The 71,744-nt window shown below is 52.0% G+C and overlaps 2 long non-coding RNA genes across 2 annotated transcripts; one reads left to right on the forward strand and one right to left on the reverse strand.

Annotated features, from left to right (window-relative positions):
* Nucleotides 1-10,267: 10,267 nt before the first annotated feature.
* Nucleotides 10,268-26,081, forward strand: LOC120815163 (uncharacterized). Its single transcript, XR_013467659.1, has 3 exons — nt 10,268-10,774; nt 11,189-11,269; nt 26,022-26,081. It is a non-coding gene; the product is annotated as an uncharacterized LOC120815163 (long non-coding RNA).
* Nucleotides 26,082-42,265: 16,184 nt separating this feature from the next.
* LOC120815161 (uncharacterized) lies at nt 42,266-49,052 on the reverse strand. Its single transcript, XR_013452569.1, has 2 exons — nt 48,784-49,052; nt 42,266-44,733 (listed from the first exon to the last, which is right to left on the reverse strand). It is a non-coding gene; the product is annotated as an uncharacterized LOC120815161 (long non-coding RNA).
* Between the last annotated feature and the right edge of the window lie 22,692 nt (nt 49,053-71,744).

The raw sequence follows: 71,744 nt of genomic DNA on the forward strand, positions 1-71,744 counted from the left end.
GCCTCCGTTTCCAACTCCAAAGGCCCATTGCACGTCCAGCCCGGTGTCATTGTCTGAATGCAAAGCAGGACTCTGCTGCAGAAGGATGCGCACGCTCAGCAAACCGTCCTCGGGACAAATAAAGGTTTGAAACCCCCCCCCAAGCAGCCAGATAATAGCTGCCCATGATTACAGGGGCGCTCTGCAGCGCAGCCCTCCGATGGGCGCGTATGTGTCGTGCAACCGCTCCGCCGCCAACAACAACATTTTCCTCCGTGTCAGACGCCAAAATGAGAGCAACTGCCACATAATCTGTTTTTAATAGATGCTAATGCAGGAACACCTGTCATAGCCACCGCAGCGTTTCCCCCCGATATAAGCCTAAGAAGATTACATGTGTTGGAGCAGGTATTCCTGGATTAATTATTGACTGTGAGTTATGTGTTTGTATGCGGTGTGTCTGCGGTGGGACTGTAGCCTCACCCATACAAGGTTGCACAGGAGACGGCGTTAGATGTACAAATATGCCCTGAAAGCCTTTAGCATTGAGGAGCAGCAACGTAGCAGTAAAATGCCGTGCAACAAATATCTTTTTTTTGTTTTCAACTCCACATTGAGTTACCGTCTCGTTGTTTGATCATTTAGCTTCGAGGAGCATTTATCGCGAAGCTTTAAACCCTCTAAAGGGAATGAAATAATGTACCAGGTGTTTGGAGTAAAGTAAACCAGATTAGTGTCAAACTGCATGCAAGTTAAACGTTTGCCACCCTTCTACTTCTACGTCATTTCCTCCCTGACAAACTGCCCTTGTTTGAGTCCTCTCTGGATTCTAAACTTTTTCTGCATAAACCCCCCCAACCCCCCTCCCTGCATGACAGCCGGAGCTGCAAATGAGTGAGGCTCCACCTGACAAGCCACCGGGGGGGGGGGGGGGTGAGGAGACGGGTGTAGGTGCAGGCGAATTGCGAGAGGAGAAGGAGGAGGGGGGAGGGGGGTCGGGAGGGGGGGTCTGCTATTTTAGATCTTCTAAGGAGCTCATTAAGTGAAGGTGTGATCAGCACGCCTCTGCGTAGGTGGTGCTACCGGCTTCCGCACCTTTGCTTTGCCACACCGCGAGCGAGTCAATTTTATTCACTGTTAGGGGAGGGGGGGGGCGCAGACAGCCGTGTGTGTGTGTGTGTGTGTGTGTGTGGCAGGTGGTGGGAGCACACTTAGCCAGCAGCCCCCCCCCTCGTCTCCCAGAAGGCTCACCTCCACTCTCGATTGTCAGACTTGTTAGAGCGCCCGTCTGACATCGGCCGCGTTGCACTTTGTGACGTGCCGTATAAGATAATATTTTTACCTTTCACTGAGCAAAGAGGGGGGGGGGGGCTCTTCTCTTTGTAATTCCCTTCAGCGCCCCCCCCCCCTCCCCACGTCCCTGCTCTACCTCTCCTGCACATTTCTCTGTCTGACTTGAGGATGGGCTCTGGCCTCGCGGCGGCGTCCTTATTCCCAGCAGCACAGGAATCACGCGCCAAGGAGACGTTGACGGATGTCTTCTTCGCTCCGCCGGAGATGCTGTCGCCCCGGACAACGCCGGCGATGACGAGGGAGCCTCTGACACGCTCTCCTCCGGCTCCCGTCTCTCGACACGAGCCTCCTGCCGCCGCTTGCCAACGCGGGCCGCCGCCAGGGAGGATGCTGGGATACGCTGCAGTGATTCACCTATTACAACAGGCTCTGGAAATGAGTCGCACACGCACACCTTGACGGCGGCGTACACACATGCACACGCCTCCTGGATAAGCTGCTGCCAGGAAAAGCAGGGGGGGGGGGCGGCCTGGAGTGCGCGGAGCAGATGTACGAGACAGGAGGAAATAAATGAAGAAAAAGAGAGAGCGGTGTGTGTTATTCTGCAGACAGCTGAGAAATACACTGCGATGTCTAAATCCACCTTCCTCCCACGAGCACAATGGAGAGATTACTCGCAGACTGCCAGGTAGACAACAAGACGCGAGCCGTCAAACACCTCGCAGCCCCCCCGCCGCCGGAGCTAATCAGGTCTGAAGCACACCCAGGTACGCTATCTTCTGCTTTTTGAGTGCACACGTTCCTCGACATTAATCCCCTCTAAGCCTTTGCAGCTAATGTAATCTAATTAATGACTTCTTTTTTTTTTTACTGAGCCTGCTGCGAACTTGAACTTCACAGGCGGCGTCTCCGTGTTTTTCAGTGCGCTTCTCCGAGGTGTCGGCCCACCGAGGCTCACACGTTTGCCGTCTGATTACAGCACAGTTTGTCCAACTCTTTGCAAACAAGCCGTAAATTAATTAACCTATTTGACAACAAATACCAACATCCTTTCACGAACAACTGTTGTACTAGCAGACGCATGTGAAGGTCCAGCGATACACGCAGACGTGAAGACAGACCGGTGGTGCTATTCTGAATGATGTGCACGACCATGCACTCATTTTCACGGTTGCATCTGAAAGAACGCTCCTTTTTTTGTGCTTTTGAAAATGAACCGTGCCTCAGGTGTTGAGGAAATCTCCCAGATGAACCGTCATTAACTCTCTACAAAATGCTGTTCTTCTTTGGCTCGCGTACTTAACAGCTCCTGAGCTCCTGGAATTCACCCAGAATCCAGCAAATAGATGAACCTGATCCCACATATGAACAATAAAGGCGCTGATACTTTCCGCGTGTCCCACACCTGCCATATTCAGGTTTCCGCTCATAATTTCCCATAAGACACGTTTGTCTAACGGCGTCACAGCTCACCGCTTCACGGCGGAATGTCGGATCCCTCACACGAGCTGCTCTCCGTTACCACGATGCACGGAAGCGCCGCTCGCGACCAACAAGTCGCTGCGTGTTGTTTATTTCCTGTGTTTCTGCAGGAGTTGTGAGCCGTGTTGATGTGGAGCCACGGGGCCAGAGGGGCCCCTCGCGCCGCAAGTACCGGGCATCGCTTGTGCTGTAAATATAAATAATTTAACACATTCAGATTAGGTTCTGTACCTTAAGCATGAGCTCTCTGAATATTTCATTAAAACGTGTGTTTTCAAATTAGCCTGAGCTCTCACATATGTCATAAAGCTGCAGCAGTTTTCTACTTTAGTTGCCTCTTGCTGCATTAGTTATAGTATAAACAGCATTAGGTTATCTGTGGTCGTGCTTCTTGTCTTCACATATCATCCATGCTTTTGGAACATTGAGCCTTGTTTTGGCCACTTTTCTTTCCTTTTTGCACCTGTAAGACCTGGTTTTGTTGCCGGCCTTGCAGGTGTAATTCATCACTTTGTCGTCACTCGTCACTTTGTTACTTGTTCGTATGTTTAGCATATTTTGGTAATAAATGTTTCCTGATTCCTGAAAGGTATCGATGCTTTTCCCATCGTGACCTTTCACCTTTGTAGTGGACACACTTACTTGTTTTGTTGTCGTGGCGACAAGAGCCGTCCCCGTGGATGGAAGTAGCTCACCGCTGGGGAGCCAAACCGACTTTCAGTGCACACAGAGGCTATTATCCACGGCAGGCCTCCCCGCCTCCTCGCCCTCCTTTTGCAATTTCCACAAACAAACATTTCTCCCCGCTCTGTACAAAATAAATCGAGAAAACACACAATTATCTCTAAAAAGTGGAACAGATTTTTATTAAATTAACCTTATTAGTGCATTACGGTAAGCAAATGCCAAAAAAAGGAGTTCCTCATTTGCATTAAGATAGATTTTTCAGGTTGGCTGCACAATTTAATTAAAGAAAAGATTAAGAATCATTAACCGAGCTGCTCTACCTTGCAGTAGCGACAGGCACACATCTGACTCAGGTTAACAGAAACCCAGATGGCGGCTCTCTAACTGTTGAATCCGCGTAACCGAATCAGAATGATCCCATTAGTTTGCAGGGTGGGGAGGGGAAGGGGAGGGGGGGCGAAAAGTGAGGGAATTTTGTGAATTTGCAACACTTGCACATGGTGCAAGTTCCGTCTGAGCTCCCTCGTCGACTTTCTGATTATTTTTATTTTTTCCTGTGGTTGTGGGGAGGGTGGAAGGAGGTGGAAGGGGGTCAGGGGTGACTCAGGTGGCCGGGGTTCATTTCAGGCCATAAAATTCAAATGAAAAACGCTGCGCTAATGAAAAGCTCATTTGTAACGCTTTGCCTCCATTTGGGATGCAACGCCATTACCTGAAGATCACGAGGCAAATGTTACTCCACGTAATTGCCCCTTAATGCAAATGTGGCATCAAATAAGGACTCGCGGCCTCACTGATGTGCATTTGCATTTTTGTGGCGTAACATGTTTACGTATTTCTTTGAACGCACAGTTTGGAGCCGTGGTGTTTTATGATCGGTCACCGGCACCGACGCCTGTTTGTATCCCTGTGAATCATTATACTGGATGTGAAATAGAAGTGATGGAGAGCAGCAGAGGAAACTCAGTATTAACCTTCTTTTTTTTTTCTGATAGCTACTGTGATGGAACTAAGTCGGCGGCCACACGTCTGGTGCACACGGCGAGTGGAGGGGATTTGACAGTCCTCTCTGACCACCGCGGGGTTAAAGAATTTGGTATGCAAATGATCCGGGAAGGATGTTGTTAAAAGTGTTGGAGAGAAAGAGACGGAGCGAAGGGAAGGGAGGAAAAGAAGGGGAGGTACGCATCCAAACCCTTAATCCCTTTGCTTTCGCCAAAATGACAAATGCAGGAACTGAGGCATAAAAGAATCACTCATGTATGGCGCACTTGAGTATTACTGCGAGGCACCTGCATTGGAATGAACAGATACAAATAAATACAAAATAATGCAGGGGGGACGGGGGGGGGGGGGGACGGAGGGGGGGGCGGAATCACTAAGAAGCTTAAAAGAGTCTTCGGCGTTTGAATGCAATCAAGCGCCATTGAAACGATACCAGGTGCCTGGCAGGTGGAGGGAAGCAGATGCGCCGGGGTTGGCAGCCTCGGCGGCGTACAGGTGTGAAAAAACATGCCTGCTCCCTAATTACTGATTTAAATACTTAATTTCTGTGTTTCAATATTGATTGGTACCTTTCTGCTCCTGTCTCCCCGCGGTGTTTGCAGGGAGGCCTCGGCACTGTGTTCGCTCCCCTTTCTTCTCCCTTTCTCTTCTCTCCCCCAAACAAATCTCCTCTTTTCTCCCGAGCGTTGCCCTGTGTTCATGTTTGGATTCCTTCCCAAATCATTCCTGAGTGATTACAGGGGGGGCGGCGGGGCGCGGGGGGGGGGGGGGGGGATGTCTTCATTATTCGGCGGCAGGGCGGCAGAAAGGCCTCGCTCCTCTTCTCCCTTTTTAGTTTGGATCATATACTGGTAATGGGACGCACAATCAATGGCCGCGCATTGATGCCAAAAGCTGCCCTCCTCCCCCTCCTCCCCCTCCTCCCCCTCCCCTCCTCCTCCTTCTTTCAGGGGATCCAGATGGATCTTTATCCGGCGATGTATTGATGAAAATCGCTCCTCATTTGCTGGCCCTCCTTCCTTCCTCCACAGGCAAATGATAGACTCACGTACCTGCTGTAATTTGTGCTTCACTCTCAGATTTATAACCTGCTGTGCTGCAGAGTGAGGAGGAAGACGAGGAGGAAGAGAGCGATGACAGCAACTAGATAATTATTCGTAGGCTAATGTGTTTCTATGCACTTTAACTATTAGCCGGACCCCTGTGTGTGTGTGTGTGTGTGTGTGCGTGTGTGTCGCAGTATGGACTTCATTAATCCATGTCCACACAAAGAGAAGGAATTCTCTTTCATATCTCTCAAAGCGATCGATTGGTGAAACCTGTCATATCCAGGATAAGGCTGTAACCAATGGCAACGCCCCCAATTACCCCACCTCCGTCCTCCACCTCCATGACAGTTACACCACACAGGCCGTAAAACCCGAGTTGATTTGAAAACGAGGTTTTAGAAACCTAGAGAACTAGTTTTATTTCTCTATCGGCGACCTCACTGCGTGCCGGGAAGGCGGCAGGCCGGTGCGTGCTGGGACGGGCCCGCCGCCGCCGCCGCGGCTCCCGTTGCAGGCCGACATCTGCCTTTCCCAGGTGGCCTGACATTTGAGTCGCAGCCGGACAGATTAGATGGAAGGTGTATACGTGGAGGGACAGAAGGCGGGAGGAGGAGGGGAGAGGATGGGGAAGGCAGGACGATTAACTTAGTGCCAGGTCCTTGTGCGTTCGGGGTTGGAAGGCGGGCCGGCGGGGGGGGGGGGGGTCCCAGGGGACAACCTGAGCCCCTGGTTTTCAGTCCAGATGGCTGGCCAGGGCACCCGAGAGGACCCCCTCTTATTGATTTAGGGGGGAGAACAGAGAACCTGGCTTTGCTTTGGGCGCGGGCGAGCACCGACTGCACCGCGCATGGCCGCTCCTCGGCTCCCCCCCTTCCTCCCGTTTCATCCCCCTCTCAGGTTATCGCCGCCGACCCGAGGGGAAGCGATCAGGGGATGTGCGAGGCGGCGGGAAGCCGGGGCGAGATATGAATATAAGTCGACTGATTTAGCAGGTCGGATGTAAAACGGGTCACACTTTTGCAGGTCTAATCCCCTGTTCTCCGCCGGTGAAATTGTGCGCTGATATGAGACGGTATCGGCTGCCTGGAACCAAATAGAGCCGGAGCGGTGCAGGTCTTTGTTAATACAAAGCGCTGCTCAGCTAGTGAGCAGCCCAGAGATGTGCAAGATAAGATTTGTAGAAACACATGAAAGGGGACATGGCTATAAATATGTATGCACCCCTTGGAGTGGAGCCCTTTCTGTTTGCCCATTAGTACAGTTTTTGTGATACTGTCTACCTATTGCCATGGCGGTGACACATATAGCAGTCAATTATGTTCCCCACATTACAATAGGAGGTATAACTGACTGAACACACAGCCGGCGCTGCATAATGTGAATAGTTGAAGGAAATCATACGGACATCATTCCTGCGAGAAGGGACACTGTTAGGGAAAGAAATGAAAGGGAAACGTTGCAGATCTGAGGAGTTTGACTCCAGCGCCGACACGGCGACTGGTGGCACACGGTAAACGGAGACCTCTGGGGAGGGGAGTGATTATTCAACCACTGGAGGGGTTACATTTGAGGCGTTTTTCAAAGCGCTTGAATGTTAATATTTAAAATGTCCACATTTTTAGATTTAAAAGAAAGGAAAGATCAGCTATAAATCCTTTACTTTGCAGGTGAATATTTTCCTCCCCAGCAGAGGCCCGTTGATCACTGAACACGGAGCTCACTGCAGAGTATTAGGACCTCATAGCAGATGATATTTGTCAATATTGTCGATTAGCCCTGAAACGGATCCCCTTCGGGGGGGGGTGAGGTATCTGTAACCAGACGCCCCCGCGCACCAAGACGAGGTGCACCTCTGCGCGTGCTCTGGAAGACGACCACGTGCACCTTGTGCAGCAGTTCTCCTGCGTTGTGCACTAATGAGCCTAACGAGCTGCTGTTTACCTCCTTCGGCTCTGCTGCCGACACCTGAGGCATGCTGGGAGTTTTGTGTTGAGTCCTTGTCCATGTGGTCCACATGTGGGATGAAGCATGTGACTGTTCACCGATTAGAATCAATTCTAAATATACCTTTAAACACATGCTCCTCGGTGTGTGTGTGTGTGTGTGTGTGTGTGTGGTGATAATTGAAGCCCACTCGCTCCTGTGGGAGTCGGCTGACGTGAGCTTTAATGCTTCAAGGTGTGTATTGTTTGTATCACACACAAACATACACAAACATGAAGCCAGTCTGTGGACCTGTGGAGGGAAACCAGAACCTTCTGAGAAAGATCCTCCTGCATCTCCTTCAGAGAAGAGAGGAACGTTCTTCACTTCCATCCTCTTACTGAAGTAAGTTCTTATTTTAATAAAAATATGTCAATGTAACTCAACAGGAATGTCAAATGTGTTGCATTCCACATCTTGTCTTAGATCAACGTGGTTTCTGTCCCGTCGCATCTTCTTCATGCTGAACGTCTTCATAAAGCTTTGCATAAACGTTCTGCAACGGCTCTTCTAATAAAATATCCCTTCGGTGCCACTAAAGCACGATTAGGGAACTTGAATCTCGTCTTTACTAACTGCCTTTGTTAAGCAACTCGACGAAATAAGGTTTCACCGGACAGAAACCAGCCAGCAATTATGTCTCATGCAAACCCAATTAGTAGCAAGCGGCTACATGCTAAGTAGTGGAACCACTGACCTGTGAGATCCACCCACAAGAGGCCGCGACGCCGTGACTCACCTGCTAAAGCAAAGCGTCGCCACATCGGTTTGGAGCCCGGGTCCGTCGCCCCGCCGTCCGTCCGCTGCGGTTATTTTAGTGCCCGGGGGCCGTAAAAGGCGGTTTACTGCACTGCGAGGCTGATGTGTACACGCAGGGAGGTTTGTAGGTCACGGCTCGGGGCGACACGCCATTGTTCTGTGTGCCGCAGTACAAGGTGTATTAAACACACACATATGCTCCTAAATGAATATTTAGATTATTAGTCTGTCCTGGAAACATTTGAATATCACCTCGAGCATTGTTTAGCTTATCTCCCCCACCACCGCCGCCACAACCCGCCTGTATGCCTCGCTGTCTTCTGGGGGGGGGGGCGTGTGCTCAGTGATGTATAATCACCTTGAAATTAATTAATGGCAACACAACAACGGCTGCGATAGCATCAGTGCCCGTGTGGTTCCCTCCTTTGTCTGCCCCCCCCGCTCTCTCTTCAGGTTGTCGAGGTGGCCGTCCTGCACGCCATCCAGCTAAAATGGCTGCTATCTCTGAGCCGTATGTGTGGGGTCTGGGCGAGTAATTAATCTCAATGAAGGCCCGTAGCGGAGCTAGGTATGACCGCCCCGGAATTCAATTACCTCACCCCCCCCCCCCCTCGTCCTCCCCCGCACGCCGCCATCGCCGGCGTGCACACGTCCCCTCTATTTCCCCAGGTTAGTATGCGCCACCTGAGCCTTATCACGCCTCCCCGCCGTGGAGACATTGTCTTCAACGCACGGTCGGACTTTCTGTCATTAGTGGCCCTCGTTTGCAATTAGAACACTCTTGCATCTACTTGCGATGTTGGCGCACCTCTCGTCTTTCCACAGCATCCGCCTAAAGCTAAAGGTCACATTGCAGCCTGGAACAGAGGCCGCAGAGCGCGAGCACGCCGCAGAAGGTCCAACGTCCTCCCCCGCCGGCTCTTTCCCGGGTGAACTTTGAGCTCCGAGTCCGTCCTACGCAATGAACACCGTTGGATATTGATCATTGTTTTCATCCTCATTGATTTCAGGTTGACGATACAGTGTATCTCCTCTTTAATTATCTGCATGGCTGCTTTTTGCAGGACGGGCGTCAATATCACAGAAAGCAGGAGATCACTTTAAACCTGCAGGAGGCTCCTGATGACGCGCACACACACACACACACACACACACACACACACGTGCATATATACATACGTTTAGATGAGTGAGTGTGATTTCTACAAAGCGTCCTGAGGCATCTGCACGTTATTAAGACTTAAGCTAACTTCCACAAGTGCTCAATGTCACTGACATTACATTTTAGCATCTTATTAAGTTTTCTTCTAATGTTACGTTTATGGAAAGTATCCGAGTGTATTTGATCATTTTTTAATTAGTAATTTCTGAAGTAAAACTACACCGGGGGGCTGCTGTGTACAGTGTATCTGTGAGAGGAGCTCTAATCATATATCTTTCTGGAGCTCAGTGTGCATTCATCTCAGAGTTATTTTAGTTTTTATTAGGTAATTAAATAGCAAATGTTCCTACAGTGGCCTTTGATGGTAATAAACACACGGCCTCTGAAGTCCCACAGCAGAGAACCGATGCTCTCGCTTTCACCTCCAAAGCCCCAGCTGCCTTGAATCAGGTAAAACAAAGGCAGAGCGCGCTGGTTGGGGGGGGGGAGGGGGTCACACGTCTCCAGATGAGTTCTATGCAAAACAAAAACGTTGATACACGCAGCGAGCGTGACGGCGCCTATAAATCACTGTGGTTTTAATCATACCTGTCTCTCCGTCTCCCCGCCGCCATGCCTCCCCCCCCCCCACCTCTGTTTCTCCCATTCTCACTTGTGCGCAATTATCTGGCAGCTCTTTCTGTGTTTATTTATTTATCCAAAGTTCATGTACAGTATGCATGCACACATTTCCTCCTGGGGGAGCGAGAGCGGCTCAGTGGAGCGCGGCGGCTAACCACACCGGCAGCGGTGGAGGAGGAGGTGGTGGTGGAGGAGGAGCAGCAGATTAGGGGTTTAGCCTTCCATTTTCTTTGAGGCAGCCCTAAAGGTTGCTGGGTAGTTTCCCATTCCCCACTGGGAGAATATCAATCCTCTCTCAGCGATCAGTGATTGTTTGCCTTTGAGCAAGGTGCAACTTTCCAACTTTCCTGCGTAGTCGAATCAATTTCGTGTCGGTCTTTTCGTGGCTTTTGTTCCCAATAAGAAAAAGATGGAATACTACTTATTCTTTAATGTAGTTTTGGTGCCTTTGGCCTTTAAACGCTGCGAGTGCAAATTCTACCCAAATAGTTTTCTTTAAAAGACAGTGAACACGTGACTCAAAGAGCTGCTGCCGATGGCTCCTTCGGTAGAGACGCATAGTAACCGAGAGAGGCTCTGCATTTACGCTCTAATGTCATCTTCCTCCACACCAGGACAAGGATTTCCGAGCAAGCGGAGAGGAGGAACCCCGGAGAAGAAGAGAAGGGCCGGCAGGCATGTAGCAAGCCGAGCGAGAGGACGGCTTCCACCGGGCCGCCTGGCAGCTAATTAGAGGCCGCGTCACAGCGGCGAGGTAAACAAGGCGCTCCGCTGACAGGCCACATAGAGCAGTATTTACCTTTCGCTTGCTGGTGTCTTTTGCACTGGAAGTATGTGTGCAGTGCGTTTGCCTGCGTCTACTCGGCCGCAGCGTGTCAACAGAAACACAGAGAGAACACTGGGTGCAATTACAGAGACGGCGGGACGGACGTGAGGGCGGCGGAGAGCAGCATCAGCAGATCAGGAGGCGCGTTTACACACAAACTACCTGGGGATGTTCAGTGATTTGTAAAAACTGCAGAGATGGAAAGAAATTCCTCGCAAACATGCTTCATCTTTTCATTTGCTTTGTATTCGGTCGCTGGAGAATTGAAGAAAACGAATTAGGCAAACAATCAGTTTCCATCCGTACCAAAGTTAACGTTTCTCTTGTTTGATTTGTCATCAGAAAGGAGAAGCGTCCTCTCTGCTTCGACGAAACCGACACCCTTTGCTGCGGCGTCTCTGGAGCCCCTCTGCGCGGCGTCAGGTCAGTCGCTCGCATGAACCACGTCCGGGCCGCACGCGGCACCTATCGGCTCGACCAAACAAAGGCCCGTCGCAATTAAGGAGGCCTCCTCGCCGCCGACAGCTCGCCTCCTCTTCCCCCCCCCCTCCTCCTTTCTTCTTTTTGTTTTATTCTGACAATTTCCAGCAATTCTAGCAGACACCTTAAGTGCCACTAAGTGATCAAAGATGGGAGTGCATATTGGATAACGCAATTAGGCTTCCACTGAGAGGGGGCAGACACACGGAGAGGGACGCAGCACATAATGGCTCGTAAACAGAGGACATTACGGTGCACATGCAGCCCTGACACCGGATGCACCGGGGCTATTAGCGCCGGGAATCGGGATCGCTTCGGCCCGTCCGGGCCTCCCTTCTTGTGCTGAGAAGTTGATTCAACAAGGCGACGATAGTTTGTTTTTTGGGGGGGGAGGGCTGGGGGTACGCGAGAGGATTCCTTCCCCTCGCCCTCCCCCAGCCGTCCTCTCTGCTTGTCATTGGTGTACTTAACAAGAGGACATAAGTGGCTCCCTCTCATCATAATGGAGATCTGAATATAAAGAGTGTGTGTGGGTGGTCGTGGCGGTGAGGGGTGAGTGTTGCGGTGAAGAAAGGAAGTGGTCCCCCCCTCCCTCCCCTCTCTCCCCCTCCAGTGTTAAATGACTCGGGTCAAACGGTCAAAATGAGATTATCAGCGGAGACGCCGCGGCCGCCAGTCAACCTGCTTACCTGACATTAACCCCGGCCTGAACTAACAGGAGGCCCTCGCTGCCCCGGGGAGCCAGATGCTAATTTGAAGCAGAGTTTGCATTTGGGGAGGAGGGGGAGGAGGGGGGAGGGGGGTAATTGTCGAGATGTAATGGGGATCAGTGCTGTGGGAGCTCTCTATACATCTGCCGTCTGGCCGAGACTCACCGCACCTGAGACTCGCCGGCTCGGCTGTGGTCGCGCTCCCCTGTCGGCTTTGAAGCTCGACGGAAGCAGCCTGGCGCCGTCGCTGGCACGAGTCAAGGCTGCGCGCGTGTGTTGTGGTTTTAAATCCAGCTTCAGCCGACTGAGGCCACACTCACGACGGCGAGTGTTCCACAAGGCGCCGCGCTGCAGGATGAGAAACCTCGTCTTCCCCATCAGGCATCGAGAAGACGAGAACACACACAAAGCAGCAGTAGAATGGAAGCCAACATGGAGACATAAATGGAGGTGAGGGGCCGTGAGGGGCCGTGAGGGGCCCCGGCAGGTCAGCTCACTTGACTCCTGCTCTCTCGTTGTGTCGGCGCGACGAGGCCGAAGGGAAGCCGCCTCCCGCTCATCTTTAATTCATGCCGTTAAATATGCAGCCGAAGCCGCCGTCGGACGCCGTCAGGGAGCCAGAAGTCGCGGGTTTACGGGTTGGCCAGCGCGAAGGCCGGAGAGCCACTACGCCGCAGCTGAGGGGCCGAGGCCGCTCCGTCCTGCTGCTCCTGAAGGAGGACGGGCGGCGACGGAGATTTAAAGCACGGATACACCGGTGTTTTCTCCCTTTGACCTTTGACCTCCTACATCCTGGTTTTGTTTGGCACACTGATTTAAATGTCTGCAGAGATTATGACAATTCAATGCATTTAATTTGGTACAGCCCAAAAAGTGTGACGTGTTTTCAGATCCCAATCCAGCGTTGACTTAATCCGGTGGGGTTTACGGGGGCTTCTCAGGGGGGGGGTTTAAAGGAGCATGTCAACTCTTATATAAACATGCAACATCAGTGGCTTTTTATTCAAGAGCAGCACCGCTGTAAACAGGGAATAAGCAAAACATGGCGTTCTTTCCTCTGCTGCTGCGTTTGGGAAACGTTTCATCCGTCCGGGTTCAAAGACCTGAGCGGCCTTAAAGTGGACGCCGACTATTGGAGGAAGAAAAGCACAACGGGCCACTCACACACTAATGTTAAACAACGCAGAACCCTCCCTGACAAAAGGGGCCGAGCTCTCTCCCACTTCGCCGTGCACTGCGATGTGTGTGTGTGTGTGTGTGTGTGTGTGTGTGTGTGTGGGCCCGTCCACGAATGACCCACCGTGCACACGTGTGTCAACACTATCTGCGTGTGCCTGTGCATACATCTCTGGGTGTGAAGAGGCTCCTCATTGACACGCTGCACCTGCATGAGCACAACACGTGTGTAGAGTTACATAAGCTACGCACGGACCAGCATGTGCGCGTGCGTGTGTATGTGTGTGTGTGTGTGTGTGTGTGTGCGCGTGGAGGAAATCACCATTTCAATATAGCTCTGATTAAACTTCCCATTTACCGCGGTGAAAGTACACAGGAACCTTTCCTTGGCAGGTTGCCTCCCGCCGCAGACCGCTGCCAAGCTCTTTGAAACCCAATCAGTTTTAGTCTCTCAGATCGCTATCCGCCCCTCAGCCTCGCCTCGCCTCCCCTCGCCTCCCCCCCCCCCTGCATCAGCAGCCCGGGAAGGAAAAAAGAAAAGGGAAAGAAAGGGGCCGATGGTTGGTGATCCATCAACGCAGCCAGCTGGCGTCGGATCAACAGCCCGCCGAGTCCAGCGAGCACCTGTTGGGAGTCTGCAAGGTGCCGCGCGCTGCAGAGAGTGCACAGCGCGCACAACGCACAGCTCCGAACGGGCGCCGTGGGCTCGTTTCCCTGGAAGGAAGTGAGAGACCTGCCCTCCGCCAGGGATAATTACACCTTCCTGGAATGCTGCTTAAATGGTTTCAAGATTTTTTGCATGATAATAACGTCACGTAGCAGAGAGTATCCGCCACATCATTCATTAGCGGTGGGCTGTAATGTGCAGGCATGTGGTGCCCCGGTCAGTTAGTCACAGTGTCCCAGAATCCCTTGTGCGGTGTGTTCACAGTGGAACGCGCTGATCGGCGTCCGTCAAACTGGACGCGTGTTGTAACATTTTAAAAGGATGTTCCAGGAGCCCCAATTAGTTTTCATTATTTCCAGCTGGATGTTTTTCCTTGTGCGAAAGTTCCCGTCAACCCAAATTCGGCCTCTCCTTTAGATCAGTCCGTGTTCCTTTGACCACTTTGACGTGAACGAATCACTCCGAGTATCTGAGAACATGATGCACCGTCTCATAGTAGCGTCTCCGTCACGTGACCACGCGGCCAAACCAGATTTGCACTTTAAAACCTTTGTGTTTATGTTGTAAAAACATGACACATTAGCACAGGACTGTGTTGCAGGAGCAGGGGGGCGGGGGGGGGGGGATCCGGTTAGAGCGAGAGTTTGACCGCAGTGACCAGGGAATTAGAGGCAGAGCTTATCCCCGCGTCCGTATCAACATGCATAAGCCCAACGCTCCATTTCAACCCCAGAAACCTGCCGTCCAATCCATCAAAACATGACTCCCGTCGACATTAAACCTCCCTCTCTGCCTGTATTTGTCTTCCTAATTAATTACTTCACATGCCACAGTATGTTTTTCGAATGATAGATGATGGGAAATTATAGCCGCGGTGTCCCAGGCACAGCCGGTGGTAGATTTGTGCAGTCAGCTTCCAGCCTGCATTACCTGAGTAGATCTGGCAGAACGCCCGAGCACTCAGACAGGACGGGGCGGATTTGATTTTTAGTGCGTAAGAGGCTTTTTTAAAAAATGTTTCTAATGCCGGATTTAGTAGGTAAGCACAATCTGTCGCGTTCACCTACGTGATAATATCCAACGAGGACACATCCAGTGTGTGCGTGCAGGAAATCGGGAGCTTGGGCTGTTTGTTGAGGCTTTAGAGGGTGAAATATTCACCATTATGCTGCAGCATCAAGCGGTTAAATAGTCCCAGGTATTTGAGCACAGAGGCTTTTAAATGAAATGTAACATTTTACCATATTTGTTTCTTGTTTATTGACAGTCAATAGTATAGATTTAGTTATTCTGCTCAAGTCAAGGATGACTAAAGAGATATCTGTGAAGCGACTTATCACCTCAGCACCACAAAGCTTTACATGAACTCCACCTTCCTGTCGACACGATGAGACCTTAAACCCTGCAGAAGTGTGCCCCCCCCCCCTCAGTCAGACGCCGGGGTAACAAACTGTCAAGTGGACGGGAGCCCCGCTCTTTTTCTAGCGTTTTTGATCGGGCGCGGCGCCTACGGCCGCTTCCTGATACCGATTCCAGGCCTTTGATTCACAGCGCTGTCCGCTTTTAATAATGCAGCCGTGTTTGCGGGTGGTTTGCCCCCCCCCCCCCCCCCCCCCCCCCCCGCGCGTCCCCCCCAGGCCTCCGGGTCCGTCTCCCTGCCCCTCCTCCCGAAGAAGGCCGCTTCCTCGCGGCGATGTCAAAAAAAAAAAAAAAAAAAAAAAGAGCAAGCCTGGCCGGACAGGAAACGCTCAGCGTGAGAGAAAGTCGGGCTGGGGGGACGGGGGGGACGGGGGGGGGGGAGACGGGGGTGTGAGAAAGACCAAACGGGAGGCAGCGAAAGTTTCTCTGTGCACGCTGGGAGCACAAAAGAGCATATTAAACACTGAAGTTTATCAGTCCAAATTAAGTGTTGAATTCACAGCTTCTTTAATCTTTACGCATCTGAAAACGAGCCCCCCCCTCCCCACGCCCCCCCCCCCGTCATCCACACTTCCTCCTGCTAAAACAGTGAAATGAAATCCATGAAACCCAACCGGCGCCGTTGACTCTCCGCTTGTTGAAAATACAGAGACACATCATAAAAAATTAATTACTCCTGCGCCCCCCCCCCCACCTCCCCCCCCACCTCCTCATTTCCATAAGATTCCTTTAGAAATATGTAAAATTCATTTAAAGAAAGTGGTGACGTTGTCTTTGAAGATCACGACAACTGAGATGGATCAAAGCGAGGTTCTGTGCGGATGAGGCCTGATTAGCATAATGAAATTAACTTGCAGACAAGAATCTCTAATAGGTGCAACAAAAAAACGCTTTAACAATATTTAAGGAAAGGACTGTTTGTGCTTGTAATACAACAATTACGGAACTTGCATTCAATTAACACTTTGCTGATTAACTTGTGTTTTTCATACGCAGCTCGTGTTATCGTCCCTTTTGATATTTTTCAACTTGACACACATGATGATTCTTTGCTGTATTGTTTTCCTAAAATCGGGCCGTGAAATCAATCCGGATTTGCATATTCACAGCGATAACTGTAAAGCTGGCAGATAGTTGTGCTATAATTGCAAACTAATGGCTGCAAAATTATTTGTGAACTCCCCGAGATATCAAGGTTTTCTTACGGCACCTAATCTGAGTGACGGCTCCGGGAGGTAAAATGAAAAAAAAAAAAAGTGTTTATCGGGACGCGTTGACTGTCGCAGCGTGCGATCCGTGCACTCGCAACATCCTGCAGGACCACATGCAGACCCGCACGTATCAATCACAGCTGCACAAAGACCTGAGAAGTGCAGCTCTCATAACAGGAAGGTGAGTTAGAAGAAACAAATCGGGTTTGACTGAACTCGATGGACTAGATGAATCCAAATGAAAGCGATGATCTTTTATTAATTTCAGCCCTCAGCCGTCTCCCGCTTCTCTCTAACGACCACATCCAGTCCATTAAAAGTCTCCTATTTGCTGTGGTGAACACACACAGAGTTTGGATGCGAATGCCGTGTGCACGAAGGGAAGCGTTTTTAACGGCGGGGGAGCGTCTGGTGCCAGCCCGCTCCTCTCGCCGCCCAGTGAAGGGCCGCGCGTCATCGATGGCGCGGTCGGCGCAGTGGGTCGGGGCTGCAACCTGTAGCGAGAGCGCCGGCGTCGGGTTCTCACGTGGCGCGCGGCGTGCTCGTGGTTTGAAGGAGAGGGGAAGAACGGGAAGATGGGCGATGGATGGAAACCACCTTGGATCATTTCCCAGTTTACCTCAACTGAGAGCTGGATGGTGTGAGTCCACATCTCCTCTCGTCTGTGTCTTTGTGTGGTTCCGTTTGTAATCTGACCAGCCTCCCCCCCCCTCTCCCCCACTCAGTGGGAGTCGCTGATAGAGAAAAGAGCACTGTCCTCTTTAGGCCAGGCAGTAATTGAAATAAATGACAAGAGTGCAGCATTGTTGTTATCTGTGGTTAGTTAACAGCACCTCCTCCCTCTCAGGGAACGCAGGGATGGAAGAGGAGGGGGAGGAGGAGGGGGAGGAGGGGGAGGAGGGGGACGACAACGAGGTTCCAGTGACCCAGATTTAGTCTCAAAACATAAATAAATTATCAGCCCCCCCCTTCACACACACACTTTGCTTCATCTTCAGAGAGCACCTTCAAAGTTGTAAATGGGATTTAATCATGGGGAGATGGAGACGCGCACCCTCCCGCGCACGCACGCACACACACGCGTGTGCTTCATATGTCGGCCGCCGAGACGATAATCGATCAACGGAAACGATCAGACTCTTTTGGCTCCAGCTTCCGTGTGAATGTGAGGATTTACACGAGCAGGATAAGTTTGTCGGCGTTCGCTCGGCCTTCGGACTCGGCCGGGGGGGGGGCGTGGGGGTGGAGGTTGGGGGAGGGGGTACCGTGGTAAAAAACAAACAATAACTCCCCTGCGACTAAACATGCATGAAAGACCCTCTGAAGGGGAGCGTGGTGTCGCTCACAGAAGAGACGGTGATCACCTGGCGGACGCGTTCCCCCAGCTGCTCTCCGTCCTCGCCGCCGCGTCGCACGAAGAGACACCAGCAAACGCCCCTCTTTATTCACACGTCCTTTGTTTGGAGAACGTCTTGGGAAAACGGGGCTCTCTTGTCCCCGTGAAAGCCGCGGCTCTGAGGGCCCGCGCGCTTAATCGGGCCCGTCTGTCGCCGCTCGCGCTTTAAGAGCGTTCTCTGGCGACTGCCGTGACACGGCCATTCCCATGCCCTGCCGAATTCTTTCCTCGGATCCCAGGCATTTAAAACTGCTCCCTCCCTCCCGTGCGGCGCTCAGGATGTAGCCAAAAGTCCACTGACCTATGTGGGAGTGGGTATTTTGGAAGACGGCCCTGCTCTTTCACTCTCTATTCCTGTCCTCGCACGTTCATTAGCCCGGCCTCCAGAGTCCGTGTTTACATGCTGTTATCATTCCTCTGCTATCGTTTCTCCCCCCGCTGAGCGATGTTTTCTCTGCCCTAATAGATGCATGTATGTCACATTAGAACCGGCGAGCAGATACAATAAGCATGTGTGAGAGTGTAGGAGAGGCCAGAGTCTCTCGCTGCCGTTGTTGGGGGGGGGGGTCAGTGGACTCGGGGTCTGCGTCCACCGGGAAGCTACTTTATCAGAATCCTGATTTATGCTCAATTAGCACAGAAGGCAAAGCGACGGCGCCGCACTCCGGACCTCGCCGTGTGGCACGGACGTGGCGTCCGGTAATTTGGCTTGATGTCGAGCCGTGTTTACAGGCGGTGGGGGGGGGCCGTCGGTGCTAGAGGTCAAGGTGGTGGAATCATTATTTACTGTTGATTCCACACGGGGGGAAGTTTTGGCGACCAGACTTTCACATTACTGGAAATAATGACCTGTAGGTGCTCAGCTGTGCAACCAAACCGCTGTTTCTTTTCTCTCTTTTTTTTTTTTTATTATTATTATACTGCCGGGGTCTCCTCTCACATCCCTCCCCCCTCGTCTCCCCCCTCCATCCCCGTTACATCACTGGAAATGTTTGCCGCTTTTCTTTTTCTGGAACGCGTGAGGTTTTTATCACCTTTGTTTGGTCGCTCCACGCGACGCTGTCGCCGGTTCTGGAGAAAGCGCCGTCATTGCAATTACAGGTTGGACTCCTCTGTTTTCGACGCGTTACACGTTTCTTCCTCTGGATTCCGTACACATGGCATCCACTGTAGTCTGTCCATCAGGAGTGGGATCCTCCTCTGACGTTCTCCCTGAGGTTCCTTCCCTTTTTTCCCTCTTTTTTTCATGTTTTGGGGAGTGTTTCCTGTGCCGATGGAGGGTTTCAGGACAGGATGTCGTATGTGTACCGACTGTAAAGCCCTCTGAGGCAAATTAGTAATTTGCGATTATGGGTTCTACAAAATAAAATGAATTGAATTGAAGCCGATGCATTCTCCTATTTTTCTCCATTTTTGTCACGCGTGTGTTTAACGCGCACGAGGCGAGTCGCTGCCGTGTCCTCGGCTAAATATAAACGTGACTAGATGGCGTGCGCCGCGGTGTGAACGAGCTCGGTGCCCAAAAAAACGGGGACATTTTCTTTCTTTCTCATTAAAGTCTTTTTAAAGTACTTTTGAAGGTTCTAACCTGACAGCCGTGATATTTCCTCCGGCTCGCTTTCCTCCAGTGGCCGGTGGATCCAGAGGCTGCCGAGAAGAAAGACGCGGAGGAGCCGTTAGAAGCGCCGAGGCTTCAGGGCCCAAAGCAACTAATCAACGTGTTACCCGCGTCACACCGACTTAAGTCAGCCGCGTCTACTCCTCCTCCGGCGTCTTTGATTGTCGTCCGGCGAGACCCGTGAAATATGCAAACTCTCTCCGTTACCTGCTGTTTCAGGAGGTGGCGAGTGGAAAGCTCGGCTTTCATGCGCTGCTGGTGGACTGTCGCTCGCTCAGCGGCACAAACGCCGCGGCGGACGTGGCTCTTCATCGCCGCTAATCAAAATGAATAAACATGCATAATTGCGCAGAGCGGGGAGAAGTTAGGCAAATTCAGAGGGAATTTTCAATGCCCCATGAAGTATTAAAATGAAGCCTGGCCTCATTTTTCTATTTTTTTCCACCTAACGCACTTCCCCACCTAGCGCCGCACATGAGCCTCCCTCAAACACACAAGCCATTAGGCCCAAGTGTTTACTTTCTCACGTACTTCTCCAAACTTTGATATTCCTTTTGATTCGCCAAACCCCTCCTCTCTCAGATATGTAGAAGTTTAAGAAATCTGCGGGTTTGATGTGATTTTTCCCGCCTTTGTACATCATAGGCAGACATGAAGAAACGTGCGTTAACAGACAGGCAACGGTGGGGAGCTGAGATTGACATGTTTTTTTATTTTGACGGCGCTCGCCCTCCCCCGCCCTCGGTGTATCGTCATGAATAGTGCATGCTGCTTATTAGGAGGGTGCCGCCGCGTTCCCCCGGCCGGCGAGTGTGCTGCTCGCCGGCGTTAGCCGACAACAAGCCGGTACACATGTGAGACGCTATTAGCGTTTCCCTTTCATCCCGCCCCTCGCTCCGTCTCCTGTGCCGTCCATGCAAAGCACTCTGGGAGAGGTTGCGCTCACCGATTCGGCACGCCGCTCGTCACGCGGCAACATTTGATGGGAAAAGCGCATAATTTGCCTTCTTCTTAGATTAAATCTTAACTAATGTGATTATGTGGCGCAGACACAGGGGTATGTGCAGGCACACAAAAGCTGGTATGATGACAGAATTTCAAGATGTTTCACGAAGCTAAAGAGGGAAGGAAAGCGAGGCCGGTGCTTTTAATGCCGCATGCAGCAACATCTGGCTCCAATTACCCTCTGTGAGGTAGGTGCTCGATTATAAAGGAAACTCAAAGGATTTCCTCTCTAAAAATACACGTTATCCCTTAATTCCTGTCTAAATTGCCACTTAAGCGAGGCCTGTAATTCATAAACCCCGGTAGTCCAGGTCCGTGGCCCCGCGGGTTCAGGGAGACCTAAACTCTGCGTCACCTTGACCGCGGGGAGCCGCCGTCGGAGATCGGTGGCGTGCTCGCACCTCCCCTCGCCTCTGGCCGCGGCCCGGCGGAGAGGCGAGAGAGGTGAGGAGGGACGTGATGGCCGATGGACCCCCGGCTAAAAGGATGTTTTGCCAGAGGTGGGAGAGGAGGTGGGAGAGGAGGTGGGGAGGGTGCGAGGGCCGCCGGGTCTCGGGGGATAGATTTGCCAGTAGAGATAGTCCCATTCACCTCTCCCTGACACTGACGCCGGGGGGGGGGGGGGGGGCGAGCAGTCAGCGTGTGGTCAAAGCCAGGACGACCTCGGCCCCCCGGCCCCCAGACACAGACACGCACACGCGGAGCGAGTGCAGGTCCAGGCAGCGAGGGAACGGGAAGCACAGTGGCCTCTCACAGGCGACCTTCCTGTGTTTGGTTACCTAAACATCACCGATCACACCAACACGTGTGTTTGGTCTCATCATCTCTCCTGCTGGCTCACCTGAGGAAGTGCTTCCTTGCAACCTGCGTGGGGGGAGGCGATGGGGGGGGAGGCGAAGGGGGGAGGCTTGTGTTTGCGCTTCAGTGTAGCAATGTTGCATCAAACCCTTTTGAGTAATAAATGGCGGCCAGTGTCGCAGCCAGGAGGAAGGTCCTTTAGTAATGGTTAAATGCATCCAGCAGCTGGGGGGCATGTTCACACTGAGGACAATACGAATCATGCCGGCTGAGGACGTTCTGAACGGGGCAACCAGAATCCAGATAGCGTTGCGGAATGATATGTCCTGCCAGGATTAGCTGATCAGAAGCACGAGATCTCGCACAATAAACACTATTAATACACATCGGAGGATATTTGTCGCTTATAAGGAAATCTAAAGCCTGCGGTGACCCCGTTTATCATAATGCTGCACGTTGGAAACACGAGGTAAAGATCACTCGTATGAATGTTGGATACGTGTGCAGCGCACAGGCAGAGGGCGCGATAACTTACTTTCCTTGAACAATCTTTCGGGGGATCGGTGACCCCTGAACCCCTTTTTTTCCTCGGAGGCTCTCTTAACTGTTTCCCCGGTGTTTCAGCGGCCCAGGAGTCCTGACTGAGCAGGTACTGGCTCACCGCAGCCTGATTTCACAAGGTTTCCAGTGTGTTTTTAATTGGTGGAAACGTCGGCCTGGACCTGCAGTCCAGCAGCCCACGAGGGAGCGTCGTCTCCAGCAGTCGGCCCCCACCCCGTCATTAAGTGGTAATTCAAGCAGCTCCTTCATTTCACCAGGACGGCACCGGGTTCTTCAGCAGGACGCTTCCGTGCTTCATTATTTGGGGGGGGCTGCCGGTTCTGACCCACAGATGGAACTCCTGAAGAACCCATTTCTGTTACAAATGGAGACGGGATCTGTTGATCCCTGTGACGGATCTCAGGCCCGTAAAGACAACAAGCTCAAGTAGAACCTGAGCTCAAGAAGTTTCAGCTTCTAATCACTTTGTGTTTGATGTGAAGTTTCACTCCTCTCACTTGTTTTCTCCGTGTTTTCTAAACTGCTGTTGCACGATGGCCTCAGTGACCAAGTCTCCACAAATGATTTTATAGAAATCATACTTTTCTTATGGCAACATTCACATGGAAATTCACAGCCTACAAAGAATAGATAAAGAATTAGACCTCAATGCATTCTGTGAAAAGAACAGATAAATCCTAATCAGTGGTTCTCAAAAACCATGTGTCTATAATTTGGGTAAGTTAGAGTTTAATTGAGGACTTTGAATAAAGTTTTTCATGTCATTGTGGGGTTTCTACCCTCACTTAAAATATTCAAGTACTGTTCCCTTCACAATGGATTCAATTGTGTCACATTGAAGCGACTGTTCTCTTTAATGTTAATGTGTGATGCACGCAGCGCGAATACGGAATAAACGCTGCCATTTATTCTGCTGCATCAGGAAGTAAACTTTGCAAAGTAGCCCCAGACGATCATCAACTTCCACGTTGATTAATCTGCGCGTGCACCTTTTGTAGTCAACACGGCGCGTTGCTGCATCCACGAAAATGTGAGGAAGTGCTCGTTGAGGAGGAGAGGAGACAGCTCAGGTCTCTGGGAGTCTTTGGGGGTAATTTAGCAAAAACACAGCGACTATTTCTGAAGGCGGTCGTCCATCACGCGCTGAGGAGAATGTCCAGTCGGTGGCTCCAGCAGGCTTAGAATAGCCTTTTGTTCAAACACCTTTAATAATTAAACACCTACTCAGCCCCTCAGGCTTCGCAAGATTGAAGACTTTTGCAGAGGGGTGTGTGGGGGGGTGGGTTTGGGTGGGGGGGGGGGGATCCCCTTCTCCTCCCTGCGCTGCTGTAACCTGCAGAGCTTGGCGGAGATGAGGTGCGCGTATCACCTAATGCCTTTTCCTTGCTCCGACTCCTTAAGTACACTCGTAAAAGAGGAATGAAACACATCCGTTATTTGACTTTCTTCTGTTTCCGTAACAGTATCGGCATTGCAACAGTTTTTTAATTCTGTCGCCATATCCAGCATTTGGACCTCGCTTATCGGCAGGGAGGCATCAAGAGACACACGTTAAGCGAGCGGGAGGATCAACGTAATCTCTGGTGTCTGTTGCTGTTTTGTGGAAACAAATTGCTCCACAACCCGTTTGCCGCGAAAAAACAGAAAAACAAGCCACTTTAGCGGCCGGTTTTGCCTCTTTTGCGCTAATATCTGCAACTGGGGGGGTTTGTTGCATCACCTGAGAAGTGCTTGTGAGACTTTGCCCCGCGCTGTACTTTGTGGGTAGTAACATTTCATCACCGCGATACAACGAGGAACAATCAGTCCACAGCGAGCAGACGTCGGGCCGCGGCGGCCCGAGGGCCTCGCGTTGAACGCGCGGCTCCTGGACCTCGTGCATCCCCCCCCCCCCCCCCCCCCTCGCTTTGTGTCAGGCCTCTTAAAAAGGCATAAACCTCAGCTTGTTTATCGGGCCGAACGCTTGGCGCGCCGCCAGCGGGCTGCGCTGAGACGCTGGTCTTTTATCGAGGTATAAAGTCGCTCCAGCACTCGGGTTTGTGCGTCAGCTGTGCTCCGTCCTCAGCGGGTCACACACACACACACACACACACACACACACTCGGGTTTGTGAGCCTACTTCTGCTTCCTGCCACATTAAACACTCGCTCCGTCCTGTTCCTGCTCCCCCCGGGACCAAATAATGACTAATGCAAAAAAAAAAAAGGGCTGCAGATTTACTGAGAACGAGCACCTGAGAGAGAACAGCTGTCTTGTAAAAGGTCAGACTCCCACTGCTCCTCGGCCTCCCTCCCTCTCTCTCTCTCTCCGTTTCCGGCCTCTCGGCCGTCTCCCCCCCTCTCCTTCCCGCCCCCGCCCGCTTGACTCCGGAGTCACGTATTTTGTCTTTTTTCTCACACACGCTGCTCCCGCTCCCTCGGCGCTGCACCTAGAGGATTCTTGGCAGCGGCCGACCACCTTGTAATCCCACGAAGGAGGAGAGAAATGCAGTGGGTGGACAAATGCACTGCGGTTGCCTGCGAGTGGATATATACGGCCCTCTTGAGGTGTTTGTTTTTCCCCGAGTGTAGTGCAGCTATCATCGCTATGCACATGTGGACCCCCCCCCCCCCTCCGCCCCCCCCCCCACACACACACACACACACAAGCACTTCTAAACATTGACAAACAGTCTCGAAAAGACACAAAACAAACACAAATCCAACTGGTTACATTTGGGGAGGAATTTCTCATAACCCGGCGGACACAAAGAGGCCGCCGCCGCTCTGCAGACAAACAAACAATGTTTGGAGCGCTCGCTTTCAATAAAAATGCCATCCTCACATATTTGAGCGCTAATATTTATCATGACATCGGCGCGGCCGCCAGACCGGTTAAACAAACGGCGAGCTCCCAGGTCTCTTATGCCAACACGCGGGCAAAAAAAACAACAACAACAGCAAACACTCGGCACCGTGTGGCTGAAAGCCGCCTCGCCGCATGCAGAGGTGTTGATGCGCGGCGGCTGCAACTTTTTCACGTCAGCTGATAAATAATCGGGGCTGTTTGGGATGCAACCCCCCCCCCCCCCCCCCCCCGCTTCCTCCAAGCGGTCCTTCCAATGTTACAGAGGACATTTTAGGGCGTCGACCACTTCCCGTGGGCGTGGCCGGCAGGGGGCATGTTGTGATTATCAAGGTGATGCGAGGCGACACCGGTTCATGTAATATTCACCGAGGTTCAGGCCGTATCGGATTAAAACCGCAATATCGGTACAATATTTGGACACAACTTTTGAAATGACATTTTCTTCTTTGGTCCATGATGAAGAGTCTCTCTGCAGGACGACATCTGTGATACTGCAAGTTGTCACACTGGTTGATGCCTCCGATGCATTGAAGGAATGTTTGTGCGTCAGCATCATGCAGCGCAAGAGTCATTCTACAAAAAAATGTTCTTGCATGCCTCCACTCCCCTTGTGTGGGTATTATTCATGCCTGTACTGTGTAGTGTGTGTGTGTGTGTGTGCGTGCGCGCGTGTCCGGCTGTATTTGCGCGCTTGCTTGTGGCCTGAATATCAAAAGCAGCCCAGCGAGAGCCCCCGTTGCTGAGCGCAGGTCTCAGAACTGTGCCTTGATGAGGGACTGTGTGTGTCTCTGTGCTCCCCCCCCCCCCTCCTCCTCCTCATCATCATCTGCATGCGGGAATGAGGGGGGAGGGATGGATACGTGGCCGCGGTTGCTGGGCGCCACAAGGGACGACCAGGGTCGGCGCCGCGATCCGCGTCACCGCCCTTTCTCAAGACTTCACAGCCATGGATGCCGTAGAGGGAGCGGGCGGTTGGGTGGGATGAATGGGGCGTTTTAAATAAAGCGGTAATGACGGTAGCGGGGGAGGGAGGGGGGCAGCGGGGCGACGGGTCTCGCCGGGCGTTTTGACCAACTGCTCGTCAAAACTGAGTTGGCGGCCGAGTGCGTGACAGCTCTGACAAGAGTCGACGGAGGTCCTTCGGCGGTCTCTTTTTTTTCGTGACAGGAGGGGGGAGGATGGGGGAGGGTGGGGAGGTGGGGGGCGCTCGGCAGCTCGAGACAGCCGAGGTCGCGGGATCGGTTTCCGGCGGGTCGCGTTAACGCCAACCCGCCTGTCATGACTCAGGAAGTTTGCTGCGAGGAGGCAGACGAGGACGATAAGAGGAAGAGGAGGCCGGGATCCCGTTTGGTGCAGCAGGTGAACGGCGGGGCGAGCGCCGCATGTGACCCGACGTGCACGTTATTACCAGCTGCTAGAGGGAAAGCTCAGGCAGCCATCTTTCATCCATTCATCAGCACGCGATGGCGTCTCTCCTTCTGATGGAACTTTATGAGGTGCAGCGGAGAGGAAGCTTCTATAAATGTGAATGTTCAAGAAAAAGAGCCACCTGTTGTCATAAAGAACAGGAAGGAGATGAGCTCAGTTAGTCGAGTCATAAACGTCCTCGATGGGGATGGAAAAGTATTTTTCTTTTCTGACTAGATCTCTTTAAAAGCCCATTTTTGACACGGCGCTTTATGCTTTGGAAACAATAGTTATATCCCCGACATTCTTTCCTCTACCGTACAGCTCGGATCATTGACTCTCGCTTGAGTTGTGCTGCGTTACGGTGAACACACACCCAAGTCACATTATTATTATGTGGTAATAAAAATGTAAATTCAAGTCGCAATGAAACAATTCTTTTTTTTGGGACCTTACACACTGTAATATAAATTCTATCATCACATGTAAGATAACAAAATAATAAAACCTCTTCCGTGTGTTTAATTTGTGGAGTTGTTAGCCCGCTAATTGATCTTTAAAAAGGAACTGAATTGAACCCACGGCTCAGAAAAATGCCTGGAGAGAGAACACACAGGTACGGTCCCATACCAACCAGATATTAGCCTGTGACTCATCCGTCATCCAAAGCAGCCTGCTGAGAGCTCTTTGTTTCATATTTCGCCTCCTCTGCTCGGTGGAACGTTTGTTTCTCTGCATACTTCTCATCCGCTATTGTCTTCCTGCAGCCTTTCAGCCCCAATTGTCAGTAATAAGAGTTCAGCACATTCTACCATGAATATGCATATTAATCTCTCAGCACAGCGCATGGCTACAACGTTCCACCGGAAAAAGTTTTCATCCAATTACGCTTCTAAATCAGCAATAATTACAACCCTATACATCATCTGCATATTTCAATTAATATTCAAATCTTGTGTAGTGTTTTGCATGCAAATGTGAATATATTCAGGATTAGGTATATTACAATTAAATCTATCCAGCCCTACCTTGCTCCTCCTTAATAAGCTATGTTCCCCGGTAATGTTCCTCAACTTATTATAATGCAATATGCTCCAGCGTAAGAATCACACATCCTTAATATTATTTCTCGCAATTAACATGGAGCCAAAAATACAGAGGGCCTCCTTCGTTATTTCGTACTCACATCTAATGTAAAACAGAAGGCTGGTAAACAGGTCTCTGTCTGACTTCCACACACGCGCCAGAGTCAGTCAAGTGTTGCAAATCTAATTTAAATATATGAATGTTTTGCTTTGTCCATTTCCCTGAACTTGACTCGGCCGCATGGCGCTCTGCGTCAGGGGGGAAATGATGCTGCTTAGTATTGTTGCCCGGCAGTCAGAGGGATTTCAAAAAGGCGCTGTGAGACGTTTGTCAATACTGTGCATTCGCCATGTGCCCAATTTATATGTTCTATACCCTCAAAGCTCAGGAGGCTTCAATTAGACAAGTACCTGTATCTGCTGCGCTGGTCTACAGCTCCCAGGAGCTCTCACATTGAATCATGGAGAGACACTTAATATCCCAGTGGCAGCGAGGATCTATAAAGTCCCCGCCATAAACTAGAGCAGCCTTTGTAACATCCAAATAATAGCAGTAAATAAGGAGCTTACACCTGTACGCCGTAGGCCAGGTCCGCTCATAAGGAGATACAGAGATTCTGCTGATAGGATGGAACCTGCTTGTAGAATGGAACCTGCTGATAGAATGGAACCCGCTTGTAGGGTGGAACCTGCTGATAGAATGGACTCTGCTCGTAGGATGGAACCTGCTTGTAGAATGGAACCTGCTCGTAGGATGGAACCTGCTTGTAGAATGGAACCTGCTCGTAGGATGGAACTTGCTAATAGAATGGAACCTGCTTGTAGGATGGAACCTGCTTGTAGGATGGAACCTGCTCGTAGGATGGAACCTGCTGATAGAATGGAACCCGCTTGTAGGGTGGAACCTGCTGAGAGAATGGACTCTGCTCGTAGGATGGAACCTGCTGATAGAATGGAACCTGCTTGTAGGATGGAACCTGCTGGATGGACCCTGCTCGTAGGATGGAACCTGCTAATAGAATGGAACCTGCTTGTAGGATGGAACCCGCTGATAGAATGGAACCTGCTGATAGAATGGAACCCGCTTGTAGGATGGAACCTGCTGATAGAATGGAACCTGCTTGTAGGATGGAACCTGCTGGATGGACCCTGCTCGTAAGATGGAACCTGCTGATAGAATGGAATCTGCTTGTAGGATGGAACCTGCTGGATGGACCCTGCTCGTAAGATGGAACCTGCTGATAGAATGGAACCTGCTGGTAGGATGGAACCTGCTGGTAGGATGGAACCTGTTGATAGAATGGAACCTGCTGGTAGGGTGGAACCTGCTCGTAGGGTGAAACCTGCTGAAAGGATGGAACCTGCTTGTAGGATGGAACCTGCTGGATGGACCCTGCTCGTAGGATGGAACCTGCTGATAGAATGGAACCTGCTCGTAGGATGGACCCTGCTCGTAGGATGGAACCTGCTCGCAGGATGGAACCTGCTAATAGAATGGAACCTGCTTGTAGGATGGAACCCGCTGATAGAATGGAACCTGCTGATAGAATGGAACCCGCTTGTAGGATGGAACCTGCTGATAGAATGGAACCTGCTTGTAGGATGGAACCTGCTGGATGGACCCTGCTCGTAAGATGGAACCTGCTGATAGAATGGAATCTGCTTGTAGGATGGAACCTGCTGGTAGGATGGAACCTGTTGATAGAATGGAACCTGCTGGTAGGGTGGAACCTGCTCGTAGGGTGAAACCTGCTTGTAGGATGGAACCTGCTGGATGGACCCTGCTCGTAGGATGGAACCTGCTGATGGAATGGAACCTGCTGATGGAATGGAACCTGCTGATGGAATGGAACCCGCTCGTAGGATGGAACCTGCTGATAGAATTGAACCTGCTGATGGAATGGAACCTGCTGATAGAATGGAACCTGCTCGTAGGATGGACCGTGCAGACAGCTGTTAACGCCGTGTGCACAGTGAGCACTCTTAATCGATAGGTTGATTTCAAAGCGTCCCACCTGCCATCAATCACCCAGAAGTATCGGGTTGTGCACAGGCCAGTTGGCTTGAAGTCCCCTCTCGCTTCCCCTTCTCTCTTCTTCCTTCGCCAGGAGCCCGATAAAGATTGCACAGAGGTGGGGTGGCGATGTCGGGTGGAGTGGAGCCGGTGCTCAGCATCCCTGAGAGAATAAAGCATCAGACCCACTCAGCAGCACCTCTAACAATAATAAAAATACCCCGGCTTAAAGGTGACATTCCCAATTTACGATTATTTGTGTCTATAAAGTGTATTCCTCGCCTCCTGACTCATTCGCACCCCTCCCTTACAAGAACAATGCATTACGGATGGGGGGGGGGGGAGGGGGGGGGGGGGGCTGCAGAGGGTAAATGGAAATTCTATCCATTTTACTAAACCGACAGGCCCCACTATACCTGAGACTTTCAATTTTGCCGGCGTGACCTCCAAGGAGACGTTTCTGTCTCCTCTCTGTCTACCTTCGCCTCATTCAATTCCCCGCTCGCCCCGACCGGCCCTCCGAGCACCCGGGGGCCCGCAAAGCCGTTATGGATGAGCTCCGAGGCAATTGTGAAACGGAGAGAGGAGAGGAGCGTACATCTGCCCTCAAAGAGATTTACTTCAGCGTGGAAGATGGATGAAATCAGCCTCTGTATCTCTTTTAGTGATTGTTTTTCCTCCCTTTGCCTTTTTCCGTGTTAAAGGAGCTCGTCCGATAGGATGGGAAATGTGATGGATTAGGAGGCCGAGATCGGAGCGAAACCCACAGCCAAGGTGGAGATGTGGCGTTAACCTGAGTAATGCTGCGTCGCGGAGCAGTAAGAGGACCGAAGGAATACGACTTCATCCACCACGTGTGTCCAGACAAATACAGACGAGTGCAGGACAGTAAAGCAAAGTAAATCAAGACGCCATTGGCCTTCCATTCGATCGCAGCAGTAGCTCAGTCCATGACCACGTGTATTCATCTTTATTTCAGCTTGTGGAGGACTCACCTAAAGAATATCGCCGTTCCTCTTGTCAAGGTGCTCCACTGCAAGTGAAAGTTCTGGAGTCTTTGTCATTGGTCTCAAATCGGCGGATCAAAAAGTATTGGCATCGTTTGGCTGAAACCCATTTGAACACCACTTTCACACGGCTCAGAGGGGAAAGCCATTATTGGCCAGTTGCGGCTGCATTCAGTGACATGTTTAATTGATAAAAAGCTATTAAGGCCCACCACGCTATCCATCATTCAATTTGTCGTGGAAATCAGCGGGAGCTCAAATGGATGAAATTCAATGTTCTGCCAATAATGGGGCCTGGCAAAGTGACAAATACGAGGTCCAGAGAGAGCAGAAGTCCTCTCGGTACGCGGCTGAGCCGCAGGAGAGGAGCAGACATGTGAGGTCGTGCTCACCGAGTATTCCCGTGAAGGATGACGCCAGAGAGGAAGCAGCCGGGTTCCGATTGACTTACAGACCTTTTCCGCGGAGCGGCTCTGCAGAAAGCGACGGGGCATTCGTATTGTGTGCGGACAAACCGAGTGGACTTTTCCACGTTGGGCTCTTCGTGGCTCTGCAGGCGAAGCAGCGAGAGCACATGTAGAGTATCCAGTGATTGAGGCCTCATTTACCCGTCTGTCGTGGTTGGAGCGCTGGGATCACAAGTGCATTTCAGTGACAAGCGTGACGCGATGTAGCAGATGAATTAAAGTCACATCACATCGGAGGATTGAAAATAATAATTGTTTGGCAGCTCGTACCCAAACTTTTGTGGCGTCCTTTTTCACTTTGTACGTGACGGACGATGCTGATAAACGGGACGTCGGTTTGGACTCTGGAGCCTCTGGCATCGCTGATGGCGCCGTAACCGTGGCTAATTGTGTGTCTAAACCCGCTTTGGGATGAGCGGCGCGTCGGGAATAGAGCGGCGCCGGGTTTGACAGTGACGCTTCCCGGGATGACAAACGGGGGATCAATGTGAAGAGGGCCGTCCACAAAGCACCAGAGACACGACAAGACTCATCTCCTGTGACGAGTGCCCCTTTCTTACCCCAGAATTCAGCTGGGGGGCTTCTGTGTGCAGGGGATTTCCTCCTCACGACGATAAGACCACTTCTCACTCTGCAGATTAGACCAAGAAAAGAGCCTTCGACTTTTCACCACGTGTTCTTTTGCAGGATGGACCGTTGATGCACTTTGACGGAACTTCATTGCTTTTTGGAGGTTGAGAACTTAAAGGGGGGTTCATGCAGTAGAAAGAGTTATAGAACAAATCAGTGAGATCAAAGTCAAATTCAATGTAAATCATATTTAAATTAAAAAAAACACATTCAATGCATACAGTTCACATGCATTAAAACATTTTCAAGCACTTAAATGTTGAGGAATAAAATAAATTCCGCACATTAGCCGTCAGCTTGAATTTGCATAAACTCTTTCCGAGGCCCAGACAATCTGCATAAACCTGTTGGATGTGTTTGGAATCCTCACACGTTGTCTGGCCCGAATACAATTAGACGAAGACTGATCAGTGGACAGACGAGAGACAAAGTCCACTTTGTGCCGCTCGCTGATGACATCAATAAGATTCTCCTCGGCAGGGGCATCATTACATCTGTTTGCGCAGTCATTTTACCCATTTATATGGATTTCATAATGTAATATTCCCAGCAAAGTAAACATTTTGATACGTGGGGAGAAAAAAACCAATGCATGCATATGAGAGAAAAGAAAATATGAAGTTTTCTCACAAAACCAAATTGGCAATCACCGTCCTTCTACCCCATGGTCATAATGAAATTGCGTTAGCAGTGGTTGAAATAAATGACATAATTCTCTGTACACACAATTAAAGGAGAAAGCCACAATCGCACGTTGAGCTCGGAGTTAGTTTATGATAGCACAAAAACCAGACCTATAAATAATGAATACCGCCATGATTATTCTGTCCCAGATTTGCATAATTATTGTTTTTTTTCCTTCTTCTTGGAAGCATCTGTTAACATTTCAATCGTTTCTTTGTTTCGCAGACGGCCGCCGTACCTTCCTGCGAAAGCACACACATGAATTGGAATAAATAGTCGTTATAAGGAAACGCTCTTCATTTATAATTAATACGGTGGTCACAGTGACACAACGCTTTATTTCTCTAAATGAGTATTCCTGTTGCGCCGGTGAAGCTCAGCAGCTTCACCGGCGCGGATATCAGACTTTATATTGTTTTGCCAAAATAATTCATTTATCACTTTTATATGAAAAATAAAGGAGGCTTTACGGGGAGGGGGGGGGGGGGGGGGGGGGTGCTGATACAGCAACCTGATACATCGCAGATCAGACACAGAAATATTGCATTATTAAGCCTTTTCACAACGGAACAAGCAAAGTCCAAAGAACATTGAGTGCATTTACTTTGATGGAGACTTGGCTGCACCTGTTGGTTGCAGGGGACGGAGGAGCGCCAGAGAAGCCCCTCCCCCCCTCCCCCCGCTCACGTGTCTCTCCAGCCAGAGGAAACATTAGCCAGGTGACGTATGGTGGAAGTCCGCGGCTGACCTTTTAACGCGCCTGTCATTGATTGCGCAGCGCGCTGCACTCTGTCCATCCCAAGGTGATAGATTATTCAATTAACTGTTGACCTTTCCGTCCGCCGCGCTCGTCGATGGAAATGCTTCCGTGACAGCCGTGCGGCTGGAAGCCAAAGGATGCTGAGTTTTGATTTTAGGATTTGCTGCTGCGGCGCCAGGAGTCCCCCCTCCTGCCTCACGTTGACTTTTTGATTTTGCGTTGTTGCATCGAAAGTTTGGCCCCCCCCCCGTGCTGGATGGCGTCTGTCGGCGCGGGAGGAGAAGCCGGATTCATCCCACCTGCTCCTCCTTCGCCGCGTCGTGTTTCACGCTAACGCAGCCGTGAGCTGTTTGTCTGAGCGCTCGGCATCGCCTCGCCGCGGATGACTCGTTACTCGCGCGCGACGACGCCATTCACGGCGTTTTGTTTCGTAGGACTTCTGTCCCTCACTGAGACTCCTCGGCTCTGAGGCCACCTGCTTCTCAGCGGAGTGGGAACCTTCCTGCTCACCGGCGGAGGCGAGAAAGATGCCGTTGCGCACAGGACGTGCCGCAGGCAGCATCTTCTGAACCATCAACGCACATCTCATCTGGAGGTGATGCCTCTCAGCCCGGTCTGAGCGCCGAGGACGATTTCAGCATCCGGCCGTGAGGTTGCCATGGTATCGTGCGTTAGGACATCTGCTGGGGTGATGTCGCCTCTGATGAACAAATACAAACTTTATTAGACGTATTTCCTCCTGTTTAATTTAATCAGAAAGAAAATATCTCTGCGGGTTTTAAACTTAAGCAACGTTGAGAGCATCGGTTCTTCATCCAGGCTCTCAAGGCCTCGCTGACATTTCGGCGGTGAGATCAGCTGACTCCGCCCGCCTGCCACGGCACGCAGGTTAAAACAAACGGTGTGAGTTAGCGGCGGATGCTCCTCGCCTGGGGTTAAACACCCGGCCCTGACTTGATGCTGCGTGACATGTCTAGCCAGCGCCAGTTTAAGGAGCCTCCTCCTCCTCCTCCTCCTCCTGGACTCATTGTTGTGAAAGAGGATGTGACAAAGAGCGATATCGGTGGGATGAATATTTAACGCGCCCTCCCCCTGACTTATTCATGTTCTCCGGGCGCATCCCGCTCGCTACCTGTCACACTCCCTTTCAGCGGAGAAGCATCGGGCCATCGTGGTCGAGTAATAACTTTCCCCTCAGCCGGGGACGAAGTGGAGGAAAGACACGTTGATCAAGCGGCGCTCGGGAGACGGCGCGGTCTCGCCGGGTGGCGATAGATGTCCGTTATCCCGCTCACCTCCTAAACATCATCCTCCCCTTTAACCGTTGTGACAGGAGCTGCTTTCCCCCTTGTCACAGCCAATTGGTGGAGGGGCCGAGGGATTGAACAGGAACACCGCAATTACCGACAAAGGAGTGCAGGGAGGGGGGGGGGGGGGTCCGTTAGCGATGTTTGATGTGATTTATCCGACAGCGCCCCGAGAGTGCATTTAAACGGAGGCCCGGTGTCACTGACGGCGGCGCGTTATCAATTGGACTCCGAGTGGCTGAGAAAGCTGCTGTCAGGGTCTGAGTGACGGTTCATCATAACTACCTCTTCAGATGCCCCCCCCCCCCCCCACCCCCCAACCCCCCCGACCCGCCATTCCCGGAGAGAAGAAGGGAAAGGAGACGGCAGATAAATCACCTGAGCTTTCAGCCAATCAGGTTCCTGCTCGCCGGGAGAGTCTCGGGTTCTCTGCCGGGTCAAAACTCACGATTTGAGAATTTCTTGTTTTGTTTTTTTACTTTTAAAATCCACGTACCCCAAATACCTTAAAAAGTATTTATATATATTTGTCTCACTTTTCCGCCCCGAGACGGAGAAAAAAAACAAAAACGCTGGCAGACATTAAAAAAAGTCCAGTTTGACTTTTGAACCAAATAACCAAAAAACGGAGTTAATTGAAGTCCCATTGAGTCCGATTTGAGCAGAACAACACAGCAATAAGCAGCTGTGGTCCTTAGTCACACACTGCAGTCATGTGCTCTGCTCAATAATTCACCAACGCCAGACAGTCTTTCTGTGTAAGTTTTGAAAACAAGGATACGTTGCACTTATGCCGACCTGAAGTCATGAGAAGGGTTATGGAGCCTCGTTAACAATGCATGAGAGACGCATTCTGACTCCCCGCCGCCGTTCATGCATTTTTTAAGGAAAAATACTTTGCCGAGAGAGGGGTGACTAACTGTGTTTTGTCTAAAAATAAACCTCTTTGCTGTTGATCCTGCGTGGCCTCGCAAACCCGACACCGTCGTGGGTGAGCTGCGAGCGAGGTTGAGCGCGTAACGACGCCTTGATGGATGCGATCGTGACTTTGAGCTTCGCCTCCTTCCTCCAACGTCCATTCGAAAGACGCGCATTCACATTCGTATGTGCATATTTGTGTTAGAATATTGCTGCTGCAACTCTTGACCTTTTGCTCCTCTTTGTTGTTCGATTCTTGCGATGTTGCCAAAGCAGGAATTAAATCTCGACTGCGTGTGCTCCAAGCAGCGCTCGTCAGTTGAGGTTTGGAATAGATATAAATAGCGATCTGTGTGTATTGATTCATGCATGCATGCGTCGGATTCATGCACGGGCCCACATGTGTAGTTTGCCAGAGACGGGCGTCCTGGTTGTGTTGCCGTTTGCGCTTCTTTTTGCACGCATAGTAACGCGACATCAGGGGGCTTCCCGGTTGTCCTGTCGGCCCCGTGTGAGTCTGACTGCTGCAGTTAGCATGGAGGAGCTGATTTTAGCAGCTCTGGAGTGAAACTCCAGTTAGTAATAACAGCTTTGGGGGCCCCCGGCCCCCCCTGGGACCCCTCGCTTGGGCCTGTCTGGGAACCCGTCCATGTTAACCATACTGTAGCTGCAGTGGTATTTTAGTAAATAATATATCATACAAACGCTATTGCAGGGAACATGCATCGAAAGAAGGTTTTGCAAAGACATCCAACATCAACGGTGCGTTTGGCGTCGGGGTTTGTGATATAACTTAATACGCTGGTAATTCTGGGAGTCAGAATTTACAAGTATACTTAGGAAAATGCGGGACTGCGTTACCTGCTCGGACAGAATAATGGTGACGAGCGCCTGGTCTGAAGATAGAAATCTGAGCCGTTCCCAAAAGCAAACGCTGAGCTCCATCAATCAATGTGCGAAAAAACAACATCAACCTTCAACTGGGCCGAACGGCCCACCGGGGACACGTGGATGATTTTTATTCCACCGGGCCTGTCACCAGAAACAGAAATAGGATCCTTTAACCAACAGCGGGCAGAGCTTCAACGTGGAGGAACCGATCATTTGGGAAATGATAATAATAATGTTGCAGAAGCAGCCGGATCTACTTTCCCAGACCTCAGTGTGCCATCCCAGCAGAACTCCCGGTTATTAAACAATACATCAGGGCTGTTTGACTCTGTGTTGACACCCCGATCTCCGCGGCGGCGGCGGCGGCGCTGTTATGTTGCCGTTCCTGGATTTAATCATTTTTGGCCACTTTCCACGTCCTGCCTGAAAAGTGAAACAGCTTAGGAATGTCATTCTGTGAAAAGAAAACAGAGAGGATCCACAGAGGAAGTCCTCCCACAGTCCTCTGGTCTCCGCGCACGGCTAAAAACACACACACACACACACACACACACACACACACCTCCACTGCGATGCACACACACACACACACACACACACACATGTTCTCACACCCACATGTGAAACTCTCCCACACAGTCAAACAGGCACACAGAGACTTCCTCACTTACAGTGACATACTGATCCAGCCTCACGTGCACACGCACACACACACGCACACGCACACGCACACGGAGGGCTTGCTGGGAAACATCAGACACCCGGGGAGGAAGGAGGACAGGCTTTTCCCACATTTAGACTCCACGGATACTTCAGATGTCAGGCTAAAAATAGAGCCAGCGTTAAACCGAAGCAACACTGAATCAACCCCAGCGACCGGCCTGCCCGGCTCTGCCCTGCGCCCCCCCCTGGCCCCCCCCGGTTAAACACTCAATCGCGGGACAGCCGTCAGGATGATTGCTCGACTGGTTCCTGCGCTTTGTGATCTACCTTCTTGACCCAAATGTCACGTCGACATCTCGTACGAGGTGACGCTGGAATGTTCTCACGCCGCTGAGGTCCTGAGAGTCTGGACGCGGTCATACGAACCCCGGTGGCTTTGCCGAGCCTTTAATTTCATCTGCTGGTCGCCAAAACGAGTCGCAATATTACGTTTGGAATATCAAGTTTGTCTTGATTCATAATCACACTTGAATTTTTCCGAGTCAGGGGTCACTTTTTATATCTTTATATCTTAAACAATTATTTATGCAAATTGAGCACCTTTAGATCTCTAAATCATCAGTGTGTGTGTGTGTGTGTGTGTGTGTGTGTGTGTGTGTGTGTTAAACACAAGCTGTGATCATTTCAAGGGAAAACGCTTCAGGCATGAACGTATTTTTTGGTGTCCTGATGGTTTTTGGAGTATTTCCTTCTGGGTGCAGCCAGCGCCTCGTTCCTATTTCCACACTCTCTCACCGGGCACGAAGAGCGTTTTTCCTGCACCGCCCTCCCTCACCCTCGTACCATGTTTACATATTTTCACCAGTGACCCGTTCACCACAACCTCTGTGCTACTGAGCGGCTGCGGTTGTGCGGCGTGCCTTGCTCCAGGGCAGCATGACGGCAAAGTTTTTGATGAAGGAGAGCTTTGTCATTTTCCTCAGCAGGCGTTTCGTCTCAGCGATGACCTTCCAGTCACGAGCCTGTCTCTACAACTTTCATCCACTCTCCCCACTGCTGCCATTATGCTAAATGATCCCATTTCACATTTGCTCACTCCTCCAACTAGCACCGATTGTCCGACCCCGTCACCGTCTCCCAATAAAAACCCGTCTGGCCTTTTTACATGTTCTCCCCGCTGCCTAACTCGGCCCCCCGTCCTGGCACCCAGTCGCGTTCAATTTAGCTGATTCCTGCGTCGCCCCATAAGGGGCCAAGCCTGTTAAAACACATGCACGGCACCCACATATTCACCACAGAGCAGAGCGCGTGCAGCAAGTGGACAGGATGATTAAGGGAGCAGAGGGGGGGGACGCGGCCGAGCGACGATGCCTCCTCCGACGGGCCGGAGCCGGCCTGTAGGAAGGCATCAGCGTCGTCATTTGGAGTCGTGTCCCGGGCTCCGGCTGGTCATTCAACTCCTCCCAACCGCCTCGTGCTCCGTCCAGCTGCTCTCCTTGTTGCCTTTTTACGTAAGTGTGAGCGAGATGGTTCCTCTGCACGCCTCAGTCCCCGTCAATCCGTCCGCCTACACCCTCTTTGTTTAATCCACACAATTCCCCCGTGGAGCCGCATCTCCTCGGCGACCACTTTCCTTGATTGTTTCTGGTAGGGAGGCACCTTCCTCCTCATCCCCGCCGTCCTGATGCAAGGTGACGCCGCGCGCGTGTATTTGCGTATTCAGCGCGCAAACGCTCTAAATCAGATTCATGTAGCTGCAGACGTCACCTCTGTTCACCGAGCAAAGAGACACCAGAGCGCATTACGGCTCGCCCAGGGGGAAGACGCGCTGCCCGCACGGGTCACTGCGGATTACTGCAGGAATGATCGTTTACGCTCGATTCTGTGTCTCGGCACATTAACGCGCCGGTTACAACGCAGGCTTCGTACTTCCTGTGTCGCCCTCGGTCATGGATGTGTGATATGTTCTTTGAGGGATTAAACCAAAGCGCTGTGTTTTGGTGTAAAATGCCTCTCCAACGTTTGCGCGAATCGAGTGAAAGTTTGAAGCTTCTTTCAAAGTAAAACGCGAATCACTCACCGTCGCCGTATGTTATTCCCTGTTTTCAGTTTGCCATCGGAGGCTCTTAATCACCACCTTTATCTTCTGGCGTGTCAGGGGCCCACATTGATGGTGTGACAGCGCAATCTGACATTGAAAAAACGAAGACGCCGCCACTCTTAAAAAGCAGATGATAAATTTAGCCCCCCATATGGCGCGGGCATCTGCCGTCGTGCGGGCGGCGGAGAGCGCGGCGGCCGGGCACGGCGACGCCGCGAGCCTCTGTGTTTGAAATGCTAAAGATTATCTCTGGCTGCGTGTTGAGACGTGCGCCTCACGGATGTAACGTTTTGCAGATGGCGGAGTCGCTGCTGTGTGTTCAGTGCAGAGCGAGCGAGAGAGAGAGAGAGGGCGGGCGAGCGAGCAAAGCGCCGTAATCTCCTGATGTGTGATGACAGGTAGTCTCAAAGCAAAGCCTCGTACCTGCCGCGCCGCTCGGCTTGATGGGAGATCAGTGGGGCTGTCGGCTCCGCTCACAGCCGAGAGACGAGCGCAGGGCGCCGCCGCAGACACATGAAAGCACGCGGGAGGACGCGGAAACACGGCGTGTCTGCATCGCAAACATCACACGGGCTGCTGCAGGTACAACGTCGTTCACGCCGCTTTGATCCCGTTTTCTGAACCTGATCACAGGATGAAACGCTTTAGTCACCCATCAGATCTGCTCAGGGTTCGCTTAGAGAGTCTGTCTATGAGCTCTGCTGCACCAACACAACTCGCGCTGCGCACATATTCCTGCATCGCAGACACGGCGAGCTCGGGAGGCGGCGGCACTTGGGTTGCGTTACAATATGCAGCTGCAGACTCGCACAAGGAATAAGTAGAGGAAGCACAACGCATCCCCCGAATGCTTCGCACGGACCAGTGCATGAAGCAAGCCGATTGGTTGATCCAACGGTATCAGAGTGGAGATGTGAGGACAACGTGTGCAGGTGTCCCCCAGGGGACGAATAAACAGCGTCCCCACGCATGCTAATGGAGGCGAGTACGAATGCAGGAGCACGCGGCAGACGGGACGAGGCAGCGTCGCCCTCCCGCTTTATTTCCCTCACAAAAACACCGGTGTCACTCCTTCAGCGCTCTGAATGATTTTACTCAGCTGAGCCACATCACAGCGCCTCCCCCATCAAAGAGCTCTTTAAATGAAATCATGTCCTCTGATGATTCAAAGCAAATATTTCCCTGGCACGCTCCTGCCGAACGTGCTCCTCTGAAGAGCAGACCTTCAAGTGAGCGAAGGCGCTACTTTTACGCTTTGAGGGGGCGAGGTGTCTGAGGGGGGTAAACGGCGTTGAAGATGAAAATGGATCTTGGCTGCTTGCACCCAGGTTGTTCAGGCAAAGAGGTTTGCTGGAGATGAGACATTGAGACATCTGGGTTTCACAGAACAGCTGGAACGGTTCACCTGGAGGTTTAAATAGCTTTCGTCTCCTGTCTCTTTAGCCGAGACATCGAGAAGCCGTTTGACCGGCGGGTCGACACGTCGCTGCTTCCTGAGATGTTTGAACAGCAACATCACAAGCGACACCGGCGATTAGAGGCACCACCTCCGTCAAGTCTGAAGTTCTGAGTGTCACATCATCTCCGTCAGCCGGCTCCCGCATCAACGTGCCAACGCGCTCGTACTCCGATGTGTCCAAAAGGAACCAATCCGGTGTGGAGGTGCACTTCCCACCTTGCACCTCCCTCCCCCTCTTTCCTCGCCTTCCTGCTTCCTGCGACAGATCGTAAAATCCGTTGACAGCCTCGACAGGCCTGCTAAGGAAGCAGAGTTCATTATCGAAGTCATCGCCTGGTCCTTAAAGGTTACCCCCCCCCCCCCCCCCCTCAGCCAGGTCCTCAAAGCCAGGCGCTAACGGTTAACGTGTAGACGAGCCCGCTTGAGAGGGACCAAGTGCAGAAGACGTGGTGTGAAATCCCCCTTTTACACCCCCTCACGTGCAGCTCATGCGGCGGCAAAGTTCCCCCGCGTGCACGGAGGTGCTTCGCTTTGAGGAACGGGGCCTTCAGTCGCCGCAACTTTCACATGAGAAAAGTCAGAGGACTCTGAACTCGCCCCGTGATGAATGAACGCCTCACATCCACTTCAGAGGAACATCCTTTTCTCATTATATCGCAATAAATTCATGTGGATGTGGCCTATATTTAGTGAGCTCCTGATCTCGGCCCAGAGATATGCGCCTCCTAACTCATGAGTCCTCCCTCATCTTCATTCTGGCACCGCGCTGCATCTGCCCTAAGACAAATCTTTTCCTTCGTGAGATTGAACATTCTTCTTGTCCAAGTCATGGTACCAGACAGCGGGGGGAGGGGACGGGGGGACGGGGGGGCTTATGCTGCGAAGGAGCTTAGGTGAAAGAAAAGAACGGACGGCTCGTTTCTTTTGTGGCATCTGACGCAAAGCGGCATTTGGAATTGGCAGATTAAAGTAGAACGTGGCCGGCGAGGAGCGGCCGATGGAGATGCCGATGGGAACGTGCAAACGGCGTCGCGGTGGCTGGCGCACACCTTCTTGCCTCTCAGCTGTGGTATCAGCTCAGTTGTTCCTGAACATTAAAGGCCAGCTGACTTCGCTCAGCCTCCCCTTGTTCTCCTCAGGAAGCCGGTGACATCCACGTCCTCCTCCGCGTGAGGTCACTGCGACCTGACTTGATCCCGTGCCATCACTCGGCTTGATGGGTCCAGCTGGGCTGCAGACTTTTACGTTTCTGTTTGGTGGCCCCGGCGTATTTCATTGGCACATTTTTTTTTTTAAAGTCAACAAATGGATTGAATGCATAAAGGAGAATGCCGACAATCTGACACATTCTGCAAACATTTTCCCGTCTGTCAGAACAGAATCGGCTCACCGGTCTCGTGTGCTGTTGTTCCACGGTGGCAGAATACACTACGGCGCGTGTGTGTGTGTGTGTGTGTTCATGGTAATGAAGGAGGATGTCACCCGGTGCGACGTTGTGGCTCATTAATGTGCTTTTGGATGGATGGAGCTTAAGGATACACCAGGCTGTGGACACACACACACACACACACACACACACACACACACCACAACTGGTTTTGGTCTTCTAATGGGACTTGTGGAAAGTAAGAAAAGTGAAGAAAATGAGCAGTGTGAGTGAAAACGTATGGAGTCAATTAAAGCCAGTTACATCGGGTATTCAACTGTACTCGGATCTTTAGTTTCACTGCCAGTGACAGTTTGTGGATTCCAGTTTTATTTGAATGTTTTTTAGTTCCATTTTCATGCAGAAAATCCCCAGAAAAAGTGACACTTCCCAGGGTGGAAAAATCCTCCCGAACAGCATCCAGACCATTAAGAGACTAATTAACTTCTTTTTATGGTCAGGAACCCTTTAAATCAGGGTGAGGCGGGACTCGCTGCACATTTTACAGACAGACACTGATGATGTTAGCTGAGTAAAATCACTTAATCACCTCCGTCGCATCAGCGGCGAACATCGCTCGCTGGCAAATACTTGATTTTGATTAAAAAGGCAATATTGGCAGAGCAAACGCAGAAGAAAGGAGAGCGATGTCCCTGCAGACACAAAAACAATCTGCACATATGCAGCTCTGCAAAAGAAGACCAAAACAATATTCAGTTCCCACAGCATTTATTCACCCTGTTATACATCAGAAAGTTGTCATCAACATTTCCTAGATATAAATCTGTGCCAGGATCAGAGGAGAGGAGGAGGAGGAGGAGGAGGAGGAGGAGGAGAGGCTTACGAGCACAGCGCTCTTAAATCTAACAAAATCTAACACTTGAATCGTGGTCGTTTTGGCAGCCCGGGGGCACAGCGGCGGGCTCCAGGCGTCACGGCGCCACCTCAAATTCTCTGCTGTGGTCGGGTAAAGTCTCTCTCTCCACATGGCACTCATTTCTGGCTGCAGAGCTCCGGCGCGAGAGCCTCCTCCCTCTCCGGCGGTAAGAAGATGCCTGAGCAATTACGCTGGTGATTAGGGAGGGTGGATCCCCGCTCCGGCCCGCGCCCGCGCCCCGGCGAGGTCGGCGATCACACGACGAGCGCCGCCGCCGCCGATGAAATGAATAATTTATACAGCCGGGGCAAGATTTGCGTTAACTGCAGCACACTTCTGTGGAATCGCCGGGGAAAAGCGAGACCAAACAACTTGAAAGGAGGGAGAAGAAAAGAGAAGCGCGGCGCCGGAGATCATCAGAAGCCCAGATAGAAGTGACACAAATCACACCCACTCCCATTGTGCGCTTCAAAAAGATCCTTGTCTCTGCTTTGCTTTTTTTTCCTTTTATTTGTTTCTCATTCGGGCAGCTGAAATCTTGTCATTAAAGCAATTTTTCCGCGGCGGCGGCTGAAGCGGCGTGCAGACAAAGAGCTCCGGCGATAAGCCGGGCCTCCGATGGCGGATGGCGGCTTTTGTTGTGCTCGTTTTTTTTTTTTATTAACGGCCAGTTGCACGAGGAGGACCGAACCGCGAGCTGTAGCCGCGGCCCGGGCTGGAATGAGACGCAGCCCGTCGCGCGTCACAGGGTCCGAGTCCACCTCGCCGAGGCACTTCCTGTTTACCATTCCTCCAACCCTCCGCGGGCTTCTCTTCAGGACCTCCAGAATCCGCGGTGTTTCTCATTAGACCCTCGCATGCATCCTCGGCCCCTCGCAGCGCTCCGAGGGAGAGGAAATGAAATGATGTGATGTTGAATAATATCAGATTCTCTAATGTTTGCTCGAAGATTACGTTTTAAGAAAGTTCCTGCGCCGCAATCGGCCTCTAATCTGCCGAAACCCGTTTATTTCTCCTCCTGCCACTTGCAGTCACGTGCAATGTGCCGTCGGCGTGCACCGGGGCTCGTCTGGACAGCGCGCGTCGGCTAAATGCCTGAAATGAAAATGTAAAATGAAACAATCCTTCCCCCCCCCCCCCCTCGCCGCTCTGATCCCCTTCGCGGGTCGGGAGACGAGCCCACTCTGATCTTGACCCATTTCCTCCCAGCAGCTCCTTCGTGGGGCGGCGGTGGTGTCTGCGGCGGCGAGACGTGTCACCGCGCCGACATTTACAGCCATTTCACAAATCCGCTGGACAACGCGGCGTGCGTTTGCGTGACCGCGGGAGCCGCGAGACGCCCAATTATTTCCGGCCCTCGGCTCCGGGTTTCACCTCGAGTAAACAAGACACTGACGGCCGCCTCCCATTAGAGCGGCGTCCCTCCAACGCCTCCTCCGCGCAGCCTCAAACGCGGCGGCTTCAGTCGACGGAGGAAGAGGTGATTTCTTTGATAACGCGGCTTTCTGCACCGAGCGCTGGAGGTCCTTCATGCAAACGCACATTCCTGTAGATACTCGGAGCATCGGCGACCTACAAAGAAACGCTGCGCGCGGCGAGGTGGGGTCTGAGGTCGCTACATGAACAACAATGTCCTTCACAAGTGGAAGCACCTGCAGTGTGTCAGACATGTGTCAGCTCCCCGTTCCTCCCTGAGACCACGGAGAGGGAATTGTGGCCTATTTCTTTGGAGAATAACCTCTTTATTTGCAATTAATCCACACTCCTCTGAGCTCTGCGTTCAATTTAGTCGAAGAAGACGTAGAAGGCTGTAGTTACTTAACCTCCGGGCCTTTGAAAAAAAGCCACAGACACATGAACTCAACCTAGATTTCTTTTTTTTTTTTTCCTCTGCGATACGGGGAGCAATTTTCCAAGTTGGTGCTAATAAAATGGCACAATTAAGCCATTCATGAGATTCCATAAAGTGACGTCTTCTCTAATAAATCTGTTGACATGTGGATATTCAAGCAGGAGCTTCTGAGGCTCTACTTGTGATTAGACACACACTTTAAGGTGTGCGCGCAGTGTGACGCCACCTTGTAAAAGCAAGAGAAACGTGACAAAAATTGCTGCAATTACCTTCAACTGACAGGAGCATCAGTCAGTGGATCCGGCGACTCGGGTTGGTGTCGGGGAGTCTAAGGTGCCGGAGCCCCGTAGCCTCGTAGCCTCATGGGAACGTGTGGAGCGGAGCTCATGGTCCTCCCGCAGTAGAGGAGGTCACATCGCCGCCTCTCAGTTCCACCTCCTCCATTAAAGGGCTGCAAACGTTAAACAATGGTGATAATCCACTCTGCATGTATGCATCGATCAGCTCATGTGGAAAAATAATGACGGAACGGTCTTAAGTGGAGGATGCGAAGTGATCATCCCAGGCCGTGTGCGTGTGTGTGAGTATTGGAAGAACGCCCTCCCCGAGAGATATTCAGATTCCTGTGAGAGTGCAGTAGACTGATGGGTGGTGATGACAGTTTAAACAATCCGGGCAGTTCTCCAAATTGATTAACATCAGTCTAGCGTGTGCGTGTGTGTGTGTGCGTGTGTGTGTGTGTGTGTGTGTGTGTGTTCGGGGTGGAGTAATATAAACAGCTACTGAAGTAATAAAACACCATTTGTACTTCAGTGCAGCGATAATTACAATAAGCTATGAGTTGAATTGAGTGCGGGTCAAAGAAGGCGGCTGATTGGTCGCAGTCTGCAGGCTGCTGGAAACCTGCTGGACCAAGTTGCCGCTTCGGGCAAAACAAACACTTGTTTTCAGAAATAAACACACTGTTTTCATATAATCTGTGAGAGACCAGTGTGCCGCTTTTGGCACATAATCACAAAAATGAAATCATGTGCACTTTCCAGGCTTGAAGGATAAACAGCTGAGGAGTCTTAATTTCTTGAAGGAACCTCGCATCTGCGTCTCACTTTGCCATGTTTTCTGCTATTCCTTCTTCTTGTTGTTAAGCGTGTGCACTAAAATATTCAGGAGCATCCTCCAGCCGCCATATTTTCACTTTTATTGTGCGCGATACAAAGAGGAGCAATTATTTGATTTCAGAGTTATGAAAACATGTATGTTATGAGAAAACAAGCAAGTTACGCTTTAATTGGCGTCGTTTTTCACGGTGCTGGCAAGGTGCTTACCTCTTTGGCACATTTTCACCCTCATAAAATTGCACATTCATATTCCTGAATGGAGATGGAAATTTCATTTAGCTTTATTCTGCCATAATTGGGATGCATGGTGTGTACCTGCAAAGTGGAAGACTTCCCCAACTCGTTTATTCCATTCCAAGGAAACCGTATTGCTCTCAGTAATAGCACCCGTAATGTGGAAAAATCCCTTCAATTAATACAATAAATTCTGGAGTTAATACAAGTTTATTTGCCTTTTTCCTGCCTGGAGAAGAAGAAGAAGAAGACGACGCTGCGTGCCGCGGTGTTGCTTCACCGATGCCCACGAGCAGACGCTTCGTCTGCTGAATGTCGTATCTTAGACATTGTGCGTTTTGGATCCCATTGTGTCCTTCTGTCACACAGCCGGTCACTTCGAGACCCGGAAATCGAGACAAAAACCAGAGGGCGCCGAGTCGTACAGCTGAAGTCTGCAACAAGACTCTCCCAGTGTCATGGGAGCCGCTGCAGGATCTGTCAATCAAACTGTATTGACGCCTCGAAGGCTCCAATAACATTGAGTTGATTCTATTAGAGATGTCGGCCGTGGGATTCAGACAAATACGCGGCGACCTGAACACGGTCGTTTAGTAAAGCATCGACCGCGGTGAGCGTAGAGTGACTCTCCGGCGCTTTTAGGACCCTCCGAGCGACGCCCCGCCCGACCCGTAGAACCGCCGCGCGGCGCACAGGAAGCAGCGAGATGCCTGCTGCAGATTCCCCCTCGAGAGCTCCCAACATTCCCGAGGGATTCCATCACGGGAAATGCAGCCGCTGCGTCCCGATGTGCCCCCCCTCCCTGGACGCGTGCACATGAGCGGGCTCTCCGGCGGCGACGTGGACCATCTAGTACACATCTCCGTCATCTGCAGCAGCCGGGAGGTTTGCCCTCGCCACTGATTAGACACTAAATCCGTCCTTTATGTGAGTGGAAAGGAAAAAGATTCAGTAAAAGTTGCAGTTCTTCCTGTGAAGTGGCCACAACAAACACGAGGTGTGTGACGAGAGCGCTGAAACCCCCCCAGCAGCAAAGTAAACCATTTAGGGTGAAAGATCTCTGTGCTCCTTCCTTTGATTAGGGACCCTTTGAAATGGTATAATGCTGTGATTATGTGGAAGGCTCGGCGAGCATGTGGTTGCAGCAGAATATTTTCTCTGGGACACGGGGGGAAGAGAAGAAAATGGGAGAGAGACGGAGGAAGATAAAGTCAGGCGAGCAGGAGGAGGAGGAGGAGGAGGAGGAGGACTGTAACAAGAAGAGAGCGAGCCCTCTTTGTACAGACATTGCGACGCCAGATGGCTTCTTCTAATAAATATTCAACCTTAACTCAGTTCCCATGTAACTTCTCTTTCTCTCTGCCTCGCGTTTCTGTCCGGCTGCCAGCACACCCACACGTTTCTGGGCCAGCGGAATGATTACAGTAAAGCAAACAAAAAGAACGCGAGGAGGGAGGCCGGGGGTGTTTGACAGAGGAAACGGGCCGACGGGGTCCTGTATACAGAGAGATAGGGCGGCCCTGCTTGTTTCTGCCTTGTTCTTTGGGGTGGGGGTCCGTGCCGTGGGGGGCGGGGTCCTCGCAGCCGAGCAGGAGTCTGTTCTCAGGCCCGATTGTTTACCTAGTGGGGAGAAGCTTTAGCGAAACGTTGCGCGATAAGGGCGAGCTCGGATTCTGGACGCGTTTCGGGGGGGGCCAGCCGGGTCCCTGTGAGAAGACGTGACCCCGGCGAGCGCGTCTCCTACGGGCCGTCCTGCATGTCCTCTGAAAGGCAGGACCGTCCCTCGCAGAGCTGATCTGGAGTCAGAAAGGCCTCCTCGCCATCTGTTCACCTGCCAGCACGACAACCGTCTTCGCTTTATTTTTTGTAGACACAAGATAAACTGTCCTTATTAAAAACCAGCAGCGACCCCCCCCCCCCCCCCCCTCTCCCCGCACTCCGTCACCTCCATTTCTTATCAGGATATCCATCGTGCAATATTGCCGGATTAGTCTGCGGAGGATTTGACAAATAAGACGGGCTACGCTGGAAAATATTTTGTCCCGTTTTTCTTGATGTGAAAATGATTGCATTAAGAAGAGACAGCGTTTGCTCCACAAACGGCGGCATCAGTAAGAAGAGTGCCGCTCGGCAGCGTGATTTCTCTTCCTGGTGACGGACAAGTTGGAATGTGCATCATTAGCTCCACCGCTGTATAACGACCTTGTAATCACTTCAAATGGCAATCTGGCTCTCGAGGTGTGAGCCGCGGTGCCGCGCTCGCCGCCTCCCCGCCCTTAATTCTCCTCAACAAGAATCATTACCTAATCTCAGCCCCCCCCCCACACAATGTCAGCTCGTATTGAGGCTGTAATCACTAGACCAGGGCCGCCGCCGCCGCCGCCGCCTCGACCCCGCGGCGCTGTCATGGGAAAAGGCCGACCGGGGGGCTTATCTGTCAGCGCGCGGATGCGGCGGGGAGGAAGAGAGCTTTGTCCCCGTCCTGATTGTGGACATCTACCTGCAACAAACCAAACAGGTCGCCCCCCCCCCCCCCCCCCCACCACCGCCACCGCCCCCCGTGTGCGGCCGGCTCAACTCTACTTCCACTGGGACAAAGAGGAAACGAGTGGGCGGGGGGGGGGGGTGAGGCCACATAATGCCCGCGCTGAGCCCCATTAGCATCGAGGTATTATCCCCTGGTTGACTTTGGCTATGAGAAAATGTCCCCCCCCTCTTGCTTTGCCGTTTCCCACTCATAACAGACCTGTTGGCCGTCGAGGTTTATCAAGCTCACAGATCTAAACAGGACAGGGGCCCCGAGCAGGGGGGGCTGGGGGGCCTGTACACAGGAAGAGCTCTAATTCTCTCTGGATTACAGCGAGTTGCAGCTCGGACAGCTGGATGCTGCAGTTCTTTATTCTGGTGAGGAGGACACAGGGCGACCAGAGCGATGGAAGGATCCTCTGCGGCATCGCTGTCTGCGCGTGTGTGTGTGTGTGCGCGTTTGTGTTGCAAAGCAGGTGTGCAGAGCGCCGCGAGATGAAACACCTTAACCTGCTCGCAGATGGAAAACAAACAGACGCGCTCTCGCTCCCACAGCGGAGGGCTTGTAATTAAATGCAGAGTTTGTCGGGGAGAATGGAAATGACATCGCCGCGCAGCTTTACCTTTCTCGTGTCTAAATGCGGGAATCCCTGGTAAACACGTTTTCATGCAGGAGGAATCAAAGGGCTGCAACGAAGACGGGGAGGCGTGCACAGACACAGCGGCCCACCCCGCCGCTTTGTATCAGTCTCTCTCTGATGCAGACGCTGAATCATTAACCTTCCCCACGTGTTGCAGAGGATCGCACACAATGCACATGTCTGTCAGCGCCACCTTAGTGTCAAGGTAAGCGCGCTTTGATGGCTGAATTAATCCTTAATCTGTTGGCACGGCGCTGCCAGCACGGACTGAGATGTGTCGGGGGGGGGGGGGGGGGGGGGGGGGCGGGAGGAGGCGGGCGGTGGGGGAGGTCGGAAGGGGGGCGGTTACTTCCTTCGACTTCTGAAGGATTTCCTGAAGGCATGCAAAACCCACTCAGGACTTCTGTCGCTGATCCAAATCAGGTTTTTTTCTGCCTCTCAGACATCGGGCCTCACAGCTCCGTACGGCGACGTCTTTCAATTGATTAATTCTGCTGTAAATTGGTCAAAATGTGTGACTATCTCAAGCGGCGGATTGCACGGAGGAAGAAACTGCTGCCAACTGCTGACGTGTGGACGCAAGTTTAGCCGTTAAAAGTTGATTAAAAGGAAAAGCAGATTTTTGAAACTCTGCTATTGTGTATTTTTTCTCTCGGCTCGCCTGCCTTTAATGAGCAGTCGGCACACTCCTGCTCGGGCGTATTATCACTAATGTCTGTGTCCTTTTGTAGGGCAAAATAACCTCGGAATGAACCATCATGCATTGCAGAGGTCGTGCTCAATGCTACATGGTTAGCGGTAGCTGGTTAGGAGCCTGATCCAGTTAGAGCTGCAACAAAGCTGCACACATTTCCCAAAGAAGAGGAATTACAGCCGTAATCGTTCTTGTCATTTGCGCAGCAATTTTACTCCTGAATGCCTCGTTTTAGGGAGGAATTAATAATAAGAAAGAATCACATGAGCTTCAGGTGCCGAGGAGTTCACCCTGCTTGCCGCTCATCCCTGCCTGCAGCCCTGTGACGCTCTCTCTCTCACTCTCTTGGTTTCTTATTATGGGTTAATAATTCTTTCTCATTCAAGCAAATTAGAGAAACTTGACTGTGTTAGAGCGAGTCCAGCGTGGAGCTGCAGGCAGAGAGGAGGCTAAATGGCAGAAATTCCCCCCAGAGCAAAGAGCGCATGAAGCACAACATTGTGTCCACCACAAAAGCCGCTCTGTAGTTTTGATCCCCTCTAATTTAATTAGCCCGAGAGGTAGTGCATTAATTTGCCAGGAATTCTTCTGATGCAGAAAGCCGCCCCCGGTGCATGGAGGACGAGAGGGGAAGAAGAAACCCTCTTATTGCTTTTGTGCAGTTGAGGAGGAGGAGGAGGAGGACATTTTCTCCCAGTCAACGCGCCGCGCTGACGACCTTTGATGCCACCGATCTCTTCCACATTTGTGTGTAATTGTGTCATTGCAAAGCAGAGCTCGTCATACTTTTCTCTACCTGCAGTCGATTGAGTCTTTCCCCGTCCTCTGCCAGCAAATGTGAAGGACTGCAGCTTTCACAGGGAATTAAAGATCAACTGCATCTCATAGTACAACTCTGTAGGTGTCAGATGGGTTTCATCATCTCTTTCTGTGGTGCAGAAACGGTTCTTTTCTCAGGACGTATACATGAATATCTCAATGTGAATCATTCCATAATGTCGAAATGGCCTTCGTCCTGTTTGTGCGTTCAAATGAAATTGTGCTTTATAGAGTTTGCAGCAGTCTTGAATGGAACGAAGTGCGGTGCAGGCTGTGAGTAGTTAACACACTTTGTCTTTTATGAACCATTCAACACTTCTCTGAGTGCCACGTTGTAAAGAATAATTCAAATGATTAAGATTACAGTCCCTCCAGTTGTCACAGGAGGAGAAACATTAAATTAAGGTTAGCCATCACTATCGCTCTCATTTTCATCTGAAGGCAAAAACTGAACAAAACTTGTGCTTTTTGGATTTAATTATCATGCAGCGTTCTTGATAAGTGGAGATCGGGGCTATTTGATAACATTAATTTCTTGAGCTATTGCACACAGCTTCTTTGATAATCTTTCATCTTGAGACACTCTTGTGTGATTATAATAAATTGAAGAGGCCCGCACCATAGTCATTAAAGAATCACTTCTCATTGTGTAATTAGAGTGCTTCCAGTGGTCCTCTAACAGAAACCAGCCTTTAACGCATCGTTTCGCACGCTGACGTTCTAGTTTGCTGCGGAACTCGGAAGCTGAGAGCTTCTCGGGCGCTTCCGTCCATGCAGGTGTGTCACATCGCTAACGCTATGAGTGCCTTTCGTACTGATGTCCACTCGCACCATCAGTTCAGCCGCGCTTTGCCTCTTTGGTGTGAGCCGAGGACTTTGGGGGTCAAGAGTTCAACTCAACTGTGACCTGTTGGACCGGCGCAGTGGGCCAATAGAAACAGAGTTGTCGTTGAGACGTCGTAGCGGCGTGTCACCATGCACACATATTCCTTTTCACAAGACATCTGACTGCAAAACCCTCACCTGAAACCTCCCACTTCATCTCACGGGGGAAGGTGTCCAGCTGTGGACCTTCTAGCGATCCCCTTTGAGAGCTGATGTATAATTCAGAAGCAATCGTAACCCTGGACTCAGAACCCAGGTCAACCAGCGAGTGTCCCCTCGCCCAAAGGTACGTTTTTTTTACCGCCGAGAGGAAAAAGCACGGGTGAGATGTTTGCACGGGGCGGCACAAGTGCACCGCGCGGCAGCTCGGGCGGGATAAATAATTCACCGGAGCGTGTTTGAACAGGTACGGAAATAATCCCTGAGCAAAGTGAGAGTGGATGTACGCGGTACACTCAGTGTCAGGACAACTTGGGAGTGCAGAGAGGTCTCTAAACATATCAGCCAGCCCAGATGAAATATTAAAGCCTATTGGTTGGCGTGAGAGCGCGTCTCCTGTGCAGATACGTGCAGGTAAACTTCACATCCCTCCCTGAGCCGACGGGTTGAGATATCTGACACCGGTGAATATTACATGCGAGTGTGCGCCAGCCGAGGGGCCGCCGCGCACGCTGCAGGGGCCTCCTTTACCTTTAGCAGACAATAACAGAACAATAACTGGTTGACCTTAAATGCTCGCGTCAGAGCATCGATTCGTTTCACCGTCACACAGTGTGCAAAAAAGTGTATTTAGCTCAAATAGTTTAAATCACAAACCTGCAGTAGACACGTGTCCCTTCACGGTAGAAATAAATAAACTTCTTCAATTCTTTAAGGCTTCCTTACCGTAATATCATATCGATTGAACGCATTAACAAGCGTAAAAGCTCTTTGTTCGCTCTGGTATCCCGTTAACATGCAACATGCTACCGTTTGTTAACGTGTGTGACACCCGCGTGGACCCTCCTGTGCATGATCTCAGCACTATCATATCTCCTCCCAGTGAACGTGGGGACGGAGAAGACGGCTGAACTCGCTCGCCCACTTTAGCCTCTTTGTTTTTCGCCCTGAGCGTCTCAGCAGACCCGGGGAAAGCACGGATATGGGGAGGAGGGGCGGAGGGGGGGGGGCAGCAGCCTCACGGTGGCCGCAGGCTGGAGGGGTGAGGCGGGGTGAGGGGATAATTAAGCGAGCACGGTGACAGCTGCAGCAGGTCCCGAGCAAAAGGCCCGGGCTCCACTGAGCTGCGTTAATGGCATCAGCGGAGCCCGGCAGCGCCGCCGACGCCGCTCACATTTGATCATTAATTAGGAGCCTTTTGACCGAGCCTCGCGACCCCTCACCTGCCCATCGGCGAGGCCTCACCTGTACCGCATGCACGCATGCCCGGCCCTGAACCGCCGCGTTTGGAAGAGGCATTTGGCCGTTACTCTTAAAATAACCCCTTTGTGGTACAGCAAACCCTTCGGTGTCACTGGTTCCTCTGCTGATGCGTCTGCAAACAAACGCATTGATTTGCAGAGTTTCATCAGTTGAAGATGCTCGTCAGCTGCTCGCTGGGAGTTCACCACTATCGTGCTGCTATAATTACACAAATGATATAATTGACAAAGATGAATAATCTAACATCACACAGAAGCACACAGTCGGCACTCGACAACAGATACCTTGTCGACAGCGGATACCGCCGACTTTGACCTTGAAGCGGACGTCGTCTCTTGCTGGGCCTCTTTTCTGGACCTCAGCTGCAGAACGAAGAAATGAAGTGAAAATGTATTTGAAAACGTTGTGAATCTAAATGCGTTTGGATCATTAATTATTGAAATAGTTTGGGCGTATTAAGAAAATCCTCAGCATCAACAAGTTACACCTTTTAAACAGCACTGAATCCTCAGACTGGGGGGGGGGGGACGTTTGGACGGCCCGGTTTACGCCCGACCGACTGTTTCATCATTCCCAGCGGCCCCTCCGTGCTTCCTCCGAGCCCACCTCTGATCCCATCGCAGGCGCGGCGGATGAGGTAACAGCAGGCAACGCGGTGCCGCTTACATCAACCCGCCGGTTCAGAAGAACCACGACTGCTCATCTTGTAATTGACCTTCCCGAAATGAGATCCAACTGGGCTCACGGAGCTCGCCGCCAACGCCGATCGGGGACCGGTGGCGGGAGAAGACGGCCCGGGTGGGGAGGAGCTCAGGGGTCGAGGCCTCCAGAGAAGACGAGACGTCACGCCGCCTTAAGCTGGACCATTCTGTTGTTTGTCTCCTTCAGAGCTGTGGACAACTTGTCCCCTCGTTTGGAGACCCATGACTGAGGTACAGTCGTGTCCCGTCCCCCCCCCAGGTTAACAAACCTGCGCTTTACTTAACGTGTTCATTTACCTTGAGCTCTACTTACCCCGATCTCTCTTCAGCCTGCACTTCCACTCCGTCCCTGTCCGTGCACAATGAGGGCGGCGTGTAAGCGGCGGCGTGTAAGCGGCGGCGTGTAAGCGGCGGCGTGCGCGGCGTCGCCGGCCCTAATCGCGCCCCATTGATTTGAGTTGCCGACTTCCACCGTAGAATTTTATCTGAGGGAACCATCGCGAAGGAGAAGCCAATGATGACATTTATCTTTCACAGTTAACATCTTCGCCCCCCCCCCCCCCCCCCCCCACACACTCGGTTTACATTAGAGACGGAGATCACAAGACGAGCGTCCCTCATGGACCTCCTTCCTCTTCAAAGCACTTTAGATGCTGTTCGATTGGTGCGGCCCCTTAATGCGTGCAGGGGGAACCGTTTCAGCGTGACGCTTGATGTGTTTGCATTTCACCGCCACCTTTCTGTCTCTGCTCCTCCTAGAGGAAGCTTCTCTCTCTCTCTCTCTGCCCAGCGTTGGTAATCATCACGCGGTTGCCTCCTAGCTTCACTGCGGAAAGAAACCCGCCGTCTTTCCTCGTCAAGGAGCACAGACGTCAATACGGCCGCGCCCCCCCCCCGCTCCCCCCACGCTTTGAATTAAAAACATCCTTCACAGGTCGTCTCTTTGTACGCAGCCGTGCAGCAGCAGCAGGTTCGGCAGAACTTCAATTATTTTCCATTAACAGGGACACGATTGATCTGAACATGTGGCGAATGGGCCAATAGTTTAAAAGGAGGCGGTTTTTAAGGGAGCGAAGTTGCACAGCCTGAGCGCCCCTATGGATCAGCCCTCTGGATCTATACCATCCACAGGCCCTCCTGCCTCCACCTGATTGAACACCGCGCAGGGGCCCGCAGCCGTGTGCCATTGTCCAGATGCTCACCTACAGTCACCACGCGGGGGCAAAGAGAGTGCAGGAGGGGGGGGGGGGGCGGGGGCCAGACCCCGAGAGGCAAAGCGGATCTCAATGCTGCGCCGCACAAAGCAGGCGAGGAGGCTTCTGCAAATGAGGACTCCGGGAGGCAGCAGTGCGGCTCCACAGAGCTCCGCACCCTGACAACTCTCTGAATTAAGTGCGTGAGAGAATGATTATTTTCCTCATGGGCAGCAATTTACGTGGATGGAATTGGTGCTTTTTCACGCGGGCCTCACCAGGCTCAGCATTACATGTCCAGACCTTGGTGGACTGCAGCAGGAAGTGGTGGAAGGAGAAGAAGAAGAAGGCTCCCGTATTATAATCTGCGGATGAGTTTGAGCTTGGAGCAAGAACCCTTTCAACCTAAATCGAGGTTAAGACATAAGTTGCAAGTTCTGAGCGCAACGTGTTGTGAGCGTTGAGCGTGAAGCGGCGCCAATCAAGTCAAACATCAACCGTCCAGATGTCTCCTGCCTGTCTGCTGCTGCTGAGGAGGAGGAGCGTGGAATCGATCCGCGGTGACAGGCGGCCTTTGTGTCAGCGTGCTCATGGAACACCTGATCTGGAACTCTTCTCATGTCACCTGCGTGCGATGTGGAGAAAGAGACGCGGCATCAAAAGGTCCACTGTGACCGTCCTTGATTGCTGGAGGAGGCGTCGTTCTTGCGGAGCTTTTGCAGAGGTACAGAGACGCCGGGCGCGCCGGTGTAATTTCACGGCTCGCACGACTCCTGGTCCCCTCCCCCCCTTCCCCCCACCTTCAGAAGGTAAACATCCAGGCGTCTCCGATCGCGTTAAGTCGTGAAGCCGCCGGTGCGTCTCTCGCTCCTTGCCCCCTCTTCTCCTGTGGCCCCCGGAGCTGCTCGCCAACGGAGCTCTGAGCGCCGGCCCGAGCGCCTCGAGGTGTTCTCGTCTCTCAGCGCCATTCGATGACAGGAATCTGCAACAAACCCAGGAGACGCACAGTTCCTTAGCAACGGCTCCGGTAGTCCAAACAATTCCATTAAAGCGTGGCACCTCTTAGCAGGTGGGTGAGTGTTAGAGGAGATAAACATTCATGAGCAGATTGGCTGTGGTATTTGCCAACATCACAATTGATGATATCAATTTGTTTTGCGAAGCAGCTCAAATATTGTAAGTGGATTAGGCAGAGGTGTCTGGAACGTTGAAGGAGTGTATCACGACGTCTCCTTTCGTTTAATTGATGGTGAGCAGTAAAATGTGAATTCCTTTTTGTTTTGATGAGAATGATTTACAATTACTTAAATCCCAAAGCACAACAGATCAACAGCCTAAAGACTACTGGCACTCACAACAGATCAACCAAATTAAAGGATTCATTGGTCTTTTTAACGCTGCTACATTGACATTTTTTTGTCAAATGTTCCAGAAATGGAACATTTTTTTGTTTGTTATCATTTTCAGTGCATTTCTGTGAGCAGATGTTGGATATTTACTCCATTTTTTGTGTTGTCTTTGTGTTTTAAATGTGCCGTTTGCTCCTCTTTCTATCCAAATAGACAAAGCGAACAGCACACGTGCATCTGTCATTTCTAACTTAATTGACTGGTTGAACCCTGAACCTTTTACAAACACGGATGCACCCGAGGTATTTCTCAAAGATTAACCTGCTCCGCGTGGAGGGGACACGTCCTCCGACCTCGGCGCTCTACTTTCCCATTTTACCAGCAGGTGAGTTGCACCTGAACCCTCTGACGCAGGTGACTGACTCTTGACTTTGTCCCGGCCGCTAACAGCTAACACGCAATCATTTACAAACCTTGTTAGTCAGCTGTCAGAGGCTCCTAACTTGGTTTCCACAAGGCTCGCTCCTCAGGTGCGGCGTGCGTGGAGCGGAGTGCGCCTCCACCGGCGTGGTGGCGCCTCACTGAAATCTAATAAGCAGCTTCTAACATCTAGAGACGCTTTCATGAAGATGACTGTCGGAGATAAACACATCATCTGCACAGCTGAAGGCAAACACCACTTCACTTAAGCTCATTTATTCATTATCAACTGATCGGGGACGGTGCTTTTTAAGAGGGGCGGACAAGAAGCGCTCTGTTGGCTCCAGAGAGGGGGGGCATACCGCGGCGTGCATGGCCTGGAGGTACGGCGCCGACCGTGAACACGATGAAAGGACCTCGGGAACGCGGAGTGCGACACGATGCGTTCACATCCAAGCGGCCTCGGTGTCATTGTCACAAGGTCGACCCGAGAGACGCAGAAGGCGCGTCGATCTCTGGAAGCGGCCTTCAGCCCACTGGAGGTGGAGGCGGGACGTCCCGTGAGATCCTGTAGCAAACAAGGTGACCAATCAACGCGGATTCGCAGATGAAACAACGTCGTACAGATGGAACATCTCACACATAAATACATAAAGATTGGTTGTTGATCGTGGGAGCCGTACCTCCTCAAAGCCGAGGGGCCCTGATGGTTAAAAGCGCGACGTACCTTCTTGTACTTCACCTCAATGTGTTGACGGTGAACAACAGAGAGGTGAACGTTGTCTGGAGGCCCAGAAGTCCACAACCTCCACGCTGCTTTTGCGTCACCTGACTGATGGATCGATTAAAAGCTCCCCGCTCCAGAGCCCAGAGGTCTGCGGCTCTCGATCTCCGTCAAAGATTGACATAAATGAAGTGTCGTCGCTTCGGTGCTCGTGACCCTCCCTCCACACCCCCCCGCGATTCCCTCTGTCATCTTTTAGACCCCTAAAGTTGACGTGGGGAGCACACGTGTCGGCAGGCGTGACAATGAGGAGAAAAAAAAGACCTCGGAGTGTTTGTCACTGTCTATTGATTGATGACAAAGAGCCCGATGGAGAGGGGGGGGCAGAATATTCACCTCCCGTTTCTCTCGTTGCGTTAATCAAGCGGCTTCCGGGCCGATCATCACCGCGACGTCCCGCGAGCGAGGAGAGAGAGACGTCCCTCCGAGACGTCTCTCTCCCTGCTGACAGCGGCATCAATTGTCTCGTCTTGAATGATCGCGGGCCGCCGCATTACTTGGAAATTAACAGCTAGAATTCGTGTGAGTGCCTCTCTCCTCGCTTCCTGCCGCGGCCCAGTCGCAGAAACAAATAATTGAATTGGTACAAGCACATAAAGCATTCCAGCGGCTAATGTAACAGGGCTAACTCGGTTAACGAAGGGGAGGCCGCAGACAAGAGTGGGGTTATAAAAGAAAGGCCATGCAGATCTAAACCGCTTCCCTCTTTTACCAGCAGCGCACGTTTTTTATCTCTCATCACCTTCCTCCGTGTCACTCTTCATTCCGCCCTCCCTCTTTAATTGGAAGTCTCCGCCTCAGTCGTGTATCACCTAAGATGCCGGAGAAACCCAAGCTGTCACAAAGTGTGCTTATTAAAATGGACTGGGAAAGATAAAAGCCTAAACCCGCGCCCCCCCCCAACCCCCCCCTTTTTACGAGGCGGCGAGCACTGTCTCCCTGCATCAGTCGTGGCTGAATGAGACACTTCGACCCTGAAGCGCTGTGTTTACGAAAAAAAAAATGGGTGAATTGTCCCTTTTTATAATCACACGGCGAACGACTTAATGCACCATGTAGCATAAATGCAGAGGAATTTGTCTCGGAGGCAGCGGGGCGAAGACACACAACGCACACTGCATGCATGCAGAGCCGCAGTAGACTGCAGCCCTGCACGGAGACCCGCAGCCGATATCCACACAACTGTTTTCACACGGGAATAAGAAATGTGTCCCCGAGGACATCGTTCCTCCGGGCGGGAACCTGTTGGAGGGTTAGCAGCAGTTTAAGGCGGCCCGATTGTGATTTAGTGCGAAATACGCAGCTACGGTTTGTAAATCATTTAGAAATGAAGCGCCGATGTATCTCAGACACGTATGACATCATCCATCACCGAAGCGACAATGATGGAGAGGCCTTTTATAGCCGCCATTACACAGTCATTTCGCCTGAACGTGTCTGAAGATGCCCGTGGACCCCGACGGCAACACGGCTCACACGCACGCTTCTTCTCCTCCTCACAGACGCACAAGTTGGTCTCATCCGGACCTTCGTTGTGACCCCGCCGGCCCACGCGGCGTCTTCCCCCTCCGCACCGTTGGGGTCAAAGGGCGTCTCAGCGGCCGTGATTTCATCCCGTTTCCCTTTTTCTTAAAATCACATAAAGCCTCAGCATGCCGTCCTTCAGAGGTGCGGCTTTAGCCCCCGGCTGGTAGGGTCCACTGTGACGCCTGTGGGCTTGTGGGTTTGTTGTGGCTTTAGTGACAGACCCACACGGCGCAGTGAAAGCGCAGCGCGTCTCACCTTCCGTCGCCGCGGTTTCATCTCCCACTCGCTGATATGAACGACAGCGACCTGCATCTCTTTCCTCATCATTTAGGGTTCATCGTGGATCTCACCTCCAATCCAACGTCGTTTTTTTTTTATCATAATCAGCAATCAGCCTCCATTCGTCAAATCGGAGTTCCCCGAACGCCCCCCCGCCCGTCCACTTAAAGCTACTGCTGCAAATGTTCTGCTCCTCAACAGCTTCTGTTTTTTGTTGTTTCTCTCTTCTGGCTGCTGTGTATTTTGCTGAAGCTTTAGACTCTCATTAAATCAAGCGAGGAACTGCACGCTCTTACAAACATCACATCTGTAAATTGCACGGATGGTCTTGCGCGGGGTCTCAGACAGCGCTCGCCTTTGATGAAAACTTCTGGGACAAAAACAGAAAAATAACTGGAGATTCTGAGGCAAGAAGAGAAAGTCTTGTTTTGACACGAAGATTAATTTACAAGTTTTCCCTCACTGGCGAAAAGAAGTGTGTGTGTGTGTGTGTGTGTGTGTGTGTGTGTGTGTGTGTGTGTGTGAGGGGGGGGGGGTTAGCAGAGAAAGAGCCGAGAGAGATGAGAGGAGCTTTTGATATTTATTAGGCTTGGACCTCACCAAAGACCTCTCCCAGGACTGTCGATGTGACAATTAAGCCAGGTTGTGCTTTGACACTGTTTCCATAGGCAAGTGGCCAAAGTACATCTGCAGTCAGAATATCCGCGCCGGCTAACAAGCTCGCTCGCTCTCCGCCGAGCCCACAAGAAAGCGCGGCTGCAGCCTTGAGACATGAACAAAAGCAAGAGAAAAGAGGAGGAGGGTGGGGGGGGGAGGTTGGGTGTTAGAGGGTATGAGAGAAAAAACAAAAAGAAAGCCCCCCACCCTCCTCCCCACAAGAAGCTGCTGGAGTTTGCTGAAGAAAACGGCGTCAGCCACTAGATGTGATCAAGGTGTTGTGCGCAGCCCGTGTCTGAAAATGTCCAAACGCCGCCAAGGCCCCCGACACAATGCGCGGCCCGATCGGAAGGCCCCCCGCCCCCCCCCCCCCCCCCGCCCACGCCCCCCCGGGTACGCTCCCGCTCGCTTTTGTTCCGCCTTAATGACCCTGCTGCGTTCCACCCATAACGCTCGCGGCCCTCGCTACACCTTGCCTATTTAGCCCACAGTCATGTCGGCTCGCTTCTCCCATTGCTCAACCCGCGCCCTCATTTCACTGCTTCTCTGTTCATCGTGTGTGTGTGTGTGTGTGTGGGGGGGGTGTTTGCTGGAGAATGCTCTTGTCTTAGAGGAGCTCCCTGCCACACAATGGCCATCTAAACTCATTAAGAGAATTCCGTAAAGAGCCATTAACAAACGGGTTCTCTCCGGCCGCAGATATCAGGTCTAATTAGGTGACCGTTCTTGACGGGGTTGCAAAAACAAAAGGCGCGCTCGCGTTTGAAAAGGTTCAGGTCCCGCAAAGGGCCTCACGTATTTTCTTTCCTGCTCCCTCCTTCACCCCCCCCCCCCCCCCCCCCACTGTAGCCAACTAATGACTGTGGGTTTAACAACAAAAAGGAAGGAAAAAAAAGCACCTCTCCTCCCTGGGAAGGCGGCGGGGAAAGGTTCGCCAAACAAAAGCCTTTCCACTTCGGGACCCCCCCCCGCTCCAACCCCTCCCCCCTCGCCCCCCTCGCCAGGTGACTCGCTGTCCTCATTTACCAGACAATGAAGCCACAGACAGACTTATTGTAAACACTTTGCATGAGCAGCTAAATGGACCGCCATGCCCCCCCCTCCCTCCCAGTCCCCCCAGTCCTCCTCTCCCAGTATCAAGCACAGTGTGGAGCGCCGGCGGTTCTGTATGTGGAGGAATTTGTTGTGGAGACGCTGAAGCAGAAACGCGGCCTCACATCATTCGCCATCCCACCTCTCGCCGTTATGACGTAATAGTTGTTCTCGTCCCTGCAGGTGATGAAATGCACTTGGACTCGCTCATGAAAGCCGGCGTTCGGCAGTGCGACGCCACAGCTTCACCACAGCTGGATCTCGAATGCGAATAAGCGTGAACTCGGCCGGTCGCGCAGGTGACAGACGTGTTTGTGAGGTTTGTCTCCCGTGCCTGTGCAGGAGGAGGCTGGCGTCCGTCCCGTTTGGCGCTCGCCGCGCGGCTCCCCTTCGCGGGCCGCATCCGGATCTATTTACGGCCGGGACCTTTGCGGGCCGAGTTCCCCATTCGTGTTTGAACGGATAGATGTTTCGCCTTAATGCGCCGCCGTCCCGGAGACCGATGGCGGTGACCTTTGTTCTCTTCCACGTTCTATCAAATACATCGCCTCCGCTTGCAGTCAGCAGCTCGGCATAAATAAGACACCAAAACTCTGACGTGGTCTTTTATTTAGCCCGACATTAATGGCGTTTTTGTCGTCCCGTGCAGGGATGTACTCCGCGTGGGGCCGCTCGCAGTTTGGATGTTTCTTGAGTCGTAAACGGTGAAAAAAGAAGCATAAAGCGCGAGAAAAACGCAAAACTTCCTTCAGCGGAACTCCTCTTACTCTATACGGTTCATAATAATCACACAATTGGTTTGCATTACGACATTTTACTGGGCTTTATTCCCAGACAAAAGAATGTTCCCATGTTTACAACTCAAACTGGGCACATTTGGATGCACACAAGCAACCCAGCAGTAACAAGATTAAGGAAATGACCCATGAAAAACTTTGATTTTTCCACTGCCGTTTTGCTCTTATCTCCAGTAAAAGTACAATCACACCTTGGGTTTGTTTTCTTTGGTCCAAACCAGAGTGGAAAATGTAATTTGAGTTTAGCTTCACACCGCCCAATAACAAGCCGACCGCAAGTTGTAAATAAAAGCCGTGTAGGTTAGAGATTTTGGCAGCGAGGTGGAGCTTAAATTAAATCCACATAAAGACACGGCTGACTTTGTTCTGCTGGGTTTTCCATGCAGGCGGCGCTGCCTCTGCCTCCTTTCTACCCGTAATCCCCGGAGCTGGTTAGGTTTACGTCTTCACTTCTAACAAAGCGCGTCGGGGTTCGCGTTCTGCAGCCTTCCTGCTCCCGTTACCGCCACAAAATGAATGAAAACAGGGAGAACGGCAGAAGTTAAAGCTGGATTTCAACTCGCCATCCGGCTGCAGAAGTAATGAGGACCGTGGTGCTCTTCTTGTTCGCTAGTTTCAGTCGAAGTCTTGCATACTTCATTTCCCATGATGCAACGTGACAGTAGGTTTTTGTTGGACCCCCTTTGTGCCCGCTACACTCCTATTGTGTAATACCACCTTGCTTTAAAGCCACGATGAGCCGCTGCAGAACGTTGACCGTAGCTGAAGGAGTGAAGAGTAAAAGAGTTTTTTCACTCCTTTTTTGTTGTGCAAATTATAACTCAAGTCCCACATCGAATATACGGTGTTTTATTTCACCGAGTTCCTTTGCGGCTGGTGTGGAAATGTCATTGTGTTGGCATGCTGGGTGTCAGATCAGCCCAAACGTCGGGCCCCACCCACCAGCGACACACACACACACACACACACACACACACACACAGGAGAGAATGTCAGAGGGTCACTCGGTCAGAAACAACGTTTCCATCCGTCTAAACAAGCTGAAACTCACCGGGTCAAATATTCATCTCACGTGACTTTTCCTTTTTAACATCTGAAGGACGTTTCTCCTCCTGCGACTTTAATAACCTCTTTTTAAAGTTGGCCTGAGCCATAAAGGAGAATGTTCTCTCTCTCCGACTGGATCCCGTTGGCTCCATCGCGCTGCTTTTCGCGTCCAGCAGCTGCAGTAAAAGTCGATGTCGATCTCTGGAGACCAATTTGACGGTGATTCACACCACATTCGCAGATAAATTGTCGGTGACTGGCGTCTCCTCGGCGGGCCGACAGGTGCCAGGTGAAACCTGCCCGGCTGTCCCCTGGGTGTTTCCCCCCCCCCCGCCGGTCTGAAATATCTGGCGTGTCTCCGATGTCCCGGCGCTGCATTGCTCCTCGCCGCAGAAGCCTCCTACCTCATCTGAAAAGGTTCATCCCCAACAGGTGCTGGTTTACGCGCTCAGCTGTTTACCTTCGCGCCGCCATGCGACATCACAACTTTGGGATCGACAAATGAAACAAATGAAACAACCTGAATGAATTAATCACAACGAAAACTGCGTTCAGTAAAGTCAGTTTCGCTCATATTCAGATGCCACACGCGCCGCATCAATTCAGACATATCGTCGATATCTCCGCTGCCGAAGCGCTGCCGCTTTGACCTTTGCAGCCCTCATCGTTTGCCCTCGTCCTCAGCGTGTTGGCGTTGTGTTCATCCTCCTCCTCCGCTCTGCGCTGTGAGTACCGATGTCGGTGTGTCGCTCCCCATTTATCGCTCCCCTGAACCCCTCAGACTCTGTTTGCAATTTAAGAACACTAATCAGAAGCGTAAGTCATCTGTTTCCCATAATCAGGAGCCGGCCGGCCCACACGTACACGCCAGGACCCACATGACGCGGACCCGGACCCTGAGCCTGCTTCACTTTACGCAGAAACGGCACGGCCGCCACCTGGACCCGGTTTGTGTCCGAGGGCTCCGGCAGCGTGGAGCCGTCGCTTTACCCCGGTGGTCACCGCAGCTGGCAGACTGGGGATGCTAATGCTACCGCTAATCAGCCGCCCGACCGCAAACGCTGCATCTGTTCTCTCAATCAAAGCAGAGAAGATGGAATGCGGCACCTACTGCGTGCGGGGCGAGAAAAGCCCACCCGCTGGATCCGCGTCGCCTCTCTGCGTGTTCAATTGGTGGCGTGACGTCCGATAGCCGCTGCGCGCAAACACTCGTGATTCTCCGGACGCCGATCGACTCTTTAAGCTGTCAAGCTCTGTATTACGACGTATTACAGGGACCACGGTAATCTGCAGAGGTTAACGCCGTGTGTTCATATGCAGCGTGTGAACCACAGTGTGCTTTGTGCGTCCTTGTTAATGTGCAGCGCTGGTGTTGTTGCGTGTTCTCATGTGCATGCCATTGTGCACGTGTAACAGTGGCTTGTTCAGCGTGCGATAACGCAGCGGCTCTCCGGATATACGTGTGTGTGTGTGTGTGTGTGTGAGAGAGAAGCCCCAGCAAAGGTGGCGTGTCCTACATGCTCACTGACAGCTTTATGGGCTCTGCAAGGAGAGCAAGATTATGGGAAAGGAAACGCACACACACGCACACACACACGCACACGCTGACAGTGAGGAGCTGGCTATCGTCCCAGATACTACAGTCAGGTAAGGTCCAAGGTTCAGTGCTCATATTATTAACAGGGACAAGCTGGCGCCCGGCAAACACACCTACAACCCACTCAAGTGGAAAGCTGAATGGTTTGGGGGTCGCGGGGGTCACGGGGGGTCGGAGGGGGGGTCGAGCCGTCCCTGTGGTTTTGCGAGTGGACAGCCGGCTGGTCCGCGGGGTCCTGAGATGTGTCTCAGAGGAACTTTGGCTCTGCAGAGCGTCGAGCTCACGAGTAATAAGACGTCCGTGGGGGTTGCGGCTACATTTACTGCAGCCAGCTGACTGAATTCTGATCTCGCCTTAAAGGTGCCTCGCTCTTAATAAACACTCTTCATAACATATTTTGGTAATAAATGTTCCTGAAACGAGCTCAGTTCGCTCTGGGAGAGCGCTGTAGATTTAATATGCAGATGTCGGGGAATAGAAAGCTTTGACAGTTTTCAGAGAGGGGATTCCCAAATGCATCCAAGAGGAAGCGAATGCTCGTCCAAAATCTCTGACCAGGTGCTCGATCCAATTGGGAAGTGGAGCGATGCGGATCCGTGGTCCTCGGTGGACTATTCAGGAACATTTGTGGCTCAGCCGTTGCGTCCAACAAGAAGATTCAGGTCCGCCGTCATTTTCGATTCCACTCCCAGATGTGCAGATGTTAACGCAAAAGTTAAAAAAAAGCCCCGTATCATCTGACTCGCAGCGTGCTCACCGGCGGCGCGGTGACTTCGCGGAGACCATTACCGCGGGACGTGGACATCAGTGGTACCCGCCGCAGCCTCAACGCCATGGCTCCGGCTCCTGTCTTGTGAAAATCTACATCTCGCCGCTGTTAACCCATAAGGAACAAGAAACGCACTTGACTGCAGCGGTTGGAGCTCCTAATTAGGTTGAAGTAGGTCTCTTTGAACCGACGGTGTAACAGAAAAAGCAAAATGTGAAACATTTTCGGCCTCATTATAAGTTATCTAAAAGGCGAGGGCTGGTGATAATGAGGGCCATCCAGTGGGAAGCGCCGCGCTGCAAGAGAGGCCCTAATTGTGTCAAATGGCTGGAAGTATTTCACTTTGAATTATGGGAGCAAAGGGGGGGGGAATAAAGCAGCGGCGCACAACACGGACGCACTATGCAGCAATAGTGTCAGGAAATAAACGAGGTGCTACAGGAAGTGCGTGTGTGCGCGTGTGTGTGCGGTGTCACAAAGGCCGTTGTGCGTCTTTGTCAAACTCACACCTCCGTGTTTTTGGTCGAATTCAGTGAAATCGCCCGACGGTTCTTTCAACGCGAAACAACCAATTTACTCGCAGATTTCTTCTTTTCTTCATCCGCGTTTCCTCACTTGTCAACATTTCATCACCGACCCGCGTGCACGGAACTGTACTTCACAAACAACCGTCGGGGGGCAAAACGATGCGAGAAACACTGATTCAAATCTAAACGAGAGCCGACATTGTTTTTCTCCACCGTTGCCTTCTTATCCGCTAGTTCCAGGTGTGTAGTCCGAGACCTCTGCGGCCGCGTTGAGTTTCTTCTCATTTGGCGTTTGCAGCTCTTCAGCTTGTGATGCACAATCGCTCAGAACGCAGCCGTCCAGCAGCAGGCCGCACCAGTAAACCCAGTAATTCACATCTGGAGGAGCCGGGGGGGGGGCTTCGCGCAGGTTCACGGTACGATACGCCGTCTGAATCGGGCGACTCAACCGGCGGCCGTCCCTCTGCTTGTTGGGGATTTTGCGTGGAAAGAAACGCCGTTACAATAATAACACAATGGTCATAAAAGCCGCCGTGGTGCAGGAATGAATCATTGGTCGGTTTCAGCCAACCGCCCTGATGTTTGGCTCAATCTGAGTTGTCTTTTAATCTTCTGCGCTGTTTATGTCCTTGTCTGGTAATAACTCTGTACCTGTTCCTCCGTAACGTGATGCTGTGTCCCTCCAGTGTGACACGTGTCCGTCCTGAGTAAATACTCATTAATGTGCGTCTTTATTGAGAGACATGTTGCTCATGGAATATCTTCCAGCCCGAGCAGCCTGCGTTAAATCCGAGGGAGCTTTCAACGGCCAACCCAAACACATTCGGTCATGTCTTTGAAAAACATTACCTCTCGCAGATATGCGGTGTTTGGGACCAGCGGGGAATACGGGTAAACACCGAGCTCCAGGCGCGGCGACGCTCCGTGTGCACGCAGGTACTCGTCATGCGGCTCCGGGTCACCGTGGCCGTTTTATTTCACATGACGCTGCCGTGAGAATCCCACTTCTATTCCGCTTTGTGGTTATTGTTTGGGCGGGTTCCAGCAGAGGGAAGCGGGTGGATCTCTTTACGAATGGTGCCGCGTCACGTTGAAGCAGGCTTTTTACAAACTGTTGACACAAAATTGGAAGCTCACTGTTGGCTAAAATCTTTAATTGTTTTCCAGATACTTGCGTCCATGTGGTGCTTCGTATTGTAACACTCGTCTCCTTCAAACAAAGAGGTAATAAATCAGAAACGTATGAGACATCACCTCCACTTTAAGGTCCCAGGGACCTTAAACTAAACATCACATCTTGGCCGCGTTGAGATGGGATTCGTCCAACCGGAAAAAAAAAACGCCCAACACGCGTGTAAACCTTCAGCCTCACAGCGAACCTGACGGCAGAGTCCTGCTGGTGCTGCTGGTCCCGTGTCCGGCCTCCACCTGCAGCTCACAGCGGTGACATCATAGATTACCTCACGGCGAGGACACGTCCAGCGGGGACGCCCCGCGGGCGAGCAGGCGGACACGCCGTCCTCCCGCGCTCCGTTAAGTCGCAGCCAGGACGCCTCGTCTTTTTTTCACAGGCTCCTTGTAAACGTGGTGAACTGATGTTTTCAATTAAAGCCCGAGGTGAGTTCCTACCCTCGACTCACAAAGCGACCGTAATGAGGCTTTCATCGAGCCGCATCGGCCCGGGTCGCCGCGAAGAAATACCGCCGCGTGAGGCGAAAGGCGCCGCGGCGGCAGGTCCAGCTGCCGAGGGGGCGGGAGTTCGATGTTGGGGGGGGGGGATATACGGCCGCACGCAGGAAGTGGACTCGCAAACCTCGTTCCCAGAGCCTCAGATAAGCAACGTAACGCAGGCACACAGGTTAGGGGAGAATGAGAGGACACGACCTTTAGCAGCCGGTTCGAACGCGCCCCCCCCCCCCCCCCCCCCCGAGTTGAAGCTGTGTTTCTGCGTGATAACATGAGCGGCTCCCCGGTGGGTAGAGAATGTTCTCGTCTCATGAAACCTCGTAAAAACAGCAACATGACGCGAGGTTTCCTCCCGTCACCTTTGATATCCAAACAGGCATCGGGCGCACACACACACACACACACACACACACGCACACCCACACGCACACGCTCTGCCTTCATTCATCGCCCTGAGAGAGCCGAGTCGAGCCCGATGCTATTACCTTATCAAAGGTGGAGGTGTCTGCAGCTCGGGGGAGATGCTCCCCTTTGACTGGCTGCCAGCCGGCGGGACGCGGCCCGTACTTATCCCTCGCCGCCGGCTTGTCAGCGCCGCCTGTAAATCTACCTGACAGGTCTTTACAGGTGCCGTTAATCCCGCTGATTCAATTCATTTGGCTAACCGCTCGGATGCGGGCCCCCCCCCTCCTCTCTCGGCGGGAGGGGGGGGACGAAGCCCCCTCGCTCCGTCCTGGCGGAGCCAGTTTGTGTGTTGAGTTTGTGCGCTCGTGACGGAACGCCGAATCCACTCTCCCTAACGTGGAGATGAACGTCACGTTATTCCCCTGAACGTGTTTCTGTGTTACTCACAGACGGGTGCAGGTAGCTCCGTGCACACCTCGGGGGGGGGGGGTGAGGGTTCTCATTTATCAGGGTTCTGTTAAGCCGATAATCACATTCCGCCTTCACTTAAATATTCGCTGTTATTGCAGTCGCTTGAGAATCGCAGGTCCGACGCCCCAGAAAGGCTGTTTTCTGTGCAAAGTGCTTCTCCTTTGTTATCAGCGACCTGCCGGCCGGCGCGCTGCAGTGTGTCAGCCGCAGAGCAATAACATCCACCTGTCACTGGAGCCACGGGAACACGGGGGGGGGGACGGGCCGCAGGAGGGCGGCGTGAACTCCTCACCTCTCGGGGGATCTTTCTCTCTCTCTCCGTGCTCCTCGCCGCTGCACCACCGCATCACCTGCAGCGGCTCGCAGCAACAAAGCCGTCATCAGTCGGTAACAACCTGTCAGCCGGGGCCGCTGCTTCCCGTCTCGCGCCCCCCAACCTAAAGCGAGGGAAGAGGTCTCCTTTGCTTCACCTCGGCGTGCCCTGTGAGCGTTTGCTGAGCTCGGTTGTTTTGGATCAAGGCCTTCCAATCAAAGCTTTTGTCTGCCCGTCGCGGCGCCGCGCGCTCGCTTCCTTCCTAACTGCAGCTCCGAGCTTCCAGTCAGGGATTCCCCGAGGCCCTTTTTTTGGGGGGGAGGGGGGGGGGGATCTCGAGAGGGCCACTCGGGATGAAAAACAGGCGCAGACTTGAGTCCTGGCAGGTTGGCGTGTTTAAACGGAGCAGGTCACCGCCGCCCAGCTTCCTCCCGCTAACATCAAGCGCCGGCCTTATCGCGTCCTCGCGGCGATTAGGCCGCTTCCTGGAGGCGGTTATGTTCAGTTTCAGCTTCGCAGGGCCGTTTCTCGGGGCCTCTGGCGAGTCACGCGGCGATTCCTCAGGAGGGAAAAGGTCAGCGCGATGACCCTGGAGAGGCAATCGTGACTTTAAATGCTGCGTTTCCCTCCAACGTCTGCTAACGTCTCACACCCGAGTGTCCCCGAGACTGAACGTGCTTCTTTGTGGCGGTGAGTGGGGAGCGACCAGCACAGGGGATTTCAACCAGCAACCCCCCCCCCCTCCCCCCCACAGCGCTCTGCCCGTCCTCTCGCCGGCTCAGAGCTGCGAGCGGCGTTTATCTCTGACCCGCAGGTTGGGCCTAGCTGTCTCAGCTGCCAAAACAGCCCATTCAACATTGTGCTGAGTTCATCAATGCTCACACACACACACACACACGCACACACACACACACACACACGCACACACACACACACACACAGGCATGCATACACAGATGCACACTGTAAAAAGTGTCCAGCATGGAATGTTGGTCTTTTCTTTACATCTCTCCTCTGACTTTTGACAAATCGGTCAGTAACTTTTTTTCTGTTTAATTAACAAATGTCACAATTTTGAAAATATTTCACAGAAATGCTTTCATTTTTTATTGTTTTTTCAGTTACGGCCTATTTTGACAAAAACATAAAGCAGATTAAAAAGAGCAAATCAAAAAAAGGAGCTACTTCCTGATGAACCGTATCTTCCGATAGACCTGATTAATGGTTTTATTTGTGCGTTTCCTCGCTGAAAGCCGAAGGAAAAAGACTTGAGTGAAGCAGATATTTTTTGCAGCGCTCACAAGGCGCCGCGCACATCAGGACGGCCCTCGTCCTCCGCGCTGGCTATCTGGGGACCTCTGTGACAACCCCCACCCTCTCCGTCCTCTGGTGCCTATCAACCTCCCGACAGGTCAGGTCCTCGCACACACGGGTCCCCAACCCGCGACCCCTCCCCCCCCTGTCACAACTGTCACTCGACTTCGGCGAGCAGAAGCCGCTTTCACCAGAGAACCTGAATGCGCCGCTCTGACAAAGCGGAGGAGCTGCCACTGACTGACCCCCCCGTGTATATTTAGCGGCGGCTCGGCAGCCGCCCGTCCCGACTGTCCAGGCTGTCAGACCGCGCGCGCTCAACCGCCCCCGGCGGGTCACCTCTCGCGTGCATTTAGTCGCATGCGTGCAGGTGACGTGGCGGGGCACGAGCCGCGCAGCTTTACCACCAGGGGAGGGAGGATTTTGCCCGTGTGTCGCGCCACACGTCGAGATGAGCGGCTCTGAACTCCGTTTTGTGATTCATGTGTCTCACCTGCGATCCGTCCCCGGCTCCACCGCGTCTCACGTGCCACGAGCCCGTCTTTTTGTTCCAAACGTCTCGGGCCGCTCGGTCTCGAGTCGGCGCCATGTCACTTCTTTTTAAACTTTGAACATCTGACCATTTAATCTTTTATAACCCTCACAGCCCGTCAGGCTTTTGATGAAGTAGGCCGGAGGAGCGAGAACCTCCATTAGACGCGAGGGACCCCGTGCACTCACATGTAAAGACGCCATATCAAAAAGTCCTTTCTGCTCTTTGTACTTCCCTCCTTTCATCCTGCAGCAGAACGCGGCCCCGCGGAGGAATTGGCTGCGTGGACTCTTTTTCCTCGCGCACCTGCTGCTGCTGCTGAACGTGTTTTTAGATAAACGGTGAGACCATCCCCACTTCTCATCTAATCGGTGCTCTTGAATCACCCTCCAGCTCTGAGGAGGATCCAGGACTGCGTGACGCAGCTTCACCATGCCGCTAACCACCTGGTACCTGGACCCGTCGTGTGTGGCCTTGCCGCAGTTGGAGAAGTGTGCGTTTGTGTGGCGCCGTGCGTCTCAGCTGATTCGCTGGGCGGCCCACTTCCCACCTCGCCGGTTTCGAGAAGAGCGAGCGTCGGTTGAAGATCTAACGGTAATTACCGTGAAGGTCCAGGCGTGTGAAAGAGTTAGGACACGCCTCCTCCCCGCGGGGGGGGGGGGGGCTGCCGTCATTGGTTCTGATTCGGTGCTCCTTGATGTCGCCTCAGTTGTCAGCGGACGTCTCTTTTGGGAGGAAATCCTCGCATGTTCGCTTCAAACGCCGCGGGCGAAGGATTTCTCCTCCCTTATTGTCGAGAGCAGCTCGCTCAAATGAGGGTGGATTCTGTGGCGGCCACAGCGCACAAGTAGGTCACGTAGTATTAAGAATGCTTACTTACCAGAACCACTTACTTACAGAACCACAGCTGGGTCGCTGTTTGGGCTCCGGCTCGACTCCAAACGCTGACGAAGAGAAAAGCGTTTCAGTCACTGATGTTTGTGACACGAAATCTGAGCTTTGTTCTCCTCGGCTGTGAAGGTATTAAACCAGACGGCTGGACGGGCCGGAACAGCTGCACAGGTACACACACACACACACACACACACACACGTGCATTTTATTCAGTATGTTATTTCCACATGTTGTCCCTCTTCATCTGATATTATTGTTGTCCTTTATTATTCGTAAATTAGATGAAGTATTTTTAACTTAGTGTATTTAAAGAGTCTGCTGGAAAAGATTTACCCTTTAAAATAGTTTGTTCTTTGTGTTAAAAGTCAGCGTTCTTTAAAAAGCCTTTTGGGTTGTGTAGTCACGTGCACGTCCACCTCAAAAGGATTGACCAGCGTTTAGATGTTGTTTGGTATTTATTAATGCATTCATAGTATAAAAGTGGTTTGAATCGCCGGTACATTCAGCGTGTAACTCAAACCACAAAGTCTGGTCGGCCCCTGGGAGGTGAGAAGGAGCCAAGACGTCTTCACTTCCAGCGCTCGTCCTTAACATTCCTGTGAAGGAAGGATTCTGTGGGCACAAAACCAAGGAGACGCACAATCCTCCACGCAACGCACCCACTTCCACCAACAGGTGCAGAGAAGATCCAGTTGCAACACTTTTCTCCTCCCCCCCCTTTCTTAAATTAATGCCAGCGAGAGCGGCTTTAGAGACGTTTCTGACTCAC

This window comes from Gasterosteus aculeatus, chromosome 1, assembly GCF_964276395.1.
Source record: "Gasterosteus aculeatus chromosome 1, fGasAcu3.hap1.1, whole genome shotgun sequence".
Classification (NCBI taxonomy): Eukaryota; Metazoa; Chordata; class Actinopteri; order Perciformes; family Gasterosteidae; genus Gasterosteus; species Gasterosteus aculeatus.